The 70,587-nt window shown below is 44.4% G+C and overlaps 6 protein-coding genes across 10 annotated transcripts; 5 read left to right on the top strand and 1 right to left on the bottom strand.

Moving 5' to 3' along the window:
* The first annotated feature begins 11,176 nt into the window (after nt 1-11,176).
* On the top strand, nt 11,177-22,504 carry LOC131213942 (rho GTPase-activating protein 190). Its single transcript, XM_058208181.1, has 11 exons — nt 11,177-11,326; nt 11,415-12,559; nt 13,281-13,292; nt 13,524-13,976; nt 14,052-15,676; nt 16,084-16,128; nt 16,623-17,213; nt 17,314-17,699; nt 17,807-18,143; nt 18,373-18,652; nt 18,778-22,504. The coding sequence occupies exons 1-11, from the start codon at nt 11,177-11,179 to the stop codon at nt 18,974-18,976; spliced, it is 5,223 nt and encodes a 1,740-aa protein (XP_058064164.1). The 3' UTR covers nt 18,977-22,504.
* Nucleotides 22,505-23,685: 1,181 nt separating this feature from the next.
* LOC131213742 (uncharacterized) lies at nt 23,686-29,057 on the top strand. The gene is given in 3 exon segments (XM_058207858.1): nt 23,686-24,343; nt 26,113-26,119; nt 28,496-29,057. Coding segments are annotated over 3 exon segments (1,227 nt in total).
* Nucleotides 29,058-34,670: 5,613 nt separating this feature from the next.
* On the bottom strand, nt 34,671-39,852 carry LOC131214009 (glutathione synthetase-like). 5 transcript variants are annotated; one of them, XM_058208307.1, is made up of 7 exons: nt 39,541-39,852; nt 39,240-39,452; nt 38,539-38,699; nt 37,176-37,295; nt 35,893-35,935; nt 35,041-35,819; nt 34,671-34,974 (listed from the first exon to the last, which is right to left on the bottom strand). In XM_058208307.1, the coding sequence occupies exons 1-7, from the start codon at nt 39,694-39,696 to the stop codon at nt 34,848-34,850; spliced, it is 1,599 nt and encodes a 532-aa protein (XP_058064290.1). In that variant the 5' UTR covers nt 39,697-39,852; the 3' UTR covers nt 34,671-34,847. The 5 variants fall into 5 exon arrangements, with proteins under 5 accessions (XP_058064290.1, XP_058064291.1, XP_058064292.1 ...); XM_058208308.1 differs by lacking the exon at nt 37,176-37,295 and having other exon boundaries at nt 38,527-38,699; XM_058208309.1 differs by lacking the exon at nt 38,539-38,699 and having other exon boundaries at nt 37,176-37,303.
* Nucleotides 39,853-47,994: 8,142 nt separating this feature from the next.
* Nucleotides 47,995-48,529, top strand: LOC131213758 (large ribosomal subunit protein bL34m). The gene is made up of 2 exons (XM_058207873.1): nt 47,995-48,203; nt 48,280-48,529. The coding sequence occupies exons 1-2, from the start codon at nt 48,181-48,183 to the stop codon at nt 48,527-48,529; spliced, it is 273 nt and encodes a 90-aa protein (XP_058063856.1). The 5' UTR covers nt 47,995-48,180.
* Nucleotides 48,530-48,760: 231 nt separating this feature from the next.
* LOC131213741 (zinc finger protein 629-like) lies at nt 48,761-50,129 on the top strand. Its single transcript, XM_058207857.1, has 2 exons — nt 48,761-48,937; nt 49,007-50,129. The coding sequence occupies exons 1-2, from the start codon at nt 48,761-48,763 to the stop codon at nt 49,904-49,906; spliced, it is 1,077 nt and encodes a 358-aa protein (XP_058063840.1). The 3' UTR covers nt 49,907-50,129.
* A 1,902-nt stretch (nt 50,130-52,031) lies between these two features.
* Nucleotides 52,032-69,108, top strand: LOC131213937 (uncharacterized). The gene is made up of 9 exons (XM_058208171.1): nt 52,032-52,130; nt 53,401-53,574; nt 55,890-56,286; nt 56,391-57,728; nt 57,771-58,197; nt 58,278-58,704; nt 58,780-58,949; nt 59,150-59,332; nt 63,668-69,108. Exons 3-9 carry the CDS (start codon nt 55,906-55,908, stop codon nt 66,559-66,561), a joined length of 5,820 nt encoding a protein of 1,939 aa, XP_058064154.1. The 5' UTR covers nt 52,032-52,130; nt 53,401-53,574; nt 55,890-55,905; the 3' UTR covers nt 66,562-69,108.
* The last annotated feature ends 1,479 nt before the right edge of the window (nt 69,109-70,587 follow it).

Raw genomic sequence — 70,587 nt, 5'->3', positions numbered from 1 at the left:
GTGTTTGCAGAATACGTATTTCGTTTCACATTAGCTGGAAGCGGTAAAGAATAAGAGCACAACTGAAAAAGATACCAACCGTGTACTTATGCTTGGGAACAGATCCAGTTTTCATAATTAACTTTCGGTTGAAGCTACCGAAATAGTGAGCGAGGTACGAAATAATCGACCTTTCAAACAGTATGTTTGATAAAAAACTGGATTTTTTTAATATGTACAGGGAGACCCAATAAGGGACATTTGGTTTCTAGAGGATGGCGCAACCCGCCATACAGCGATAGTCACGATCGATTGTTTACGCCGCATCTTCGAACAGATAACAGAAAACTAGATATAAACTAGCTGATCCCGGCGAGCTTCGCCACGCCTCATTTCACTCTCATTTCTCGGCTATCCGGCGTTTCAGAGGATCGGACTTCCAGATGACGTCCGATCGGCTTCCCTTTCCGCTTCCCGTTGGATACATGTCAAAACTCGAACCAAATGAATTTGGCTCAAATTGCTTGAAAACTATCCGAGTTTAACTGAAATGAGCTTAGATTTTGTATAGAAGGTCTCCTTTGTAAAGAGGGGAGGGGCACCAACATTCATTTCCAGAACATTTCCCCATCCCCTTTGGTTCGATTTGCTCAAAAACTCTTGTATGGGACGTTACTTTACGTTACGTTACGTTTGTATACGAGCCCCTCTTTCTCGGAGGTGTGGGAGGGTCAAACTTTCACTATTCACAATCCGGGGTCACAAAACTACACTGTGCAAAATTTCACGCGGATTGGTTCAGTAGTTTTGGAGAAAAGGCGGTACGCACGGACAGACAAACAACCATGTTTATATATAATTGATTGTTTGTTTATATAATTGATAAAAATGATAGATATGGCTGCATTTACATTTTTTAAACATAAACCCTCGTTACATATCGAACATACTGTATATGTTGTACAATGATACATACACATGCACGAAGACAACTAAGGAAGCGTTGTTTACTGAGGCAAGTCGGGTTCCTTTGAAGGTGATCAACGCTGGATGCGGTACACATTATTGTAGAGTGTCAAGCTCTCTATAAATCAAGGAAAAAAACGTTATTGTAGAGTGTGGGTGAATGGTTATGGCGTTCATTCGGACCAAACCACTTGACAAGCGCTGCTGCATGGTTGTTACGGACGTAGACCAACTGCACGAAGGAGCGTAGCTCCAAGCGTTCTTGAGTTCACTTCGATTCCTGCGTAGAATTACAAACTGGTGTACAAAACGGATCATGGCCTGGTGTTCCGCGTACTGTAAGTTGACGTTCCCCGAGGACCAGTTTTGGGGCCTACTCTCTGGAACATCACATACGGCGATGTCCCCTCAGTGTAATTTCCAGAGACATCGCCCTGGTCATCGGATTACTTAGACTAATGCCCTGGTCTGAAAGCTGAGGCCTGGTCTTCAGCAGGATTCCAACTGGTTAATTTTGAAATACATCGGGCGCTGGTAGAACAAGTTGGACGTTGCAGTAGCTCAACTGATTCGTTGGTACGATTCAACTGATTCTATCCCATTACGTTGAAGTCAGCAGAGCACACAGTCCTTGAGTGCTCGCGACACCTCGACGTAAGAGAAAGAAGAAGAGAAAGGTTCTTGGCGTATGGTAGCTACAGTGGACTCCCTTTATTGGGACCTGTTGTATAGCACGCAGAGGGGACACGACATTGACGAGGCCTGCCGGGACATATTCAGCAACCTTTAGATCGCATGACAAACAGAGTAGGAGGCTGTCGCTGCAACGTGCGATCAGCAACATCACCAGTAGACCCAAAGAATGGTTCGCGCACGTCGTAACCGAGGAGGTTATAATCCCCAACGCGTTGCCTAAGACGAGGACAGCAACGCTGCACAATCAACAGCGGCAACGGCACTAGTGGTGCCGCTGGCTCGAAAAAGTCCGAAAGGAGTATATGCGCGAGTGTTTTCAGAGGATAAGGTCCATGCGGCTGTAGGAGGATTCACGTCACTGTTCACTCACTGTTAAATAAGTGAAGGTGAAAGCGTTTGCCGTGTTTGTCAGCGAAAGCGTTTGACAAAACGTAAGAAACGCAACAGCGTGTTAGATTTGTCCAAAACGTTAAGAGAGAGAGAAAGAGAAAGACAGAGAGAAAGAGAAAGAGAAAGAGAGAAAAAAAGCAGAGAGAGAGCTGGAGAGGGTGAAAGAGAAAGCAAAGGGCATAAAGAAAGAGAGAGAGGGGGAGCATCCGAAATTTCGGATTGGGAAAATATCCTTTTGCATGTTTCGTGAGCTACAAATATTGTCTGAAGTACGGAATTTAGTTTCCTTCCTAGCCTTAGCAAAACAATGCGGACTGCATGACTTCTCGCGAATGCACTACGCCTACGCACCGGTCCCCTGGCAACAAATATAAGGAAAACATAATATACCGCGGTAAGACTTCTTCTTCTTCTGATTCCGCAACCCGCCAACACTTGACACCTGACTCTGCCTCACCAATTCCCTTAGCTTCAGCACCACCATCTTAACCACAACGAACGATTCTGTGAAAATTAGTTACATCTGTCAGACTCTAAAAACACACAGACAAATGTTTTTTTTTACGATAGGAATCGATGCCACATTTGTTGAAGGCAGGCGTAGTGCGTAGTGTGAGTGAGCCTTTTTACGCGCAAGCGCACGACTCCCGGTTGTTCTCGTTGAGAACGATTACAACCAAAAAAGGATGAAAGTTAGCAAGAAAGCACTTGATGAAAGTTCAAGCACTAGCCTTTGATAACGCTCGCCCTGCAATGTGACAACAGTGGTTACATGGGGTCACATAGAAACACGCCATTGACGGCAGTTATGAAAGCTGCCGTGCAGCCCAAAGCTCTCTGTTGCCTGTCCGACTCCCAACAGCAGTGACGTTCTTTGTGCGGGGTAGCACGTGCAAATCGAATGCATTTTCGAGAAACAGTTCTATTACTACACACACGCACGCAACCATCAAGGACTCTTCAAGGACACGGAATAATAGATCAATCCCGTGTTCAGTAAGCCTCGGGTGTCCACATCTTTGACGGGAGGTATGCATTTATACGCTCCAAGAAAAGCGCCGTTCTATTCGAAGCATTCCGTTTTTCCCAGCAGTTTTTATGACCCCTCTTTCAATGCCTTCGATCATCATGCTACATTGAAACTGGATCAGTTTTCCTTGCTATCATTGAAATATCCCGCTGTCCTTTGCTATTAGCGTAAAAATCTAGCTCAGCTCTACCCGATTTTTCCCAACAAAAAACTAGGCAAAGGACTTTAGACGAGGCTCCGAAGGCTACCAGAGAGTGTTTTCCTGCAATTCGTGATGATTTTGCATCGACCACAAGCAGTTTTCTGATAGCAAGTGTCGCGAGGCCGGTCGGTCGGTCGGTCGTGCTCGGAAGTTGTTCCAATAACTTACTAACGCAGTATCCCAATTGTCAATGTGAAGCTTATACTAAAGGTTGGTGTCTTGAAGGAAGTCATCAACGCCGTTGTAACGGCGGAGTAATACTGATGCATCCCTTTACAATCATATATGGTCTACTATCCACATCTACCCAACCTTTCAACCAATTTTTGTTTACTTTTGTTGTACGAAAATAAGCGCTTTCTATGCATTCTTTATGCAATGTTTGAAAATCAAAGTGTAATTCGTAAAGAAAATCTGTGATTTCATCAGTGCATTTCGCTGTGTGACGAATTGGTTGAAGAAGAATTTTTGCCTGTCTCAGATGACCGGTTTGGGAATTTCGCGAATAAAGTTACCGATTGTCAGAAATGAACGCCAATAAAAAATAATTTGCCGTTGCGTAAATTAGTTAGTCTCTAGCTGTTTTAAGCGGCTTAGCTCGTTTTGTAAAACAGTGAGTTTCTCTGTAAATATTTCGTTTCGCGTTTGAACAACACGTTATACTGCGGGGACACACGATGCGTAACGCAATGTTTTTGGCATTACAGATTAATGCCAAACTGCTGCGCTTCTGTCAAAACGTTTACGGGTCGGCCGACCGCGAATCCGACCGTAAACACTGTTAGCAAACGCTTTGTTTACAAACAGAGGATAATATAAGTTCTTATTTGCTGGTATTGTCGTATGAATCCCATTCCTCATCCCCATCCGTTTGAGAAATGGATCGATTTCATTCCGTTTGGCCAAAACTGCACATATGGTAATTGGAGCCATTCTGTTTTTTGGTGTAAATAGTTGCTCTGAATGTTATCTGAAAGTGGCTCACGGTTCAGCGCAGTAAAAATGGATACAACTGATCCATGCTGCCAATCACTACAGCGGTATGGTTGCAATAATTGTATCCTTGTTTGTAGTTGGAAGCAGCGTTCATCAGATTGTTCGATCTTGATCAAACTTTCATAAGCAACATACTCGAAGACATCACGCTGCTTGGCTGTTAAGGTGCACCCAATGCATTTGAAGAGTACATGTTCCATTAGTTTTAATTGTAAATCGAGCAACGTGAGACAATATTTTGGGTCATGAATGAATCTTCAATATAGAGAGAAATCGATGTAGTATCGAAGTTTTAGTAGGGCATCCCTTTTGCCTGGAGCCCTGTGATGCTCTATCAAAAACATTTTTAGTTTTTGGCCTCTCGCTTTTCTCTGTGCTATTCGTTTCAAAGAACCGTAATTCAAGTGAAGCACTATTTCATTCATTCGAGCTTGCAGTGTTTGCATTTCTTCTTTTCTTTTTTTATTTTCCTATTTTTCTTCCCTTTTTTCTGCCTATCCAGTGTTTTATAACGAAATCGAGCTCTTCTTGACTTTTTGATTTCAACGTGTCTACTCAACATTTCTCTATTACTACTCGACAATCTCTTGCCTAGTTTCTTTTTCCTTATAATTACTTCCATGCTGTTGTAGCGACTTCTTTATTGCACTTCCATACATACGTCCCCAAATATCAATAGGAGCATCTTCGTTTCGGACGCAGCTAAGAGAGTGTCGTTAGTTTTGAATATAGTCCGTGTCTCAAATGTATATGTGAGTACTGCGATTATGAATGTTGTGTATTACTCCAGCTTCGACCGTCTCACTACTAGATGTGAGCGAAATAGTTACCTTGGACTGTAGAATCACGTGTTGACTACTAGCATCCTACAGCGAATCTTCTTAGTTAGTGCTAGCCTTTGACCCTATAAAGCTCGATACGACTTGGAACTTCCAAGCTCACTTACGTCACCCCGTCGTATACTTTCCGATGTTGCTGGTAGGGCTGCTGACGGTGGTGCCATCATGATTTTGGTCTTGTTTTCGTTTATCTCCAGACCGAGACTATCCGCCGCGTGCTCAATCGCTAAGTAATTTTGAGCTAGATCGGACATCCTTCGACATACATATATTATCTATGTCATAAGTATAGGCCACAATCCTGCTGGACTCGAAGTCGATGGTCCCTGATGTCTCCACTTCACCGGGTGGCTCGCTCCAGCGTGATGTTGAAGAGGAGTCAAGCTAGGCCATCCTCTTGGCGCAATTCCTTGGTGGTAGCAAAGGGATTAGAGAACTTTCCACCCACCTTTACCTGACTTGTGAAGTCGGGTATGGTCATTCTAACGAACTATTCTCATTATCCGTCCACCAATCTGCTATCTCTTTATCCATTTCAACCTTCGTCATGAACGACCTCATATATTTGCACGTGACCTGGTATTAACAAGCGAGCCTTTAAAACTGACTAACATTCGTAGCCTATTCTGATTTGTTTCGGGCACTTTACGTTTTTAGATTAAGCGCCGAGTTTTTTAGTAGGCTTCGAGAGAGTATTTATCTTTCAATCTATAATTCTATCATTCGTAGTAATTTGGATGCATGTTGCTTGACAGTTTCCCGCTCTTAAGCTTCTTATCTTTCATCGATCTCAGATCATCCGTATATTCGGATGCTTCGCTGAAAACTGTACGCGCTCTACGCGCCGTCTTTGGGTCTGGCAGTGTTTTTTTCTGATCGCGTCGTCAGCTCGATTGTCAGTGCTGTGGTGCTGTATACGTATTCCTTCAATAGATGCTGCAATGGGTGCGTCTACTGCTAACGATGCAGCCGCAGCCTGCTGCTCTGCTCGTCATGCAACCGAATATCTGAATATCTGAAGGTAGTTCGGTATCTTCCGAAACGCCTTGACAATGTCTTGCCGCCTCAGTTTGCTATGCAACAGGTTAGCCTCGGGGCTCGCAGCTGCAACGTCCCACTTGCTTTGACAGTGCCTCATGACTTGACGTTCCTCCTCCTGAATATCGGGCGCCGCTGAATCTGGTGTTCGGGTTACGTCAGCAAAGGCTAAATAGTTGTGTATACAACAAGCCGTGTTGACTGCCTGTGCCAAGAATCGTTTGTGCACGCGAGCATCCAGCAGCAAGCGTTATTCCCATCTTATTAAGAGACCTATTCTTCCTCTCCGTTCCGTTTTTTTGTGGAGAGTAGGGGTTATCCATTTCATAGGTTCAAACTAAAAAAGACACAAGAAAAAAAAATCATTATGTAGACCTCCTGTACGCAGCCTAAGCCCGAAGCGTGTATGCAACCTAAACTCGAGGCGTGTACGAAGCCTAGGCTCGTCAAGTGTGACTTCTGTCAAGCGGAACGTGAATAAATGTCACTCCATCGTTAAATGTGGTTCGTTTCAGACGTATTCTGAACTTCTGTCTTCTGTCTTCTGTTTAATTCTTCTGTCTTCTGTTTAATTCTTCTGTCTTCCGCCTTCCGTACCGTGTTTTCCACGTGTTTTCCACTTTTCTATATCATAATGTTTGGACTTAATGCGCGAAACAAATATTGTTCAAATTGCCTCCTTCAGATCTACGGCAACAGCTGATTCTGATAAGATTATTATCAATGACTGTTTTGTACATTTCCGGTGCTAAAAAATGCTCAAATGCTCTAAAGCTGCAGGTTTGTCAGCAAAGATGCGATCTCTTGCGTAGTTAGTTAGTTTGTTAAACCGGCTACAACCGCCGAGCGGTCTTTACCTGCTCCAAGGAACCTTTCCACCGCTGGCGGTCGAGAGCCTTTGTCCACCACATTTGAATACCAGCCAATGTTGCGTCCCAGTCGACGTAATCCCTGCATCTCACGCGGGGCCTACCACGCCCCCTCTGTCCCTTTGGACGGCCTAAAAGGACTTCGTCTGCTGCTGGTTCATCGTCCAACATTCTCATGACATGACCAGCCCAGCGGAGCCTGGCGACAGTGAGGTCGTCGTACATTGCGTACAGCTCGCTGTTGTAGCGGCTCCTCCATTGTCCCTCCTCACATACGGGGCCAAATATCAATCTGAGCATCTTCCTCTCGGACGCGGCTAAGAGGGTTTCGTCAGATCTCTTGCGTAATCCCAAGAAAACGTCCCAAGGTATCCCATCGCACGACCTTGTGACCGATAGACATCACCAAAAAACGACATTATACGCCCATCAAAGTTCTCGCGCAGTAGATCGAAAACTGCTCGTTCTGTGTGGCTTGTTGCCCCGTCTTGCTGAAACCACATAAGCCTTCTAACACATCGCTCAATAAGTCCGTAGGATAGCTTATAAAACAACAATATTTTGATATAATTTGTATTTATTCATCAACATAGTCTCCTTTTAAGGCGATACAGTCGGTCCAACGCTTCTCTAACTTTTCGATACCATGTTTGTAGAACGATTTATCTTTCCCTTCAAAATATGCCTCAGTTTCGGTGATCAGCTCCTCCTTCGATCCAAATCTCTTTCCCTGGAGCATCCTTTTGAGATCCGAGAACAGCCAATAATCGCTGGGGGCCAAATCTGGCGAGTATGGTGGATGGGGCAACAATTCGAAGTGCAATTCATTCATTTTCACCATCGTTTTCATTGACTTGTGACACGGTGCATTGTCTTGATGAAAGAGAATTTTTTTCTTCTTCATGTGCGGTCGTTTTGCGTCGATTTCAGCCTTCAATCGTTCCAACAATGCCATGTAATATTCGCTGTTGATTGTTTTACCTTTCTCAAGATAGTCTATGAACAATATACCATGACTATCCCAGAATACGGAGGCCATAACCTTGCCAGCAGAAGTTTGAGTCTTTGGGCGCTTTGGGCGGCTTTCACCGGCTGGTGTCCACTCAGCCAACTGCCGATTTGACCCAGGAGTGAAGCGGTAGATCCATGTAGATCCAACACACTGCCTTCTGATATCTTTACGGCCTCAGCAATCTCCTTCAATTTCAATTTGCGGTCGGATAAGACGATTTTGTGGACTTTTTGTATGTTTTCTTCAGTAACTGCCGAATTTGGGCGACCGGAACGTTCAGCATCATCGGTGTTCGTACGACCACGTTTAAAGTCACCAAACCACTTCTCAACCATTTGCCTCGATGGAGCAGAGTCCGAATAACATTTGTCAAGCCACTGTTTAGTTTGCACGGTATTTTTTCCCATCACAAAGCAATGCTTAATGAGCACACGAAATTCTGATTTTTCCATTTTTTTCAATTTACAAAAGTTGATTGAATTGTTCACACTGTAACTTGGTAAATAATAGTACGAATGTCATGAAACTTTGACAGATATCGTTTGAAGGTTGGTACTGTCTAAAAATCATAAGTATTCTGTATTTGTTTCGCCATCTATATGTCATCCTGCGAACTTATTGAGCGATGTGTTAAGCCCATACCTCGAGTTAAGGCTATAGAAAAATTGTTAACATCCGGCGGTATCGCTTGGAATTGACGGTAGTGACGGTTTGCCGAGTTGCCGGTTCGATTGACGGTTTGCCGAGCGCCCCAGATGCGGCCATTTTGCTTGTTTACGTAGCCGCCAAGCGAAAAATGTGCCTCGTCACTGAAGAAAATTTTGCCGGAAAAATTAATGTTTTCGGCCTGTTGCTCAAGAGCCCGATTGAGGTATTGTTCTGTTGTTAAACGATACAGTTTTTTCAAATGGCTCAACGTTGCACTAAACGTTCGACACTTTGATTGACAGATATATTCGAAAACTGTAAAGTGCCAGTTCTGTGATTTTGAAACTACAAAATGGATAACTCTGTATCGCCACCTTGATCGGACCGTATTATTCACGGGTTTCAACCGAACTGCCTTTTCACTATCCCCACATATTCCCAAATCTTTTCCTTAACTATCGATTTTTCTATTAGGACCTATTTGTAGCGGCTGTGGTCGTCGATCATTGACATGTAATAATGATATGCTCCTGGAGTTACCACATCCATCAAGCCGCATACGTCTGGGTGGGCAATGATAACTTCATTTTTGTAAATCTTCTTCCAATTTTTCTTGATTTTCGAGAACGATGTCTTCTGAATAGATCAGGCAGCAACGTTTACACACGTGGCTAGTTGATTTCGCCTGAATTTGTTTAACTATATATCGTTAGTTTATCGCCAACCGTGATTACTTATTTCTTGGTGTACCAGCTTACAGACATGTTCCTAGAGCTTGACGTCGACTTCCTTTAATGTTTGTTTGCTGATCGATATGCGTAGCTCGTCTTTCAAGCTGTCCCTCTTTTCAAGGCATAGACCAATCTCTTGGCTGGCTCAACCCGTCGGTAACGGCCTGCCTGTCAACTTCACTCCTCTCCAATCTCGCCCACAGCACCGACTTTGGATTGCTGCTCCAGGCTGTCGCTAGATCGTCCGGCGCGTGGCGCAGCGCCCGTTTTTGGCGTCTAAGAGTCGGCGTCGGAGAGCCGCTCAGCGGCCGACGGATGCCGCTCTGTGGACGCGCTTGATCCTTTGACGGTTGCTGCGGAGATTTCTGGGTTTGGTTTGGCCGTCAGGATCTGTAACGCCCGCTTTTCGTCCCTTGAATTGGTACGGAAGTGTGAAATGCCGTTCCATTGCATCACACATCGTCACATCATTCTCAGCGTCGCATGCGCATGTGTATGTGAGGTGATAATGTTCCCTAGTGAATGTCATCCAACCAATTTTGTTTCATGTTTATTTTTTTAACACACGTCATAAATCGACGTACACATAAACGCACATAACTTTTTTATCTGTTAAACGATTAAGATGAAAAGGGATGCGTATGAAAGAGAGGTACCTTTCGAGCTATGTTACTAACTAATAGATGGTGCTGCATTTTATGTATTCAAAATTATAAATCTCGTTATGTAAAAGATATACTGTGTACACACGCACAGAAGGATGCGGTGAACGAAGACATATCTATTTTTGGCATATTATAGCACTGTAGTTTCCAATATGTCTGGTGCTTGTTTGAGAAGAGGGGAGTTACAACAATGCTAAAGTCTAACATTCCCATTCGCTGGGAATGGTGCTGTAGTACCATTCTATCTTGAAACATTCATGAAATTCAACAGTACTATCCGCCGGAAATACCTTAGTGTTGCTGGGTTCGATCACTGACAGCGGGCTTAGGCATTTCTCTAAAGGCATTTCACACAATCGTGAACAGACAATACGCGTAAGCATCCAGGTATGCGATACACATTCTAACATGTGACGATTTATCTTTCTATGTGTAGTATATTTTCTCGGGAAAGAACCGTTCTGGGTGTTTTATTTGTTCACTCCACGCACAATCTACGGGATGGGTAATCCTAATCACTTGACAACCGGTGTAACCCGGTAATTAGATCTTATTCAGTGAAAAACATCGAGAAGCGAACCGAACAAACGAACAACCGAACGAGCGAACAACCGAACCGATGCTCACCTGAAGATACCGCGCACTGCCCGATTTTTGCTTTGCCATTCAACAACTCTTTTATTTATCTCTTTCTTTTCCTTTCTCTTTCTCTCTCTCATTCTTTCTCTTTCTGTATATCTTTCTCTTTTTGACTCTCACTCTGTCGCCCTGCGATTCGCAGACAGGGATTGTGTCCGTTGGGAATACGGATCGTGCTTCCGGTGTTGATGTGCGCTTGTGGTGCCTTTTCCTGTGTCACTTTCCCTCTCCCGGAAGTTCTGGTTGTCCTGGCAGAAGGCGCCCGAGAACGCACCACTAGTACTGAAACCAAAGAGGTACTATCGAGGAAAACACCTAGATCAGGAGCGCTTCCGGTTTCGCAACGGGAAAAGAAAGCCACCGCATTGCGGACGCCGCATCGCTCGATCGAGTGGTTTTGAGAAAGGAAAGCGTACATTTCCCAGAGGGATAGCAACAGAGCTTCAATATCTCACGATTAGTGTAGGTCGTAGAGGATGAAACAGATCAATGTGTCCGTCGTGGGTCTTTCCGGAGTCGAGAAGGACAAAGGTCAGCTGGGTGTAGGCAAGTCCTGTCTCTGCAATCGATTCGTTCGCCCGAAAACGGACGATTATGCCATCGATCACATCTCGGTGTTGAGCCAGGTAAGCGTGTGCGCACAGGAGCGCACCAAAGTGTGTAGTTTTTTAGCTACCTAATAATATCACGTTCCTTCTCTCTACCTTGCCGCAGTCGGACTTTAGCGGGCGTGTTGTGAACAACGATCACTTCCTCTACTGGGGAGAGGTGCGCAAAACATCCGACGAGGGCATCGAGTACAACTTCAGTGTGGTCGAACAGACCGAGTTCGTTGACGATGCCACTTTCCAGCCGTTCAAAGTTGGTAAAATGGAGCCATACATCAAACGGTGCGCCGCGATTCGACTCGCTTCACAGGAGAAGCTTAAGTACATCTGTAAAAACCAGCTCGGCATCGAACACGAATACGAGGAGGTGGTGCTACCGGAAGGGCGCTTCCTCGTCGACGGGTTCGTCTGCGTGTTTGACGTGAGTGTCGTACCGAACCGGACGATCGAGAAGCAGATCGAGTTTGTGACGCAAATAATCGGCAATGTGCTAAAGAACAAGAAGCCAATCGTGTTGGTGACAACCAAGAACGACGATGCCAGCGAGCTGTACGTGCGCGAGGCGGAGAAAATATGCTCCCGCAAGGAATATAAGGGCCAGATACTGCTAGTCGAAACGTCCGCGCACGAGAGCATCAATATCGACTTGGCATTCGTCGTCCTAGCGCAGATGATCGACAAGGCGAAGCAACGCTCAAAGATCCCGTCATACGTAGAGGCCGCGCGCCAGCGGACCGATCTACTGAACGCCAGCACCGAATACGTGACACGGCTGATACGGAACCAGATCACCGACCATCGGTCGATCTGGAGTAGCTCATCGAAGAAGCTTTCCAACCATCGTGAATGGAGCGACTTTCTCGAGTTGTTCGGCCAGGAGGCGGGTCAGCGTATCTTTCGTCGGCATTTGAAAAAACTGCGCGAGGACTACCAAGCGAAAAAACTTCAAAGTTACGTGGATTCGTTCACTTGCGTGCTGCAGGAGCTGCTGCCCGACATCAACAGCATTAACTTGGAACTTGATAGCTTCGGCGACTGGTCATCGATCCGCGGTTACTTTCGCAACCATATTGACTACGAGCAGTATTTTTTCGACGTGGTCGAGCGAGGTGGCAGTTGGGCGGAGCTGAGCGACATGAGCGACGTGGAAGATGAAAACCGGATACCATTCGACATTCTCGACACACCCGATGCCGAAACTGTCTTCAAAAACCACATGAACGCATTACAGCAAGAGCAGAAACGATTAGAGTGAGTAGCCAAGGATCCGTTCAATCGACGGGCATTAGTCGAGAGTAGCGCTCGCGTGTTGCCTTTGGTTCTTCTACTATTGTTTTGCAGTTTGAAAAGAGAGTTCCTTCGTAAGTCTTAAGTTTGGACTTATTGTTAAGTTTTCGGCTGCTGTGGGTTGCTGTTCATAATGATGTTCACTTTTGAGTTAATATAATTGGTTTAATATTTAATCAACAAAAGTTTCCTATCGTATTGACAGTAATTTTTGAGCTTAATTCAAAAAGCGCACTGGTTTTAATGCATTGATAGTTTAATAATTACATCCAGCTAAATTATTCATATTAAGTATTTATATGATGCACAAAAAATGCAGGATTTCTTTCTTTCTTTTCTGTACACTTCTCGAGCTTTTCCGCTAGCTCCATTAAAGATTTGTTCCAGTTTTGTGTATATTTTGTGCTAGACGATTACTCTCGCTCCCGGGGGGCTCCAATAGTAAAGTGCGTGTGATATGCGCATCAGTGTAATGGATTTCATGATTCTCTAACCTAACATTCTCGTGTTTATACTTTTTTTTCTATTCCTGTTTTTTGCTATCTTTGCTTGCGTATTGTGGTTTTAAACGTAAAACGTAAACTCACTGCTTGCACACACACTCCGTTAACCATTGTGGCCGCGCGCACATTTGTGTGTGTTTGGGGTGTGATTTCGTGTGCGTTTGTGTATATGCCTACAACAGGATGCCAAAGAGGTGAATTGAAAGTTCCAACAATACCATCCCTTCATTCGACGTGTCCCGTACCCGTTTCCCATTGCATAATTTACAGCAAAGGCAAAGATCCTGCCTGGATCCAGATTGTCCTGGCTGGTCATATTTTATTTCATCCATCCAATCTCATTTTTGGTGCTCTCGAAATTAATTACCCGTGTGTGTTTCCCCTTGCTTTCTTTCACTCTGGCCCGGCCAATGAACCCTCGTCAGATGGAAGAAACAGTTCAAGAAGCTGTTGGAGGAAACTGGCTATGTGACGCCCGGCAAACAGCTTTCAGAGGTACGCGTTCTATTCATGGGGCGCGAGTGCTTCGAAGCACTGTCTGAGCACGACTGCCAGCAAATCTACGACAACCACCAGCGTGAGCTGATTGAGACTGCAAAACACAACTTCCAGGAGCTTCTGATGGAGCATGCCGACCTTTTCTACCACTTTAAAAACATCGAACCGTCTGGCACGATCACTCAGAACGACATCAAGGAGATCACGGATGTTCTGCAGGAGGATCTACGGTATAAAATGCTTGATCGACTTGACCAAGACCGAAAGTTAATGTTGTTTCAGCATCTCGGATTCGTACACTGTCCAATCCGCGAGCATTGTCCCGCTTTTCCGAATTGCGTCGATGCACTCATAGAGCGGATATTGATCGCCAATCAAAAGTAAGCAATACACGTCACCTACACTTTTTCCTTACCCTGTTACTTACTATGGTCTTTTTTCTACCATCTTTCCAGTGCACCGAATCCGCGATTTGCCCAAAAGGATGGGCAGTTGCAGTTAAATCTGATCGTGATCGGGCTCGATTACATAGCGGCCGACTTCATCGACAAAATACACCAGAACTGCAATGACAACGGCGAATACATCGTCGATGGGCAGGTGTACGGCCTGAACATCGAAACGATCAACCGTGACAACGATTCCTTCTCGTTCGAACTGCAATCTAAGGGATTGTTTTGTTGCTACTCGAACCGCACCACGTTACAGTACGTGTACGAAGTGCTTGACCGACTATTGGCTGACAATCTCGATTTCAAGGACAGCGTCAGCAATCTGCACATCGTGTTCATGAGCGATGATAAAAACGAGCAAAGCACGCTGCACCAGTTGCAGACAGACGGTCAGTCATTGGCCGAGAAGTTGCACTGTGTGTTCATCGACGAGAACGAATTCTTTGTGTCACAGCAGCAGAGCAAGTTTATCGACACCACACTCAACAGTGTGATCGACTCGATACCGTTCGAGGATCTCCGGTACGGGCTTACGCTGCACGATCTTCCCGACTTGCGGTTGATTTTATGTTTGTTCTGTGGTGATCCCTTCTCATTCGAGAACCTACTCAGTTCACTGATGCTTGAGCAGTCCTGCATTAGCGCGGGCGAGCGTAACATCATCTTCGAGATGTTTCTCGGCGATTCAAAGCGACGCGTAGAGCTAATCCTGTCCTCCTACCACGGCGCCAACGCGTTTCGCGACGATCTCATCCACGGCTTCATTCTGCTGTACTCGAGCAAGCGCAAAGCGTCCCTGTCGACGCTAAGCGCGTTTTCGCTCAACATCCCCAATCTTCCGATGCAGATTGTGGCGGTTGCTGAGCAAGGAGGCGTGAATGCATTTTTTAACAACGACCTGTCGCAGCTGCTGATTACAGAAGGTAACGCAATCGCCGACAAGTTGCGGGCTCACTTTGCAACCGGGTCGGACGACGAGGGTCTGTTTCGATTCGCCGCATTTGCACCGTTCCTTAAGGAGGCATGGGACAAGAAGCCGGAAATTGAGCATGCGTTTAATATGGAGGAACCGCTAACTATCGATTCGGGTGAGGGCACAATGGAGCACTCCATGCACCACCACCATCATCCACACCAACAGCAGCAAGCGCAGCAGACGGCGCAACAGTCTCAGGTTCCGCAACCACCGCCACGCTACGAGAGCTACCTCATCAATGGTTCAGCGACGACCTATCGCAGCGGGCATCAGCATGGCCACTCGCTTCACGGCCAGCAGTCCGGTCACCATGGCCAGCAGCAGAAAATGTCACAGCAACTTTTTGACAATCGCTCGATCAACTCTTTCGACGATCTCGACAGTCTTAAGCAGCAAGAGCAGCACCAGCAGCTGCACGTGCAACAGCAGTTGCACGGTCAGCAACAGCAGCAGTACAACAACATGTACTATTACGAGGACAGCAGTGAATTCGACAAGGGTGGCAGCAATCAAGGCTTCCAGATTTATCCACCGCCGACGACGCCTCCGGAGCCGGCTCCTCCCGATCATCTACTTACACCGTCATCCATACTGCGCCAACTAAAGGCAAATACCGTGTCGCAGTCTCAGTCGAGTTTGGAGGAGATCAACTGTAAGTACGGACTCTTCTATAGTCATGTCACGTTGGTCTTCAGGCCCGCATCGAGTTTACAGGAAGAGGCAGCAACGAAAAGCTTTACGTTCATACTTCATCGTCTTTCTATCCTTCAGAAATCCTTTCTGCAAACATTTTCTTTGGCTTTCTTCAACCTGCTATGTTGAAAATGACTGTTTTTTCAGTATTGTTTCTAATTATGTCATTGTTTTTTTTTTCCTTGCCATACTTCAGGCAAATATAACCTTCTTTCCCTCGCGGTAGTTTTAACCAACATGTTTCTAATCTTTTCTTAACCTGTGACAACTTTTCTGCTGTTCGTTTCCATCCTCATCATCTCCGTCGTCTCTGGTTCGTCCGTCGCCGTCTACACCGTCGCGTCATCTTTCGCGGGGACAAAACAGCCGACGTCAGCGGATCCAAGGACTCGATCAACACCTACGATTCAGGTTTATACACCTATTCACGAATTTCCAAGCGTGCTACTTCTGTAGCTTTCTTCCAGTGCCAAAAAAGTCGATGTTAACTGTTTTATGCATTCAACAGTATTTCCTTCATTTAACGTTTAACATATTCCTTGCACGGTTGGCCTTTCACTTTGTTGCTATTCCTTTTTATCCTTCCTGCTGCGGCACCATTGTACAGCAATCGTCTGTAAAGCGTTTCACTTTAAAAAAACTTAAAAAGTTAACTGAAGTAAAAAATAAAAGTGTTCACTTATGCTTACAGTTTGGCGCATGTCGAATAGTTGTCTGGTTTGTTCTAGCATCTTTTCCTTTCTTAATAACTAAACTAAGTTTGGTAAAAGTCTATTGAATTCGTAATATTTTTTTGTGCTTTTCTATGTATTCTCGTTGCATGCATATTTCGTGTTTCGCAATATTGTTTGTTTGATTTCAAGCCAAATATATCTATATATAGATCAAACTCAACTCTCTCACAGGCTGGTTAGATGACGGATTTCTTATACCGAAGCAAGACAACAAGCAAAGTGAGGACTTGTGGAAAAACGTAAATGCTCACCACGCATTCACGACTGGGCGCCGCCCTAACCAATCGTCATTTGCAAGAAAAGTACGACCCAAAGGACCGAGCCAAACCCTAAAGCAGCCAGGAAAACTAAACCTGAAAAGTTTCGCTATCGTCAATGAGGCGATCGCTCGTATGAATGTTGGCAGCGCTGGTGGTGGTGGATGTGATAGTGGTGGAGGATCAGGAGAAGGTCCTGGAGCCGGCACAATGACAGAAAAAGAAAAAAAGAAAAAAGCAAAAAAATTGCTGCAACAGCAACAACAGCAACTCGAGCATGCTCCGTTAGCGGCGCCGGAGGACGACAGTGAGGAGTACGAGGACGAGGCCGGTTATGAACAGATCAATGACGCGTTCAGTGACGCGGTAAACAATGTGGCGAGTCAATTATTTACGACGTTCTCGGGTGGTGGTGCCAGTCGCGCCTCGGACGGAACCGTCCCGGGTGGTCATGAGTTAACTACCAATAAAAACAAGCTGCGCCAGCGGCGAGAGAAGGAGCAGAGTAAGTTCCGATGATTTTATTTAGTTTTGACATTGAAACATTGGAATAAACAAAATGCAAATAAATAAATAACGGTCGATTTTCGATTGTTTTCCCACAGTATTCAACATTCCTGAGTATTCGGACTCGGAGAGCGATTCCAGCTCGCTGGAGCACAAACGTTCCACGGACGGTTACTCAAAGATAAATCGGAAAGCACAATCACATAAACGGCACCGCAAAAAACGCACCGCTATACCGGTGCAACCACCGAAAATACCGATCGGCCCGTTCGGATCATCGACAAGCACGGTCGGCGAAGGTACGGTTTGTGGTGGTGGACTGACGCTTGGCACAGCTAGCGGTGGCGGTGCTACCCTCGGGACATCCCTCGTTGGCATGCCTATGATGTACCAGAAGCTAAAGAATGAGAAAAACATCGAAAAGCAAGACCAAGATGAATCCAGCGTCGACGTTTCTTCCCCACGTGACAACAACTCTCCAATCGTAAGCAAACGATCCAACGAATTAAAACTACAGAATAAGTAAATTTGTTTGCATCTTATCAATTCGATCGTAATTTCTTCTTTCTCACAATCACATGTGCGCAACAGTTCGGAGTGTTACCAAAGTCTGGCGAGCGCGAGAAGTTAATCCCAAAGCACAAGAACTGGTTTGGTAAAGAGATCGACTCGAGCAGTAAGACCAGCAGTAAGGAGTCGCGAGATGCACGTAGCACTACGAAAGCAAATGCTAAAGGCTCGAAAAATGCGACAGTTGCGGTCCAACCTTCACTATCTAGCTTCAAGCAGTCGGACAAAAACTTAGTGCCATTGTTCGTAGAAAAATGCGTCAAATTTATTGAGCAGGAAGGTCTCGATTCCGAGGGGATTTATCGCGTGCCCGGCAACCGAACGCATGTTGATTTGCTTTACCAGAAATTTGAAGAAGGTAAGGCATTGGACATTACAAAAGAGCCTAGCAGGGATGATGATGACTGAGGACTGTTCTTTTAAGCAGCTCCTATGGGCAAGCAAATAAAATAAAGGTTCATTAAACAATGACTGTGACGATGTTAGTTCTAGTGGCGTTAGGCACTAGAATACACAAAATATGTTGAAATGACCGCAAAATCAAACATGTATATGTTGTTATTGCTATTTTTGCCTATATCTTCCAGAAGTGAATGTTGACATCGAGATTTTGGACATTCCGGTAAACGCCGTTGCTACAGCACTGAAGGATTTCTTTGCCAAGCGCCTGCCGGCCCTCTTTAGTGCGGAAATAATGAGTGAGTTGGAAGAAATTGCTGGTTCACGGCCTTTGCAGTCAATCACTAGCCTGAACATGGAGGTGAAAACCGATCGAAGCTGCCGATTGATTGCGTTGCGTGGCCTCCTCAATAAGCTGCCGCCGAGCAACTTCGCGATACTCAGTTTTATTTTTCAGCATTTTGTGAGGTTTGTCTGCTTTTTCACCAACCTGTTACCATCTATTATATTTCATATTTTGTCATATTCTGATTATATCTCTTTCTTCTCCCGTTCCCCTCCTTTCTCTATCTTTCTCTCGTAAATACGTGTAGGGTATCTGAGAACTCGAAATTAAACAGTATGGACAGTAAGAACCTGGCGATATGCTGGTGGCCGACGCTACTGCCGATTGAATTCACCGACATGATGCGTTTTGAAACGATGCGCCCTTATCTGGAGGACATTGTTCAAACGATGATTGATCAGTTTCCCTTTCTGTTTTGCGGCGAAGAAGCGTTCGTGATGGTTTGATGCGCATAAAGGATGGCACGGTGGTGGATGAAAATGGAGTAGCGAGGTAAATTTGAGGGGATTACTTAACACGCAAACATAAACACACAAACACAAACAAAAATATAGTTATCTTAGCTTTTTGCCCGCGCCCATGCTCCTTCCTAATTACACGCTATCGCTCATTTAATGCGGGTATGTGCGTGTTTACAATGCAGCTTTAACAACCGCAGGTTAGTAATGAATTAGAAAATAATGATTATAGTTTTTCCCGGTGTCATTCAAACCCAACGAAAACAGAAATTAAACAAATGTCGTCCATTTCTCCCGCCTCCACCACCAAATTTTATGTTTGGAGGCTAAGCTGTAAATGTTTGCAGGCGTTTCACCAAACAAAGAAAACAAAGTACGTTGTGGAAATGTAAAGGATTTCCACAAAAACAGAACAATTAATTGTAATATTCTTACAAATATACGGCAACAACGTCTCTTGAAGACAACGCATGTCAACACAGAACGTCCTCCAATACTTCGTTTAGCTTTCGCTTTTATTTAACTTGTTAGACTTCCAAAACCATTCGATGACAGCAAGTCCCCAAAAGACAAAGAAGACAAGAAAAGAAAAAAGAACCACACACCAACTCAAAGCATGTAGAATTAGATAGGAATAGATAATGCACCAATTTCCCATTGCAGATTTACCGTACGCATAGTGAAGGTGTTTACTGCACGCATATTTGGATTGTTGGAAAACGACGGCACACCGCCCTCCCATCCCACGACTTTGCCTCTTTCTTGTCACCAACATATTATACATAGTAACCACCACATACAGACGAAATGAAGAAATAGATAAGCAGACAGGAGTTTCTTTTTCCATTTTCAATGTGACAGGTACATATTCTGCTTGCCTAGAATCTGTAACAAGTTTGTGTAAAATGATTTCATGTATGCACAGCATTGACTATTCAAATATTACCCATAAAATCTTTGTATCGTCATACACTCGAGGATAGATGATGCAAGGCAAATTTTCGCAAAGAGCTGACGAGATGGAGTGACACCATCAATTCATTACACAGGCTGTCTCCTCGTTTCAATTATATCACGGCACTTGTTGTGTGTAACTTTTCCAGAGGTGAGATGATATCTGCCAATATTGAAGAACGAGTGAAACAGTGAATATGTTTTGCCCTTTCTTCGCCATGGGTAAACCCACCCAATAGTAACTTTTCATTGATAATACGTACAAAGCAGTATAATGCTGTACACGACGACTTGGCTTAAGGAAAAATCGCACATGAGGAGTGTGATAAAATCCTTATGAAATGCTTCAGTTGTTAAGTACCGATTGTTTTTGGCTTTCTGAAATGAACGGGCTATTATTTTCCTTAGCGCGCATGGAATGAAATTGAAAAACAAAAAGCACGCACACTTACACACACTACAATTCCGCAAAATCATGCTACTATAAAGAAATAACAACAATACATGATGGAGTATTATTTTTTCTACCCAAGTCATTATTTGTCCTTTGTCTTTTGCTCACAGATAAGAAAAGCATAAAAGGAGAGTCAATGGTAAAAATATAAAGAAAGAAAGAAGAAAAAATATTTGAAAGCGGAACTTTTGAAAAAGTAACAGAGGGCTCGGAAAAGATAGGAAAAAGCTGCAAATCTTATTGCTATTCGAATAATGCGCTGCCCCATAAAATAAAAAAAAACACAACAAAACAATGACAACAGCAAGAAAAAAGTTCGTGTTGATAGTTCCTTCAAGAAAAAGGAAAGCGAGCAGTCGGTAGGTGCTATGGAAAACTAAAATAGGTAAAGGTAAAGTAGATGAGGAAACATGTGTATTGCGTGTCCGGTGCAGTAGTAGGAATCGCACACAAGTCCCTTTCGTATTATATGTCTATTGATACCGCAGCAGTTATTATGTTTTTTTTGCATCGGCTTCTTGGTGACTACGTGCATTTCCAATCTTAAAAAAATGAAACTATTAGAAGCAGTTCCAATGGAATCGTGCAATGCAAAGCAGACCGTGTCCTGTTCTAATGTCCTACCCTAATGAAGAAACATAGTCGATTGAGCTATATAAAGTCAACGCAATACAATTTTCCGTGCAGCATAGCCAATTATGGGTTGCCAAAATATGCTTCCCCTATGTAAACAAATGATTCAACCATCATCACAATAGTATCAACTCCATATAAGAAAAATGAAAAAATGCGCAGCGCAGCACATCTTCATACATCATGCAGTTTGGATGCATGATCTATAATTGGCCAAGCTGCACGAAAAATGATATTACTTTGACTTTGGAACAAACTACCGATAATGCTACCGATACAAAAAAACGACCTGTAAACAAATATGTGGTGATATAAACGAAACTATTAATTAATGTATTGTAATATAATTTTATTCTAGCATTATGCTTACGCTTCTGTTAACTCTTAAAACGGATGTCCAGTGAAAGCTGTAGAAGCAAGACATCCATTCATTATTCCAAACTGAAAAAAAATCGTGGATCCTTTCGGGTTTGTGTGTAGAAAAACCAGAAAAAATACATAAAAACATGTTGAAAATGTTTTTTTTGTACTTTGCATTATTTCATTTGCGTAATTTGCGGAAACTTACTGGTGTGGTAAGACAATGTGTTTCGTACATTTTTATAAAGCGTAAGACGCACGTTTTTCATTCGCATGATGTTTTATAATGGCATGTTATGTTTGCCTTTGCCGTGCGGAGAAAATGCAGTTCTTGTGACTTTTAAAATACACACAAACGCGCGTGGCGAATAAAGTCGGGGAAAGCAGACCGATCTTACGCTGTTGCGGCGCGAGACGTCCAGAATTCAATGTGTAAATTAACTATATAATGGCAACAAACAGCTCACAGCGTCAAACGAGAAGTTAAAAAAGAAGGAAAAACCAATCGCCCTTTGGAGCTAGATTTCTAAACCTAGAGCAACACTAAAAATTGGTGTATAAGTATAATACAACAGTTAAACATTGAAGCAAGCAAACACAAGAAAGCACAAACATAAATCATGTATTGGCTTTTTTAACTATTTCGCACTGGTATTCTCTTTCTATTCATCGTGCTGTTGACTGTACCTTGTGCGTGTGTATGCCTCATTCAAGCGCAAGCAAAGCAGAGAAACGATTTGATAAACGAAGTGACTGCACTGCGTACATGCTAGGTGAAAAAGAATTCGAAAGAAGGAGCGGTGACTTTGAATCATGCTAGATACCACTATGCACTACCATTTTACTCTCTTCCTCGCTTTTTCCATCCTATGGACCGTGCGCTGTGTGATTGGCCATCAGACGTCTTAGGCAGCCGCGATCGCGTTGGAAACAACGTTGGAACGTTGAGTCGAAAGAGCTACTGACCGTTTGGAAAGCGATCGAATAAATTAGATAAGAAACCGATGTGATCCGACGGAAGATGAGAACTATTTTAAAGCTTAAACAATACTCAATTATATTTTAAAACACAATGAAATGTCCACAATTGTATGTGCAGTCTCTGTGTCCAAAATGTGTCGACATGAAGATGTAATAAAAATCAACGAAAAGAAATGCAAAACGACTTTTCACTAGATGACCAAACTTAAACTTACCTACTTACTTACTTATCCGGCAACAACCGCCGAGCGGTCTTGGCCCGCATCAAACACCTCTTTCAACGCTCGCCGTCAAGCGCTTTCGTTCGCCACTATCGACCAACTCCCACCATCTTCTCTCGGCAGCAGGTGGCCTTAGGTACGAAGTTGTTTCGATAACTTGCTACAGCATGCTACCTGACTTGCTTTGGTATTTCCAATCACCAGGTTCCTTGCGGATGCAAAATTGATCAATCTTCAACCATTGTCGTAGCTTGTATCGTGTAGATTGGGAAGACTTGTCGGTATACCGGCTCCCTGCCGACTTTAGCATTGAAGCCCTCAGAATGATTTTAAGTCATATCTGGGACATTTGTCAAGCTCTTTTAAAATGTTGTCATAAAAGTTGTTTTTTTCTTCGGTTCTGTCCTCGGTAGGGGTGTGAACGTTCAGTAGGCTCCTCTGATATAATTTACGTACCAGATAACAGATAACCTAACAGGCGTGTGCCGCTGATAGAGCAGTCGGTAACGCTCTTCATTGTCAACGCAGCTGGCCAGGGTTCGAATACCGGGACCTGTTGTCACTCAACCAACCGGCCATGGTTTCGATTCCCGATACACCGGTAAAAAGGGGGGTTGGCGTGGGGCTAAACCTTACTTACTTACTTACTTAATCCGGTTACAACCGCCGAGCGGTCTTTACCTGCTTCAAGGAAGCTTTCCACCGCTGGCGGTCGAGAGCCTTCGTCCACCACATTGGAATACCAGCCACTGTTGCGTCCCGGTCGACACAATCGCTCCATCTCACATGGTGCCTACCACGCCCCCTCTGTCCCTCTGGACGTCCTAAGAGGACTTTACGGGCTGGTTCGTTGTCCGCCATTCTCATGACTGTAGTGTAGTAAATAAGTATGTGTATGAACCTAATAAGTAAGCGTGTATAGTAAGTAAGTGAGTAAGTGTGAGGGGTAGAATAAGGAAAGGCAAATAAAGGACGGTCGCATTTGGACGGTCAACAAGAGAAGTCGTGGGTTGCGTTATAATACTTGGCGACGAGGAAAAAAAAAAAGAAAAGAAGTAGAAATGTCGTTAATAGGAAAAATTGAGCCCTACGTCATGGGTGAAAGTATAAAAGAATATTTAGAGAGGATTGATATCTTCTTTATGGTGAACAAAGTAGAAGATAGAATGAAAGGAGTAATGTTGCTGACGCTGGGAGGAGCGGCGTTGTATAGTTTAGTCGCGAAATTAGTGTTCCCGGAGGAACCAAAAGAAGTGACATACGGAAAATTGTGTATAAAGTTGAGGGAGCATTTGGAACAGAAAGTGAACGTGGTAGCGGAGCGATTTAATTTCAGAAGGTGTGATCAAAAGGATCAGTCAGTAGCGGAATATATAGTGGAACTGAAAGCGCTCGCGCAATCATGTAACTTTAAGTGTTGCCTTACAGAATCTCTGCGCGATCAGTTAGTCGCGGGTGTAAAAGATGAAGGGTTGAGGAAACGGCTTCTACGGGAGGCAGATCTGACCTTCGCGAGCGCAGAGAACATAGCAAGGTGTTGGGAAGCAGCCGATGAGCAAAATGAGGCATTCACGGCGAAGGAGAAGCCCGGAGAAATGGCGGCAATTAAGTACGCGCCAAAAACTAGCGTCGGTCCAAAAACGTACAACTACCGCGAGAGCCCAAATAAAAATTACGTGGCTAAGTGCTACAAATGTGGACGGCCGCACAACGCACAGACATGCCCGGCACGCTTGTGGCAGTGTTTTAACTGTAAAAAGACGGGACATGTGTCGTCGTGCTGCAGGAACAGAAAAATGAATAGTCTGCGTGGAGATGGTGCGTCGGGTAGTGCGGAGGTATGCGTAGTAGAGATCAACGGCGTTGAAGCCATCTTTGAAATTGATAGCGGGGCTTGCAACACAGTGATTCCGGAGGATGTATATAGGGAAAAATTTAATAACGTCAAACTAGAACGAACACCACTTAGATTTATCACGGCGTCCGGTGAAGGTTTAACACCGGTAGGAAAAATAAGAGTAAAAGTGACAGCGAAAAACCGAAATGCTAACTTAGAAATTATGGTGATCCCCACCGTAAACAAGGGGAATTCTCTACTAGGTCGTGATGCTTTGGACTTGTTATTCCCAGAGTGGAGGGAAAGTTTTAAAATACAGAACATTAAGGCAGAAAAATGGTTGTGGAAGAGTTTCCCGAAATTAACGGATGGAGACCGCACAGAGTTTATAAAAGGGTTTGAGGCGAGTTTGGTGTTGAAGCCAAATTTTACGCCAATTTTCCACAAAGCGTATGCAGAGCCGTTCGCGTTGGTAGAGAAAGTGGAGGCCAGTTTAGACAAGTTGGTAGCAGATGGCATACTGGTGCCAACACGCACATTAGCGTGGGCCAGTCCTATAGTGGTAGTAGGTAAAAGTGATGGGTCAGTAAGAATTTGTTTGGATGGGAAGGCATCCATTAATAGATATCTCACAGTGGAACATTATCCGTTACCCAAAATTGATGACATTCTCGCAAAAATTGCAAATTGGAAAATATTCTGCAAAATAGATTTGACCGGAGCATACCTGCAGGTGAAATTATCAGAAAATTCGCAGGATATATGTACGATTAATACTCATAAGGGACTTTTTAAATACACTCGAATGCCATTTGGGCTGCAAACCGCACCAGCAATATTCCAAACGATAATAGATCAAATTTTGTTAGGAACACACGGCATAGCGTATATGGATGACATACGAGGGTCACTATTTATATTTCGGGAATAGGAACAAAAACAAATAGTGAAGCTGCGAATATATTTTTATTGTTTTTCAAAGTACTCGCCACGATGATCGATACACTTTTGCATGCGCTTAAACCAATTTTCAAAGCATTTATTCCATTCCGAATGAGGTATCTCCAAAACATGATTTTTGAACGCTTCAAGAGCTTCTTCGGGCGATGAAAATCGTTGACCCACGTTTATTCTTCACGGATGGGAACAAAAAGAAATCATTGGGTGCCAAATCAGGGCTGTACGGCGGATGACCCATCAATTCGATGTTTTGAGTGCTCAAATAGTCTCTTGTTTGAGCCGATGTGTGAGAGCTGGCATTGTCATGATGAAGAACAATCCGACGTCTCTTGTTTGTTTTCCTTATTTCACCGAAGATTTCTGGCAAACAGATGGTTGTGTACCACTCAGAATTTACTGTTCTACGATCCTCTAGAGACACTGTTGCAATATGACCAGTTTTTCCGAAGAAACAGGCCACCATTTTCTTTGAAGTGCTTCGTGTGCGAACAACTTTTGTTGGATTTGGTTCATCTTGGAACACCCATACAGTCGACTGCTGCTTACTTTCGGGCTCATACGAATATATCCATGATTCGTCACCTATCACGATTTTATAAACGTCTTTTTAAGCACCGCGATTGTATTTCTGAAGCATTTCTTTGCACCAATCGACACGAGCCTTTTTTGAGCGATTGTCAAATTATGTGGGATCCAACGTGAACATAATTTTCGCACAGCTAAGTGTTCATGTAAAATCGCATATATGCTGGTGGAACTAATGCTTAGGGATGCCTCAATCTCACAATAGGTTACATGACGATCTTGCTTAATCATTTCGTGCACAGCATCGATGTTTTCTGGCACTACAGTCGATTTTGGACGACCTTCACGAAACTCGTCGGACAGCGAACTACGACCACGATTGAATTCACTATACCAGCGATACACAGTGGTTTTTGATGGAGCTTCATCGCCAAAAGTCAAATTAAGTTGATTGACGCACTCTTGTTGTAATAATCCACGTCGAAAGTCGTAAAAAATCATCGCTCGAAAATGTTCACGATTCAGTTCCTGTTGCGAATATTCTTTCGCAACGGCCGACGCCGGGCGATGGATGTGACAGCTCGCTGTGGCAGGCGAAGAGAGCCGGCGGCTCGCACTCGCCCGTGCCAGGGCGAACCGACGTGAGTGCCGTCGGATCGCGACAGCGGGCTGGGACGCGCGCGATCGAGTGACCAGAGGACGATTAACAGCAATAGGATACGGTTCTTCTTTTTAATCGGTCCAATCCGAAGTGGAATAAAGTTAAATAAGTACTTGAAGTACTCAAATCCCCGCGTTAATTACGTGCCGATCCGATTGGTAAAAGTTAATTCGTAACAGTTCCATTTTTTTGCCGCGACGAAACTTTCAACTAAATATAAAATAAACAAATAGCGTCCGTATGACAAAATGTTCTGAGTACGTATGTCGTCAAAAATGTCAAACTTTACGATGGAACCATCAGATGGACTCACATGACATCAGTGTTGCCAATTCCCGAAATATAAATAGTGACCTTCGTACTAGTAGGGGGTGAAAACGAGAAACAGTGCAAAGAGAGTTTATGTGAGGTGTTGAGTAGGCTGGAAAAGCACAATGTAAGGATAAATGAGAAAAAATCAGTGTTTTTCGGATCAGAAATCGAGTACCTAGGGTACAAGATATCAAAGAACGGTATTACCCCGAACGAGTCCAAGGTAGAAGCATTAGTGAAAGCGCCAGTTCCAACAGATGTAATGCAGTTGCAAGCGTATTTAGGAATGGTTAATTATCAGGTTCTTACCAAACTTGGCTACAATTTTAAGTCCGATGTACGAGCTTCTACGTAAAGATAAAAAGTATGTATGGTCAAAAGAATGTCAAGAATCGTTTGAGAAAACGAAAACCATGTTAATTGCAAAAAATATGTTAGAGCCCTTTGACCCTAAAAAACCGGTTGTGTTAGCAGTAGACGCGAGTCCCTACGTGTTAGGGGCTATACTATCACATGAAATAGGGGGAGTAGAAAAACCAGTATATTTTGCGTCGGTAACGCTTTCACAGGCACAGAAAAATTATGCACAAGTGCACAAGGAGGCATTAGCGGTGGTTTTCGGCGTACAAAAATTCCATAAATATATCTACGGAGTAAAATTCAAATTGGTAACCGATAACTCGGGTGTTAAAGAAATATTTAAACCATCGAGAACAACTTCGTCTATAACAGTAGCTAGACTGAGTCGTTGGGCCTTAATATTAGCAAATTATGAGTACACAATAGAACATAGGCCAGGGAAGTGCATGAGTCACGTGGATGCTTTAAGCAGATTGCCTTTGACAGAAGAGTTAGAGGTTGAAGAACAATTTACGCACTTAAACGCAATTTCGTCGTCGTCGATAATCGATGTTGGAATGATAAAGAAATTTCAAGAGTTAGATCCTATATTGCAGCAAGTGTACAGTAGTGTCAAACGTGGATGGTCTAAAAATGTAAAAGAGGAGTTGAGGAATTATGTTAAAGTGAGTAACAGCTTGGGGATAGAAAATGGAGTGTTGTATTTCAATGATCGGGTCGTAGTCCCAGACAAGCTAAAAGAGAGAATAATCAAATTATTTCATGACGACCACAATGGATTAGTAAGAATGAAAATGTCAGCTAGGAAACTTGTATGGTGGAAAAATATGGATAAAGATTTTGAGCAGTCGATACAAGAATGTCAAGTCTGTCAGTCGAGGCGAGTCGTGCCAAAAGAGGTAGTCACAACGAGATGGATACAATGTTCACGTCCGTTTCAAAGAGTGCACATAGATTTTTGTCATTTCGAAAATAGGACATTGTTAGTAATGGTCGATAATTTTTCCAAATTTATTGAAGTAAAGATCATGAGGAGTACCAAAGCCGAAGATGTCATAGAAGTTTTAGAAATTTTCTTTTCGTGTTTTGGTTTACCGGAGGCAATTGTGTCAGATAATGGTCCACCTTTCAACTCGGATAAATTTGTGTCGTTTTTGAAGGCATATGGGATTGAAGTCATAAAAACCCCACCATACCACCCACAGTCGAACGGGTTGGCCGAGAGAGCGGTTAGAACAGTGAAGGACAGTCTAAAAAAGTATTTGTTAGATGAAAGGTTTAAATCCATCAGCATACAGAGGAAAATTAACAGGTTCCTTTTAAACTATAGAAATAGTCCGTGCACGGTAACAAAGGTCACGCCAGCGGAGAGAGTGTTCTGCTATACACCACATACGCTATTGGCAAAGGTGAATCCTACAAAGGCTCACCAAGAAGGCACCCCAAAGAGGGAAGGAGCAGGAGTCCAGAGCACAGTCCCAATAAGGTCAAGGGAAGAATCGTATGAGGAAGAATAAGAAGTGTATTATCGAAATCACTTCAGGGAAACGGTCAGGTGGATACCAGCGGTCATTAAAAAGAAGATTAGTCGACTGAGGTACCTAATTAGTGTGAACGGAATAGTGCGGATGGTGCATCAGAATCAGGTACGCAAGAAGCAGAATGCGCGGGAGATGAACAAATGGGTTTACCCAATGCAACCAAGTCAAGCTAGGAGTGCAAGGAAAAGGAAGAGAAGTGAGTCGAGTCCACCACCCTTACGCCGATCGAAGCGGCTAGAAGGGCAACCAAGGTTTAAGTATCCGCGATAGGATAGGTAAACTCCGTTTAAGGGGGAGAGTGTAGTGTAGTAAATAAGTATGTGTATGAACCTAATAAGTAAGTGTGTATAGTAAGTAAGTGAGTAAGTGTGAGGGGTAGAATAAGGAAAGGCAAATAAAGGACGGTCGCATTTGGACGGTCAACAAGAGAAGTCGTGGGTTGCGTTATAATAATGACATGACCAGCCCACCAGAGCCTGGCGAGGCACACGCACACGCTGCGCGATAGGTCAGGTCGTCGTACATTGCTTACAGCTCGCTGTTGTAGCGGCTGCTCTATTGTCCCTCTTCACATACGGGGCAAATATCTATCTGAGCATCTTCCTCTCGGACGCGGCTAAGAGGGCTTCGTCAGTTTTTGATAGTGTCCATGTCTCAGATGCGTATGTGAGTACTGGGATTACGAAGGTTCTATATAACCCCAGTTTCGACCGTCGCGACACGTGATGTGTGCGAAATAACTTTCTCAGACTGTAGAAAGACCGGTAGGCTGCTAGCACCCTGGCGCGAATCTCCTCGGTTATGTCGTTGTTGGTGCTAACCTTTGACCCTAGATAGGTGAAGTTCGGGACGACTTCAAACTTTCGATCACCTATTAGTACGTCACCCCCACGTATGCTCGCCGATGTTGTTGGTGGGGCTGCTGACGGTGGCGCCATCAGGAACTTGGTCTTATTTTCGTTTATCTGCAGGCCAAGGTTCTCCGCGGCTTGCTCAATCCCTGTGTAGGCTTGGGCTACATCGGAGATCCGCCGACCTATAATGTCTATGTCATCAGCATAGGCCTTGTTCTGGATGGACTTGAAGTAGATTTTCCCTGAGGTCTTCACTCCCGAGTCCCGGATGGCTCGCTCCAGCACGATCTTAAGCCCTCTTCACAGCAAAATGAACTGAACGTAACGTAGCAAACGACGCGTTGTCTCATATGGCATTCTATGGGACCCTTCACACCGGCGTCGACGAAAACTTCGTACGGCGCGACGAATCTGTACGAAAAGACAACGCTCCGTTTGTGTCGCTAAAAAACTTTGGCCAAGGTTCGTATACTTGGTTTTTGGGTGAGAGGGGCGAAATGGTTTGACAGTTGTTTGTTTTGTTTCACGAAATTAAAATTGATGTTAGTTTGAAATAAAATAAAGTATTTCTGTTGTAGTCGTGTATAAAATGATATTAAATATGAAACACTTAAAAAAGATTATTTGAATTATAATTTTAATTATAAGGCATCCCGGGATGATAATATAGGGATCGATCGCTTAGCTTGAGTAACCGCGTGAACATCTCCACTTATTTTCAGAAACAGTATTACGTACCAATGAATGATTGAAGTAACAGTTGGTTCTACGAGCTTGGATCGTTTTAACAGTACGATGACTAGTACAAACCAACGCGAGTTATTATTCTCTGGTGTAACTTGGTAGAGCAAACATTTCGGTAAGACGCGAGTTAGCAACGCTCGCTGTCTCAACGGTCAGCCAACGGGTACACCAGATATTCCCAGATAAGATTAAACAAAGCTTCGAAACTGTTTCTCGACATTCTAAAGTACACGAAGAAACGTTCTTCGTCAGTTTCGAGCTCCCTGCATAGACGATGATATTCGCCGAGATTTTTCCTTTTTTTGTTGGTTTCATGTACCCAACAACGTCTCGTTGATAACAAAACGGCACTAATAAGCACTACTGCCCCATCATCCATTTCATTTACCATATTGACACGTAAAACAACGATGTAAGCGACTCAACGATTCAACTGATTTTAGAGATTTGCCAAACAGTCATAACACAACAACAAAGCATTCTTTAAATTTCGCCGCAAAATATTTTTTCTCTTGACAGATTAGTTGTGTTTATATTTGGAAGATCAAGACACATTGAATTTTTGGTGCGAGAATTAAAATAGTTTCATGATGAATTTGTGTTTGTATTACAAGTAATAATTAAGTGAAAATTATTTTGCATGCTTGTGATACGAAAAAAACGTCAATTGAGTAATCTTCGATTATTTTTGAACTACCCAAGATGTCTAATTGTTTTCGCCCGAACGAGAGGGCGAAAGACTTTTCCGTTGCCTGTCGCCGCCGTCGTAACCGGTGTGAAAGGTCCGAAAAAACGTCGCGTCGAAACTTAATTAACGTTCCCTGTGTGAAGAGGGCTTTAAAGAGGAGGCAAGCTAGACCGACCGTGTAGATCTGATCAGTGGTAGACTTTCCTCTTCTGAATCCTCCCTGATAGTTGCCAACTATCTCGTCAGCGTATGGGACTAACCGTTCCTGCAGAACGAGGGAGAAGATCTTATAGGCGGTATTGAGCACCGTAATACCCCTATAGTTGCTGCATAATAGTCTGTCTCCTTTTTTGTGTATGGGGTAGATGATGCCAAGATTCCATTCACAAGGCATCGATTCGCTATCCCACACCCCAGCTATAATTTGATGAATCTCGTGCTCTACTCTCTCCCCTCCATTCTTTATGAGCTCGGCTACAATCCCGTCGGTCCCTGGTGCTTTGTGGCTCTTCAGTCAACAAATGGCCCTTCGGGTCTCCTCTATGCTCGGTGGCAGGAGCAGATTTGTATCCACCAGTGGAGCCTCTGGCTGCTCAGTAAATTGGTCGTTGAGTAATTCATCAAAATGCTGGGCCCATCGCGAGAGGACCTCTGGCTGGTTACTGATCAGATTTCCAACCTTGTCGCGGCAGCAGGTGGCCTTAGGTATGAAGTTGTTTCGGTGACCTGCTACCGCTTTGTAAACCTGCTTTGGTGACCTGCTACCGCTCCGTAGCGCAAGTTTCTTCTTCTTCAAGTTTCTTCAAGTTCACGTATTTTTTTATCTTCCCACAATCACTTCTTTTTCTTATGAACTTGCTTCTCTATTCTCCTGAGATTCTTGTACTCGTACTTACCTCGTACTTGTACTTACCTAATGCCTTATGTAAGTAAAAAAGGATATGAAATAACCGCGGAGCATTTGTGGGAATTTAGAAACAAGTAATAATTACCATCCAAAGTATCCCATGAATTATTAATTAAACCTTTGATAGAATACTTATTAGTCTACTTCTTCATCTAAACTTATCGATATTATCTAATTGTGTAAAGGTCATCATGTTCTTTTGCTTCTGTTCTTTATACTGCCTTTCGTGCTCTTGGGTAACCCTCCATTTCTTAAAGGTTACTCTATACGAAATATTTAACAAACACTGCAGAAACCACTCAACCAACAATGAAGACAAACAAAGTCGCAGAATGTTGGAATAATTATAACTCAAGAAAGGCTGAACCGATTTGGCTGAATTGTTGAATTGGTAGGGCGGTAGCTTAGAACCCAAGGAAGGCTTTAGAGTACTTTTTATATTCCGACCGCGTCACAATGAAACAACAATTTCATTTTGTCATACTGAGACGAGACAGACAGAGCGCACAACAGCAAACAACTGTTGGCCTCTCTTTCTCGCTAATGCAGCGTTCCCTCCGCCCAAGCAAATAGGCTCTCTTTTTCTTCGTGCTGAGGCAGGATCTCCCACGCGTAAATCTCTTATGGACACCAGACAGAGAGCGAAACAACAGGCAATATTTGGCTTCTCTTTCGCACTGCAGCTCTCGCGGTCATTCGACCATTTGACAGATTGATTGCTAACGTTTAATGTCATATTTCAACATTTGCGTTATTGTCTGCGGAAATAATATTGAATACTTAAAATTTTAAACCCTTGCCTATTCCTATTCACTAATTTTGGTAATCGGGAAGTATTCATCGGTAAGTATTGACTTACGAAAACATGAAACAGCATGAAAATATTACAAAACCAACATGTCTTCTTCTTCTTATTTGGCGTTGAGCGCTCTTAGCTTGCACTAGAGAGAATGTTAATATCTCTTATCTTATTGGTGGCGTTGCTAGCCCCGCGCCAACCCCACCCCAGGCCAAGACCGCACAGCGGTTGTAGCGCCAAAAAAGAAGAAGAAGAACAGGCGTGTGGGCTTCCACATCTCCCAGGGGTGGCCTCTCGGGACATGAATTCTGCCGAGAGTACCTAAAGGATGTTTACACGATCGGTTTATACACGATTCCGTGACAGCACCTGGTGCCTGGTACCAACGAAATCAGCGGAACATGTTATGTGCTACTGGCCGATTTCAACGAGAGAGGAAGGAACTGCTGTCCGTTACCAGAAGGTTCTCCCCATATCGAGAGTAAAAAACTTAAAATATGCAAGAGAGACTATGTATCCTTCGAGAAGAGTCGGAATACTTCTTCCTATCAGCAATTACAACGACCACGCGGTCCTGCAACAGAGACAATGTTAATCTCTGTTGCTTTCTGTAACGTTGTGTTTTATGGATGGGGCTTATTGGACCCGCGCGTGCCAACCCCCCTGTCATGCTGGTCACGGGAATCGAACCCAGGCCAAGTGTGGTATACGCACAAAAGATGCACTCATCACGCCACCAGCGCGAGTTAAGTTTTCGGATAGTGGTAGAATGTTAGTGCAAAACATTGGGAGCGAAGAGAATTCATGGCGCTCGCGTTCGGTGATCGGTAAACGTGAAGTGATTCTTTATTTTCGATATGAGTTTGGCTTTCAGACGACTGTGCTAGTTGAGACGAGTTTATGGTGAGCTGGTAATGTTTTGTTTAATCCACGATGGGATGTTGGACCGAACGGCGCATCGTTGCATTCAGAGAGTGCTTATTATTTTTAGCAACGTTGCGGTTTTGTGCCCATTGAAAATGTATTAACTTGTATTTAACTGGCATCAATGTTAACTCGCGCAAACAAAACATCCGGACTGTGTTGGCAATACGGCCCGCAGTTCGTCAAACGCCTGAGTTGCGCAAGCGCGAACTTGGTTTCGCGCTTTTCGCCCAGTTTCCCACTGCCCAGTTTCGTACAACTAGCGTTGGTGTCTTCGTTGAGACTCGAAAATACCGTTGCCACATTGACGACGTTGGTTCCGATTTTTCTCCATTGAAAGAATCCGTTCCACGTTTAATTGCCGATCTGGTGTCTACAAAAAGGAAGTATCACAATGTTGGAATGATAAGACATCCTTGCGATTACTAACCATACCCGTGAAAGATTTTGCGTAGCGGTCTTTGTTTCTTGGATCACCAACCGTTCCCTGACAGTTGCTGCACTCATCGTCCTTATTCAATTCTCAGTCATCCAGCACTTTGTCAATGTCTACCAGGTTCGTTGTTTTGAATACCGACACAACCCGTGCCGTGTGGTGATCACTGGCAGATTTGTTCCAATTTACGAGAAGGGTCTTGTTTCCTGTGCGAACTATCCTAAGATAAAACGTGTTCAGTCCGGTTATTCGTCGATATTGCAGGGAATCATACCGGGCACGGTATAAACCGACACAGCCTGTAGTCTGTACTGTATTGTACTTTTACAAATGACACTGAACATCCTCCAGGTTGAACAGTATGCGACCAACGAAGTAAACTGGGCCGCCGTCACCGACTACTGCGTATATGTTTGCCAGCAAATACGAATATACGTATCAGAACCTTTTGAGCACACCACTTATTCTATCAACGGGATAATCGTCGAAATACTACCCAAGATTAAAAACACAGTTTTGTAAATAGATGTACTTTTTTATTCATTTCCTTGTTTATGTTCATGTAATGCAAAACCTCGAAGAGGTTCAGTATTTTCCTACCACGTAGCAGAAAGGTTATAAACGCAATTCTTGTTGATTCAGAATGTTTCGATTGATTTAAGGCACATCGCTCATTCGTTGTGTGTCATCGTGCTCGTTGCCACCACATTAGTCAATCAAATATGGACTATCGAGAGCTCCGAGACCGGCAGCCACACCGCCTTCGTTGACTGTTGAAAGCTTCGTACGGAGCATGTGGCCTACCTGTTTGTTGTACAGTATTTTATCCTTGGTTCTGTAAACAGCAATAATGATGTGTGAGTATCTAAAATGTATCGTGATCCGGTAGCGTATAACTGACCCGATAATGGCGCCGAAAATACCGAGCTCGGAAACTAGTTGCACCAACGGCGGAGGGTTGGGTCCGTTCGGCCGGATCATATAGCCTGTCGAAATCGGCGGAAAAATACGTTCCATCAATATCCAAGCGGAGCGTTCTTCGCCCTCCATCGCCGCGAGCGTAGCCGGAATGTCTGCCCCGTAGACGTTGTTACCACCACCTTCTCTCTGTGGTTTCAACACGTATCGCTCGGGATTGTCCAGAGCGAGACGCACCGCTGCATCACCCTCGTCGTCGAAATCAAGCGAATATAGCCCAGTGAAGATGTCGCGGATAGCTTCAATTTTCTCTTTCTCTTTAACAAACCGACGTAACACGTCTGCCTTGGCCAGCGCCTGTTGAATCTTCTTTGTACCTGCAAGGTGATACTGAATCGACGGACACTTGATTGCGCGCGACCGCTCGATCAGTAGCCGAGCACTCCACTCGTTACCACTCGGATAGTGTCCCGGTTCGTAGCCCGCTCGAAAATACACGACGCTCGCTTCTCGCAGACCGTCAGTTAACAGTTGACCGCACGGACCCAACGTGGCCTCTTGGTGTATTTGAGTTAGCGTACGTCGGACAACGCCTACATGGGGGTACTTTTCTCGAATGTAAAATTCGTGAAGGCGCTGATCGCAGATGTTGTACGTGACGTTTTCGACAACGAATAGAATGTGTGATGTCGGGCAGTTCTGCAGTTTCCAGGCTTCCACCATTGCATCGCATAATCCCGACAGGGCCATGTTTTCGGGTAACTGCAAAAACCCGACACATATTAACAAAGGCGAGGGAACAGCAGTAAGCAACTTTAAACGACCTTCAACTTACATTCGCTACTTTATCCTGGTAGCCAAGCTCGCTGAGAACGTAGCTGTTCAGGAAAGCTCGAATCGAACCGTAGCAATGATGATTGACGATGCCCCAGGACGTTTTTGTGGTATTATGTTTTTGCAAAACATAGTAAGTTTGCAATATTGATGTAGTAAGTATGTTTTGCAATATTGATGAAGTAGAATAAACAAGCAGTCACTAGATTAGAATGTGTTGCATGGATGTAAAAATTGGATAGTAATAGAACGGCCAAACAAAGGTGTTATATTAGAAAAGGATAGTCTACCGGAAACAGGAAATAACACTTTGAGAAAAAAATTGTGAATGAAGAAGAAAAGTTGCTACATAGAGACGATAAAAGCCGCTAAAATTTTACGCACGGATACGTGCGTGCAAAACGCTAGATCCCCAAAAAGTTTAAAATTTCGCAGATTTAGAAAGAATGTTGGGAATTATTGCTCTGTAAGGAATCGTTGTGATATCGAATGCATAAGCACACACACACACAAGCAAGTTTGTAGCTGCTTAAAATCTACTGAAACAGTACCTTTCAAAAGAAGAAACTACCTCTTTCAAACTAACCTCTACCTCTTCAGACTACCTCGAAACTACCTCCTCAGAGCTTACCGGAGCAGATAGTGCCCATGATATTGATCTAAGCCATATCTATTAGATCTCATTTTTCGTTCCATGTCAATATTTTTAAAACTTTCACGATTCTTCCTCTACAGCGGTTGCTTGTAAGTATGTTTGTGCGATTTCAGTATCTAGTATACTTTTGAAAGCTCAGGTATTCTGCGCAATGAATATGTATTTTTATTGTCGGATTTCAATATAAAGCATATGCACCAACACCTATTTCTGAAGACTACAAAGATGGCAATGTATGCAAAGGAAATAAACAAAATTTCGAAGTGTTATTTTTCAACTGCCTAAACTATTTCTGTATTGTCACGAAAAACTGTCAAAATGATAATAAGACGAAAAAACCAACAACAAAAAACAGTAACTTTCACTAACTTCAGGGACATGAAACAAATTAACACGTGCGAAATTGATTCGATTATCAAATCAAAACTTCAAATATTATTAAAAATATTTAAAAGAAAATTAAAAATTAAAACAAAACAGTTTGGGTTGAAATAGGAAATAAACAAACAGTAAGGGGTTGAAATTGGTAGAAAATAAAAGCGAAAACAAAGTGAATGAACGAAAGGTAGGAAAAGACAGATAGACAAATGAAAGGAAATTAGAGAAAGTGGAGAAGCTATATAATGTACCTATGCATCGGTTTTATGTTGGTGGAAATGCCACCAAAGCTGGAGGCGATCGTATTTATCTCCACCTGCTTGATAGCTTCAGATAAGTTGGGCAAATAGTCGGACCGGAGCAGTGCGAGCGTTACAGTCTGGAAAACGGCCAAATAAATATAAATACGTAGTTGTACGATCCATGTTCATTGAGATGCTTCACGGCCACTGTAGTGCGGTCATGCAAACAGGTATTTGTTTGCGATATTATCATCCGTCGTTCTGTTAACGAGTTTGCCCTGTACTACGAACACAGCCGTGCTGCCGACGAGTTTGCCCTGCACTATGAATTCCGGTTACTCCGCATAAACTTGAATAAATCACATCAAAATGAAAAACAAACTTGGAGCAAAGCCCGTTCCTGTTCTTAATTATTTATGAACAAGAGCCAAATTTCGTTTGCAAACAGTGGGGTTTAAGCCCGGTCGTATATACAAACTATCAAACGTGATGTCCATAACGTGTCCAGCAAAACGGAGCTCTATTTAACATGCAGTCCACACGGTCTATAAATGGACAAACGCGTGTCTTAAATAGCGCGTATCGACAAATATGAATAAACAACTTATGGTGAAGCATTTCTATATGGTGAACATCGTAAAAATCCTAACATTGCTTATAAAACTCGAATCAATTTGTTTCCAGGAGCCAAGAAAGCAAGACATATATTTTAATAAAGGATTCAAGAATCGTAGTAAGCAACAAACAGCAAATAATATCACGACAAAGCTAGTCTCGGCAAGCATGTCTCGGCAAGTCAATTTGGCGTTTAAATGAGCCACTGCATTCAGCAAAGTGGTAACATAGTGCCATTAGCCCTTATTTCTGCGTACATTAATGGTTACTTCGTAGTTTTAAATGACGAAAGCGCTACGAACATTTGTTAGCATTGTCTAGTGAACTGTAGCAGTCGACATTTTGTCATGCCTAGATAACGGACTCTGGCATGCGAGCGACATTACGAACTAGGCGCTTATTATAATGCAATAATGCACACAAAACGATGATATGAAAACCAAACCCAAAGAAGGTCAAACATTAGACACTAAGTACAAACATTAGACAATAATAAAGCTGGAGTTTGGGGCGGCAAAATCAAAGACGTTTGCGTTTTTGCTATCATTTCCTTCTTTAACAAAATTGTTCTAAAACAGGTCAGGCCATAGCAGCTTCAAATACTTGTTATTAGTTATAAGGTTTACCAAAGAAAGCAAAAAACAAAGAAGGACGAATGCGAAAAGGAATGTGAAAGAGAAGTGAAAAACTACATCGCGAACTATAGTCAATGCGTTAACAAATGATAAATTGTAGCAGTAAAAACCTGTGCAGATATTTGCTTGAGGGTCCTAGATGGCCGAAACCGGACGCGATCGTGTTAATCTCCACCTGCTTCCAGCAGCAGTAAGCGTTAAACGGTCGCAGTCGTTCCCGGCATTCGTTGTCGCACCGTGTCTCCAGCATCAAGTCCGATCGAAGCAACCCAAGGCTAAGCGGCTGCCGGATTCAACCCCAGGATTTCATTTATTCGCGGAAATTCGAGTGAGGAAAAGTTTTTTTGTGGTTGTTGAGTGTGTCAACGGTTTCAATTATTAAAATCGTTCGTTATCGTATCGTAATTGTTAAAATAATCGTTGAACACCGCGAAACAGTGTGATAAGGAGTTCATTTGAAAAGGGAAATCAGCGTGTATACTACTACCAATGGTGTTATTACGTTGGCTCTACACCCTTAGTCTACAAACTTCCAATATGCTGAACAATCGAATAAGCACCTCATTACCAGTTGCTAAGCGTGACCCTACTACTCCTTGTTGAAATTTTTAATTATTCCGTAAATACCATCAAATTACACATACTTTCCTTCAACAACAATGGAGTAATACAAAAGCTTCCGTGTGTTAGGTTTAACCTTATCGGATTGACTAAATTTAACAAAACGACTAAATTTGGATGGAGATACTCGCAGCTACATATACCGGTTTGCAAATGCGGTGTTGCATATCTAGCGAAAAATATCCTTCACACTTCCCCTTACCTGCGTAATCCCTTCCGCCAGCACCTTCCGATAAATACTGATCAACTCACGAGTGAACTCGTCCACTTGTTCCGTCGATTTAAGAGTGTCGAGTAAAAATTTGCTATCGTGCGCGACGGCATGGATCAGTTCGTTCAACAGCGGCTGCAGACGGACTGCTTTCAGGAATTCCACACGCGGAAACGAGGACGGTGTTAGAATGAACGGAGCGAACTGTAGAGTCCGTATAACGGAAAAAGGAGAAACATCAGCTCCCAGTTGTTACATAATGCGCACTGAATCGTACTTCCGTCTTTCCTACCTGTACTCCATCCGGATTAAAGTTTTGCTTCGAACGCATCGCAGCCCCGTGCATTATGGCCCAATCTTTCGCCTTCTCGATCACATCGGTGAGCAGTACGTCATCCAACGGCAGCGGAACGCACGATTCGAGCGTCGGTGTACTTAAGTGGCTCATTATGGTGAGGCTGATATTTGTTAAATTTGGTCTTCCAAGTTTTCACTTCAGTCATACACAGTCTCTTGCAGCACAAAGGCAGAAGGGCATGGACAACCGTTTCTTTGCTGATAAGATAACAGCACAGCTTTCCAGTTACGCTGCACACGCGACACAACAAACTATTATCACGCTGAGCGCGATTTATTGTCACGAGGTGACAGTGAACGTCAAAGAGTTAGCGACCCTCCAAGAGCGATGTGCGAAGAAAATGTTGTTTACAAAAGACATGTTGTTTTTAAAGAATGTGAATCAAGGAACGGCAAAAATGAATCGTTTATTATCGCGCGTGTGTGTCTCTCTTAAGATCGCTATGATTTGTCGCTACGATTTTTCTGTACAATCGCATCGCACAGACAAATCGTAGCGTGTGGCCAGCGAAATTGCAACGATTTTGGTCGTTGTCGACCTTCGACGTAGATCTAGAAAATGTGAGCAAACGAGCATCAATATCTGTCCAATTTCCATGCAAGTGTGCGTGTGCTGATGGTGGATAGACATGTGTGCGTGTGTTCACTGTTCATTTTATTAGTTTATTTGTTTTTTTTTTAAGTTTATATAAAAAAACAATTTTATTTAACATTTCATACAGTTTTTTCTTGGCACGTTCTATTTTTCGCATGTGGATACCCAAAACGCACAATGCCAAGGAAGACCAACACAGTGTTTCTTCCATGGCTGTTTGCACAACGTGTCAGATCTGCGATTGCAAATCGTTATGAAATCGTAGCTTGTGGACGCTCCACAGATTGCAGCGATTCGATAACTACTTTAATCTGCGCAGATCAAAGTAGCAGTCAAATCGTAGCGTGTGGACCGGGCTTTAAGACATCCATGCCGAAAATTGTATTATATTTTACCTTCATTTTCGGTAGCGAACGTATCTAGAATAAACCAACGATAACCAAGGGTAAACTCTTAGAGCGATTGATTCTCAACAGGTTATCTGCGTTCAATGAGGAAGCACATGTCCTCACCGGTAGGCAGTTCGCCTTCCGGAAGGGAAATTCTTCCGTTGATGTGGTGCAGATGGTGCATTTGCTCGACACCACTAGCATGGCCGCTGGAGAAATCAATTCTGTGCGATTGTCGTGATCGACGTCAGGTATTCTTGCATCAACGCTAACTGGATGTTTATCGCACAATCGCTACACAGTATGAGGCTTCCCGATTGCATGTGTCGTATACTTGGGAACTACTTCGATGACCGAGTCTTGTTTTACGACACCGACTCAGCCCACAGGAAATGCCGCCTACGACTGGCGTTCTCCAGCGATCGTGAAGCGCCGGGTATTCGCACCGAGATAAGACGATTGCCGATTAAGGGCTTGTAACGGGAATGGGAAAACGGCGTGCACGAACGTTGGACATGCCGCCCAAACCCTGACCTCGAATGCTGGCAACTCCGAAAGCATGGAGCTATCCATCGCTTACCTAACCCAGTTTCTGACTGGGTACCGGTACTTCCGGGAGTATCACCTTCGGAAAGGAAGAGCTCCGTCGTCGCAATGTCCAATCTGTGAGGGTAATGTGGAGTCGCCGGAGCACGTCCTGTTTGCGTGCCCCTGGTTCGACGACGTTCGAAACCACATGCAACTGAGGGTTGAAGATGGACTTCTGTGTGGAGAACATCGTCGAATACTTACTTACTTACTTATCTGGCTACAACCGCAGAGCGGTCTTGGCCAGCTTCAGGGAGCCATTCCACCGCTCGCGCCGATCTCACGTCCCGGTCGACGCAATCTCACACGGTGCCTACCACGCCCCTCTGTCCCTCTGGACGGCCTAAGAGGACTTTACGGGCTGGTTCGTTGTCCGCCATTCTCATGACATCACCAGCCCACCGGAGCCTGGCGAGAGGCACACGCTGCGCGACAGTGAAGTCGTCGTACATTGCGTATAGTGTTGAATATACAGCCCTGGCAGCACTGTGAATGTTGGCAGCACTGTGAATGTTGACAGCACTGTAGCTGTCAAAACGACTTTCTTTTCTTCTGTGCGTAATCTTGCAGCGTAAAGACGTTCTCCAACAGGTTATGGGCCCAGGCATCTAATACATAAAAGATGTACGAAGAACAGACAGAACGAGTACTTTTGCCTCTCTTCGACGGCACAAATTTCGGTGCATGGAAGTTCCGCATGCTTGTGTTGCTAGAAGAACGCGAGCTGATCGCGTGTGTTAAAAGCAACATGGCGGACTTGCCCGAGCTGGAAGAGCAGGCTGACGACAGTGCTGCAGAAAAGAAAAAGAAGGAAACGGCACGCGAAGCTCGATTGAAAAATGATCGTCGATGCAAATCATTGCTGATATCGAGAATACACGACTCGCAGCTAGAGTACGTGCAAGGCAAACAGTCGCCAAAGGACATATGGGATGCTTTGCACCGTGTATTTGAGCGAAGAAGTATTGCGCACAGAATGCATCTCAAGCGCCAAATGCTCTCAATGAGATTGGAAGGCGGCACCTTACAACAGCATTTCCTACAATTTGACAAGCTAGTTCGGGAATATCGCGCAACAGGTGCTGAGTTAGATGAACTAGACCAGGTATGTCATATATTGCTGACGTTGGGAGACACCTACGCTGGTGTGGTAACTGCCCTAGAGACGATGCCGGAAGAAATGTTATTGGTTCAATTCGTCAAGTGTCGGCTCTTGGATGAAGAGACCAAGAAAAAAGGGGCAAAGCCGTCATCTCCAAAGAGGAACGTGCAAGCGGCGTTCGTGGGCACCAAGCAAATAGAAAAACAGTTCAAATGTTTTGGGTGCAAGAGACAAGGACACAAATTGAGTGAATGCCCTGAAAGGAAAAAGCAGGAATCGAGCAAATCAAAGGCTTATGTAGCCAAATCTAAGGAAATGTGTTTTGCCGGATTCAGCAGGGGCATGGCTCGTGGTAATGAGTTAAACAGAGTACATTGGTACATTGACTCGGGATGTTCGGACCACATGATTAACGACAAACCAGTATTCGATGAACTAGTAGAGCTCACTCAACCAATAGAAATTGCGATTGCAAAAGATGGAGAATCCATCATAGCAAAACAATCTGGAACCGTAAAAATCGTCTCGATAGTGAACGGAAAAGAAATTAAGTGCTCAGATAAAAATGTACTATACGTACCAGAGCTTCGATGCAACTTATTTTCTGTCACTCGATGTGACGAAGCTGGCATGAAAATAATCTTTGAGAACGATTTGGTCAGCATATACAATGATTCGGAAAAGATTGTCACAGGTTCACGTAATGGAAAGTTGTATCGTTTAGATTTCTTTGTGAACAGCCAGAAAAAGAAAGCTATGACAGGTGATTCGTTGGTATCAGTCGGGCAAGGGCACGTGAATTTAGAACTATGGCATCGACGTTTTGGTCATCTGAATATTCGAAGCTTAAAGGAGCTGATAAGTAAAGACATGTGCATCGGTTTAAAAGTGAATGATCGCGAGAAGAATGCAGAACACATTGTCTGCGAACCGTGCATGATGGCCAAGCAAACGCGAAAACCTTTCAAATCGCGTACGGAACAGAGATCATCGCGTGTTCTAGAACTTATACACTCGGATGTTTGCGGACCAGTGAATCCGATTGGTGAAGGCGGCATGAAGTATTTTGTTACCTTCATAGATGACTGGAGTCATTTTGTAATGGCATTCCCGATGAAATCGAAGGACGAAGTCTTCGATTGTTTCCAAGAATATGCAGCTCTAGTATCAGCAAAATTTGGTCGGAAAATATCACGATTCCGGTGTGACAACGGTGGTGAATACAAGAATCGTCCATTTTTGGATTACTGCAAAAGCAATGGAATTCAGATAGAATGGACAGTGGCTCATACTCCAGAACAGAACGGAGTATCCGAACGAATGAATCGTTCCCTCGTTGAGCGTGCACGAGCAATGATCGAAGATTCTTGTGTGGACAAACGTTTCTGGGTCAATGCAGTGCAGACAGCTGCGTATTTATTGAACCGCAGTCCCTCCAAAACAATCGATTCTGAGATGACTCCATTTCAGCTTTGGGAAGGATCGAAGCCAGACGTTTACAAACTGCGAGTTTTTGGGTGCACTGTATTCGTCCATATTCGAAAAGAGGAACGAGACAAATTGGACGCTAAATCGTGGAAAGGAATATTCTTGGGTTATGCACACAATGGATATAGAGTATGGAATCCAATGAAGCGCCAAATAGTGCATGTTCGTGATGTAGATTTTGTGGAATCTATACGAAATGAAGATGATCAATCGGCTATAAAGGAGTTGCAGGTGATTGAACAGACCAATAGTTCTGAAGCAAAGTCGACATCGAAGGACGATAGTTGTGATGCAGAAGAATCTGTCGAAAATCATGATAGTGATAATGATTTGATAGAGTCTGGGTCAAAGCGCAATCGAAAACCCCCTGCATGGCAAGCTGACTTTCATATGGATTTTATGGCATGTGCAATGAATGCTATGGAATATGTTGAGGATCTGCCTAGAACATTGGCTGAAGCCAAAACTCGGAACGATTGGCCGAAATGGAAAGTAGCCATTGAAGAGGAGATAGCTGCTCTCGAAAAGAACAAGGATTTGGGATTCGTCATCAAAGAACCAGTGTGTGTATACGAAGACAATCAATCAACCATGAGGATCGCCGAAGAGTCAAAGGATTTTGGACGCATCAAACACGTTGATGTAAAGTTCCATTTCATTCGGGATTTGATACGCGATGGACGTATCTTTCTCAAGTATCTCCCGTCTGCTGATCAGCCCGCGGATCTGATGACAAAAGGTCTACCCGTTGCAGTATTTCGTCGTCATCGTCTTGGCGTTGGACTAGAGGACTGCAGGGCTGAGCAGGGGTGTTGAATATACAGCCCTGGCAGCACTGTGAATGTTGGCAGCACTGTGAATGTTGACAGCACTGTAGCTGTCAAAACGACTTTCTTTTCTTCTGTGCGTAATCTTGCAGCGTAAAGACGTTCTCCAACATATAGCTCGCTGTTGTAGCGGCTGCTCTATTGTCCCTCCTCACATACGGGGCAAATATCAATCTGAGCATCTTCCTCTCGCACGCGGCTAAGAGTGTTTCATCAGTTTAGATAGTGTCCATGTCTCAGGAGCGTAGTACTGGGATTATGAATGCTCTGTTTAACCCCAGCTTCGACCGTCTTGGTTCCTTCCCCAGCTTCGAAATGACGAGGTTCGTTGCGGATGCAAAATTGATCATCCTGCAACCATTATCGTGTAGACTCTGTGTAGACTGTGAAGGCTGATGTTTGGCGTTGAAGTCACCCAGAATGATTTCTCATATCTGTGGCATCTGTCCCGTTCCTTTTGGAGGATGCCATAGAAGTAGTCTTTGTCCTCCTCAGTTTTGTCTTCGGTAGGGGCATGAGCGTTTCGCAGGCTGATCTGGCAGAATCTATCTCTCAGACGTAAGGTCCATAGCCTCTCATTTAAGGGTCGGAAATCGATGATCGCCGCCTTTAGCCGTGGACCAACGGTGAAGCCGGTTCCAAGCATGTGGTTGCGGTCGTAGCATCTGTAGTAAATATCGTAGCTGCTGCCACGTCTATTTTGCGAACCACTTTCTAGCCAGCGCATTTCTTGTAGTGCAACGATATCCAGTTGCAGCGCCGGTTGGGCCTCATCGATTTGCCTCAGGATCTCAGCTCCGAGCAGAGCGCGTACGTTCCATGCCCCTAGTTTCATGACCGTTTTCATAGTCCTTTTAGTACGTAGCATATAATCGTCATCAAAATTCCGGTGTCTAGATTCACGGTGTCATAGATTAATGCTTTTTGAAACACTTGGTTTTGAGGGCGGGGTTGTTGGCCCCGCGCCAACCCCCTGTCACGCTGGAGGGCCACGTGACGTATTATTTAAAGTTCCTAAACGTCGTGGGACCCTTAGGGGGCCTCGTTGCCGAGGCCTTCCGACCCGTCTAAACTCAACCATACTCACCATCCGCCCAAGAGATGGGAAAGTCCGTAGTATACCCAATCTTGGATATTCGAAAAATATGTTACCGTTCTGTACGACACGGACGTGTTTGGGAGGATTGAGGGAGGAGGGCCTATGTATCCTTCAAGAGACGTCGGAATCCGTCCCCATTCAAGAACGACGTCCAACGCATGTGCTAAAACGAGGAAGGATTTGGCGGAGTGCGCATATGTGGCCTCGCTTATCTCAGCGAGGCTACTCACGAATTGATAGAGGGCGCAACAGCAGCAAGTCGTTTAGAGATCGGGGATGGTCGCTGTACCTAGAAGAGTCCGAGCCCGGAAAATTTCCATGAGAGATCCACATCTACCGAATTGGTTTGCTGCAAGGATGCGACAAGATGCGAGTGTGTGAAAAACAATCGACATCAACGTTTTCAACAGTTGGGCATTTCACACAGTTCTGTGATGCGACTTTTACTCAATAAAACCGTAAACATGTATAAGAAGGATTTCACACCACGTACAATACTGTGTAAGGACGCAGTTGGAAATATCATAGGAGACATGGCAAACATAAAAGAAAGATGGGTTGATTATTTCTCAGTATTATTAAACCCCAACCCCAACGCCATAACCCATCGGGAAACTACCGTTAATAGGGACGAAAACTATGAAATGCCAACAGAAATAGAGGTAGGAACGGCCATAGCCCAACTCAAAAATAATAAAGCTGCTGGTATGGATGAGATATCCGGGGATTTACTCAAACACGGCGGTAACAATCTAGTCATCGCGATGCACAAACTAATACTGAAAATTTGGACCACGGAGTGCATACCCGAAGAATGGCGAAAGAGTATCATAATACCAGTATACAAGAAAGGAGACCGCCTGGACTGTACTAACTACAGAGGGTATTATGTGCGGCATACAAGGTGTGAGCCAAGGTGCTGGAAAACCGATTAAGACCAATAGCGGAGACCATTATAGGGGAATACCAAGGTGGTTTCAGACCGGGAAGATCAACAGCTGATCAAATATTTTGTGTCAAAAATATTCTCCAGAAATGCTGGGAATACAACGTCGACGTCCATCAAATTTTCATTGACTTCAAACAAGCCTACGACAGTATAGATAGAAGCAGCCTATATACTGCTCTAGTAGAGGTTGGTATTCCCAGCAAACTGATCAGAATGATCCAGCTCTGTCTGTACGATACCTCGGCTTGCATCCGAATTAACGGAGAATTATCGACGAGCTTTCCGACAAATAGCGGGCTGAAATAGGGAGATGGGCTCTCTCCTATATTGTTCAATCTTGCCTTGGAACGAGTGATCCGCATGATTCCAGTGGACACAAAGGGGACACTCTGCACTAAATTGACACAGATAGTTGCATATGCGGACGACATTAATATCATGTCTCGATCACAACGGTTGGCCACAGAGACCTTTCTGCAACTGGACAGAGCTGCAGAACAGGTAGGGCTCCAAATAAACATGGATAAAACAAAGGTCATGACACAGTTCCGCAGACAGCGCCCCAGAGACAAAACAATATATCTACCTATCACAATCTTGAGAATGTCGGAAATTTCGTGTACCTTGGGACCAACTTGGCAGAGGATGGTAGTGAGGAGGGCAAGATAAGTCGGAGGATCCAAACAGCCAACCGGACATATTTCTCAGTGTTGCCCATAATAAAATCCAAGATAATACACAGGCAAGCCAAGCTGAGACTGTACAGGACAATAATCCGCCCTGTCCTGTGTTACGGATCAGAAAACTGGGTCCTAACTCAGACCCAAGAAAACAGGATAAATGCATTCGAACGAAAGATCCTCAGAAGAATCCTAGGCCCAATAAAGGATGGAGAATATTGGAGGACCAGATATAATAGTGAAATTTACGAAACATATGAGGATCCGGAAGTCGCGGCGATTATAAAAAAGCAAAAACTGCAATGGGCGGGGCACATCGTGAGAATTAACGAGACAAGGATCCCAAAAAAGACGCTATTGGGAACGGTGCACGGCAGGAGGCCAGTCGGTAGGCCGAGAGCTCGATGGGAGGATAGCGTCCGTAAGGCCAGCGAGGACCTGCTCGGTGTAGGAGACTGGAGAGGCAGAACAGCTTGCCGAGATAGCTGGAGAGACAGTATACAAGCGACCATAGCCCGAATCGGGCGTTCGCGCCATCCATAGATAGATAGATAGACTTTTACTCAAAGAGCTTGCCATGCAGCCGTATGAAGTTCAATTGGCGTAATAGCTAGAGACAATTGATCATCCGAGCCGTTTACGGTGCGCAAATTGGGGGAAAGAACGCAAGCAAGCAACAAACAAGCAATCAGGCAAAAACCAATGAGCAATTCTTCTTCTTCTTTGGCACTACAACCGCTGTGCGGTCTTGGCCTGCACCAGAAACAATGTTAATGTCAATTATCCCTGGTGCTATCCCTGGTGCAAAAATTCGTGCTTTCCGTAGTTTTTAAGCTTTTTCGCGAGCAACTTTACAATATGTCACTAGTGCGGTCATTTCAGTGAGTATCACAACTGGTCGGAACTAATTGCTCGTGCCTTGCTTTTCACTACTGGTGCCTTTTATGTAACCTTCAGGATTCTTCTACCGAAGCTTCCATCCGTGCCATTTATCGGCGTCAATGTGGCCAACACAGTTACAGATACTACATCAGGCGGTGCGTGGGGGCTGCTTTTGACGCGTACCGTAATGCGGAATCACTTTCCTCGAGCACGCGAAACCAAACGAGTGCGAGTTCATGGCTGGCTCAAGAGAATGTCCACTCCTGCAGGGCGGCGTATATTGATGCGGCAAATACTCAAAGGGAAGCACGTACTATCGCACTGATGTGTTGGGATGGAAAATGCTTCTGGAAATATAGAATTCCGATGAAATCCGCACTACTCTTCCGATTTGATTGTTACCGAAAAATGGATTCTGCAAACAGGGCTGCCAACGCGAATCGAACCGGTTGAATAACCGATTCTTGACAGTACTGTTGCGATTCGGATGTTTGTTTACGAATCGTTGATGCTTCCTACCTTTAAAGTTCGTAAGCATTGCTAGCCGATTTTAGAAATGGACGATGACGAAGAAGTAGCTATCGAAATTACAGTCTCCAACTTGAACACCTGTTGTATTACTTGTTTGATTTCCCACGATGACAACGTTTGTGTGGACCTTGCGGACTCTTACCTGACGTCGGATAAAAGCGTTCCAATTGTAGATGCACTTAAAAAAGTGACCAACATCGATGTAAGTTTATCACGAAGTGCTAGTGAGCCATCTGAACGACCAATTCCTTTCAATCATTCTATCCGTCAGGTTTCTTCGAACGAAAGCTTACCCACTAGAATATGTGGCTCCTGCTTGGAAAGGTTGGACGGTGCCTATTGCTTCATCCGAGACGCTTGCGCCAGCCGCGTAATACTGCAAGACTATCTACGCACCAAAGACGACGGTTACCGGTTAGAGCAGGACCAGCAGCCGGAAGATACAAACACTGTTAATGCCCAAGACGAAGCAGAGGTCCCTGACGATGGAACACAAACAGAAGACCCAAACGATATAAGTGCACCAACCGATAACGGTAGTAGTGATGCAGGGTCCGATGACGAGAGTACAGTGGATGAGATAAATGCTGTGAACATCATCCGACGGAGATTAAAAACAGAAACGGGCCGGCCACGATCTTCGACTACTCCGGAAAAGGGGAATCGCAAGCGAAACGCAAGACCCAGAACAAGGCACAAGTGTGACGAGTGTAATTATACTTTCGCACGGAGCTCCAACTTGGTGGATCATAAACGGCTTCATATGAATGTGAAACTGTTTTCTTGCGACTACTGCGATAAATCCTTCGTTCAGGTCGGTAATTTGAAGACTCACATGCGAACGCATACATGCGAAAAGCCTTACGTCTGCCCGCTGTGTGAAAAAGCGTACACGCAATCGAGCACACTCAAAACGCACATGAATTCACACATTAACAACAAACCCCACGCATGCGACACGTGCGAGAAAGCCTTCACAAACAGCTCCGATCTCACCAAGCACAAAGCGACCCACCGTGAGGAAAAACCGTACATGTGTATGATCTGTGAGAATCGTTTTTTCACTCAAAAAGTACACTTGCGGTCGCACCTACTAAGGATGCATCCGACGGTTGACCTAGCCAAATATATGTCTCTGGGGAACACAGTGCCGCTAAGGAACACAGTGTAAATTGATAAACTAAGATCAATGTTTTTTCTCTCTCCATGATTAATCCTTAGAAATCGGAGGAATTCAGGAAGTTTCTATAAAACAATCAATTAAAGTGAAGTAAACTTGTTTTTAACGCAATTTAAAGCGCATGGTGCGTTTCTTTTCGTTTCATCCGTTGTGTTGCAATATCCTGAGACGGTATCAATGCATTTGAAAATGTATGACTGATTTGTTGCACAACGAACCGTGCTTTTTTAAGGCAAATTGACCAAATAAAATCCTAAAGTATTCAAAGGATTGTTGAATAATAAAAAAAGATAGACCTTTTGAGTTGGTGGTGCCGTTTTATCGTAATATGATATGTCTGACCAACGCATTGCATTATATGTTCAAAAGAAGTAGGGTTGCTGCTGCCGGATCTTGAAGAATTGCTCTTTTCATTGCTCAGTTCTCGTTTTTACGGGCGGGGAGTTGTTGGTCCCGCGCCACCCCCCTCTGTCAGCGCCGATATCGGGAATCGAAACCATGGCCGGTTCCCCAACCGGGGAACCAACCGGTCCCGGGATTCGAACCCTAATCAGCTGCGCTGACAGCAAAGAGCGTTACCGACTACTCTATCAGCGGGGCAACATTTGGAAACAGCCGTTTTATCGTTTTTTGGCTCCAAGTCAAAATAATTTTTATTTCGGAAAACCAAACAATGGATATTATTAATTTTGCAAAACTCATTGATTCCTCATATACGAAACAAAATGGTTCAGCGCTTTATCATAGCTTCACTCTGAAAAAACGGTTGAGGCTATCATTATGAAAAGCAGTGTACTATTGGTATTAATAAAGGAAGCTGAACAGTCCTCTGGCCATTCCTTGGAAACCTCCTGCCGAAAGGGGGGCTAATCCACAATTATTTTCAACAATATACAAAAAATCATTGTGTACGACATCCCATCATGTGCTAATACAACGCGTTAAATCCGATGCTGGAACACAGAGGATTCTACTCTGTATCCGTGGCAAAAAGGTAATCGTTTCAGCAAGGTTACAGATACGTGGCCGAATTCGGGCCACACAACTGCACTGCATCTAGAGTTCGCCGTATTGAACATCTCTAGTGCAGTTGTTGGCAGTTGAAAACGGTCCCTACTTGTTCACGAATACTTTCAGCTGTTGTACTGTTTGGTAGCAGGAAAAAGTGGAGAAATGATGGCAGGAGGGTTAACGTTTTGTTTTGGTAAACAAATCGAGCCCTACCGATCGAGCCATTTGACGAAAACAGGCACGCACACCCATGAAAGGATAGCTGTAGTACCTTCGTGTGTGCGATTTCTGTCTCAGGCTTTTTCGTCTAAAGATCCACACTACTATAAGGGTAGAAAATCTGCTTCCCATTTACTTTGTACGCTCCATCGTACGCCCATTGCAGTCCATGCAAATTCAACCTTTTAAGAAGGCAAATGCCATACAAATTGAAATCTCGGCAAATCGCGATGTATCCCCAAACCAAAACGACTAAAGGAGGGAGATCTGTAACTGCGTGTTAGAAAGAAAAATCGATAGCCATAAATACGACCAAGTCCTCTAAAATTAAAAAAAGTTGATAGCCGAATAGTGGACTGACGTAAAAAAAAAAAAAAAAACAATTAGCGATAACGATAGCCACCGTCAGCTTGACAATGTGTGTTGTACAAGCAGGACGTTTTCGTTTTGCGAAGTATCGTTTTCTATATACAGTTTGTATTGATAGCCATCACCAGTTGTGTTCATAATGGCGAACACTGTTGCTGATGTCCTTAATAGTTTTTTTTAACGAAGCTGGTGTTCTCAGGTGGGTTATCAACTTGTCTTTCTGTAGACCAGTTACAGATCCTCCGTCTTTGGGTAGGACGGTAAAGAGAACAACCGCAAACGTCATCATGCTGATGATAACCACTAGTAGCTCACACACATTCTCTCCCTGGTTTCTCTCCCTTTCGTTCTGCTTGGTGTGTCTGTCTCCTTCTTTGCATTTTCACATCGTACGAGACATACACATCGATGCCGTTGCTGTTTCATCGGTGTATTGTTTCGCGCTAGCTCTGTGTTTGGCAAAATCCCCATGAAACAGAGCGGGTGTAGCAAGCACAGAGAGTCAGTGCAGCGAAGAGTACTGAACAGATGGCTGATTGACCACTGTGCATCCGATTAAGCCGACTGTTATCATTTTGGTCAGTAACGGGTAGCTTTAATCGCGCGGTGGCCTAAGGTAGAGTTGGAATTGAGAAGGAAAAACATAATAGTGAACTGCCAACATTACCAAGTGATACAAATATAACTAAAATAAAAAGGACTTACGGGTGGATGTGTGTGTTTGAAAGAGAAAGAGAGAGAGAGAGCATAAGCCAATGTGAAGTGGTCAGCGGAGCAGATATATATTGACATAAAGTAAGGACAACTGGCATAAATTAAGGAGTATGGCAGTAATAAGGACAATGAAACAAAGTGAATCAATTCGAGAAGACTCATCCTTTCCATTGTTTCTGCGAATGTCAACTTTTGTTTGACGTATGGATTTTGTTTGAAAAACAAAGTTGCTTGGGGTCAGAAAGGTACGAGCATACCATTACGTTCTGTGTATTTTCATAAGTGGAATAGTGAGTAGCAATGTTGCTGCATCACACTAATACAATCGTAAGGTGTTAAAGCTTGTGGATGCATTGTTGCCGAAGGCACGGGTTGTGTGGCGGGGATGGAGCTGTGAAGAGATGTAGGTCAACTAGCCATAGTCAGAGAAGCTGAAGTCAGTTGCCTACTAGATCACTGCACCTTGGCAACATAAAATCCGGGCGATACCTAGTCGTTGCCCCTTAGTCCGGGAGCTAAGTTACATTAAAAACGTAAACAGAACGATGACCTTACTACACCGCTGTCATTTGGCGGAGCTTCAGTTTTTCAAATATAGAGTTCATACTGACAGCCATAGCCATGCAGTTATTTTATAATGGCGAAATTACTCTGACTTTATGTAGCCAAGGCTCTCGATGGTGCTAGCAGGCAATTGAGTTTAAGAGAAACCACTGATTAGTGTGGAAGGCCTTTGTTAGACGGTATGAGGGCGCGTGCATACGCAGTACCAAAGTATTCCTATCGCGTAGTATGCATCAAGTAGTATCCCATCACGACAAGCTCAAAGTGAAGGGAATAAAGCGTAGAAAATCAATTTAACATATTTTTTACCACAGTGCCCGCGCCCGCGTGTGTGTGTTTAGATTTAAACAGCATTGTAAGCTGCATGAAAAAGAGCGAGGGAGAAATCGTTCTGTCAAGCGTCATCAACAGATGCTACTGCTGCTCTGCCATCAACTGGGAACAAACGCACGCACACCCAGCTGCGACCACACTTACACCCGTCCACAGTTAATGACGCAGTTTTTTTTTAATCATCCCTGCTTCGCATTTTGTCCCGTGCACCGTGTATACTGGATTCACTCTTTGACCTGCTCCATTTCGTGGCTCTGAAATATCGGGCATTACAGCTTTGTGTCAAACGACCTGTGGATACGTGCACCTTTGGACACATACGTGACATAGGTTCATCAATCAACACGTGCGCGCCTGTTATAGGCGAAGTATGAACGGTGCTGTTGCCGTAGCACGGTAGTGTTTGTGATGTGCTGGTGCTGGCGGTAGTATAAGCAACACTCGAAAAAGTGAGTAAGAAAACATAGAGTAACAAGACTCTACTGCACAAGACGGAACAATCGAAACCTTTTTTTGTGTCGTTGTCGCGAGGTGGGAGAAGTTGAGCAACTTTGTTACTTTGTTCTGACGCGCTGTCTGGCCGAAGGTGCCACAACATACGATATTCATACATTGGGTGAAGGTACTTTGATGTATACACTCGTCCATGCAAACACACGCACACACGAGCGTAATGTTCCTTTGTTTTTCAGCTGATGGCACATGGACTACGCATTTGCTCGTACGGCAGGCTGTGTTTGTGGGAATGATCTTATTTATCAGTAGGAAGGTTTTTTTTGTTTACGATCTGATTGTTAAATGTGTTTTCCTCGTTTTTACGCTCACAATTTAACTCTTCTTCTCCGTTGTGTATCCTCATTGACCTTATATTTAGCTTTTCCTTTGCGGATTGCGTTTGTTTTGCAACGATGGTGATGGAGCTGTGTAGTTTATTTTTTGTCTAAGCCAGCCTCTACCTAAGTACCTATCGGTCGGCCCGCCCCATCACTTGCGCTCGTTGCGATGCGCTCACCCGGTAGATCAGGCGCCTGCTTGACCGTTGGCCAGGATCTGGCGTCACAGGACGACTTATTCCGATCCACCGCCTCGTTGATTTGCTTGGGCCAATCGCAGCAACCATCAGCGCCAACTCTGTCCGTTGTGTCGCGTATCTTCCACCGCTTTCGATGCCCCGGATCTGCGACTGCAGGTTGCTCGCTCGTCGCTGGTGGTGGCAGTGAACACCTGCATCCGTGGGCGATACCTTCAGCGTCCATTGTGTTGTTGCCTGCGTCGTATATCAGCTGTTCGGCTGCTGCTTCTCCGTCCAAGGTTCCGCCACTGCTCTTCTCTCCGCGTCTGTTGAAGCTGTAGCTTTATAAGCAGCATGTAGCACCATGTTAAACGGTGTAAGAGCGGAGCATCGCGTTCCTCCAGTAGTCCTTCGTTCACGCTGGAACCACCGGCTGTAGAACATTATCTGTGCTGCTAGCTCCGCGTAAGGTATCATATGCAGTCAAGGGATCGTGTAAACTCTTTATCGTATAGGTACTCTTGAACTTGGTACTCTCGCGAGAGTACCTGGTTCAAATGGAAGTCCCTGTGGCCATGTCCGCTGCTAGCATGGGCTGACGGCTGGGCGCCTGTACTCCTCCTGCCAGAGGTTGGTGGTGGGCTGATTGAAATGGTTCGCCATAACTACTAATGATCTGTCGCCGTTAAGAGGCAAATACTACTATTACTATTACTATTACTGCCAAACGTCTCTATAATCAAAAGAAAAAAAATCTGTCTCCGTTGGTTGGCACAGTTTTCGGTGACAATGTCTGTCAGCATTTCTTTTCACGAGCTTTTTCAAATTATGATACAAGCTCAAGAAAACTGCTTACTTAGGTAACTCTACTCTCTCCGCCACTTAGCTGCTATTTCTGAACTTTTGGTCTTTTTAAATCATTTTGCCATATTTTTGTTCATGTGCTTACGTTCTCGAGAAGCTACACTTTGCCCCGACGTGGCCATCAAACGAGTCATGCGGGTCCGAGCCATCAACAAAAACACGCGAGTGCTTGCGCGAAAGCCTTATGCAGTTCATCGAAACGTGTTGTGCTGTTTGTGTGCCAGCTGCTCCGGTGCTCTATCTCTTTTATTCGTGTTTTCTCGTTCGTTCTATTTCTTGCTTTAAACTCTATAACTTGGTTGTAATAAATTTCAACATTTTGTGTGATGCAACGCTCGCGCTGCGCACAGGGCTTTTCGCACCGCGCACCTTGCACTGTTCTGTGCTGTGCGTGCAGCCGATAGGCAATTCTTCTATGCAGTAGCCATATATGATCGACCTTTGGCAAGTACATTGTGCTTGTCTACACATGACCAAGGAAGGTTCGTACGCATTTTGAATACATGAGTCAGGGTTTTCACAAATTGTATATCTGTATTTTACAGAAAGGTCACTGTAGTAGTTCAGCTTGGCGAAAGCTAGTCCTACCAAATTCTTGAGCGCGGCGTTGCTGAACATTAATTGCCATTGTGCTGGATCTGGGTGTGTTTACATTTCTGTTAATAGTAGCCGTTAGATTGCATCCTGCTCAATTTGACGCAGTGCTGCTACAATGCCATAAATCACGGCCCAACTTTTAGGAACGCTCGCAGAACACCATTACATTTTCAATACGAACAAATGCAACAGCATTCAAATGAAACAAACATTCGAATCACGCTATATACCAAAATCGTGTTTGAAATATGTGTTCTCACTAACAATTCTTCTCACTCTGCTGTTGAACAGAATATCGCCAGAGAAAATGTCAGCCGACTCGCACCATCGCGGTAGCCGACCGGCAACCTCCGGAGCCGCATCAGGGACGATTATGCTCGGTGGCGGCAGTGTCGATAGCGGTGGTAGTAGTGGCAGTAGCGCTAGCGGTGTGGTTCGATGCATTCCGACTATCGTTCCGCCCCAGGCCGTGAGCGATCGGTCCATCATCGACAGTGTGGCTGGATTCATAAGCGATGTGACGTTGCAGGCCCAAACCCCACCGGGTGACATCAAAGATCACATCATTTGGGTCCGGTTCGAGAGTACAGCGGACATCAGCGATCCGTCTGTTGGCGACGACTGGGAGTTGGAAGGTGGTATCGCCCCGCCACTGCTCCTTATACTGGGTTACGTGACCGGTGTACAGGTAACGTGAACGACAGGGGAAATGCCCTTTTTGTGTTATTTCGGCATTTTATGCATCTCAGTCGTATTAATTTTCTTTCGTTTCGGTCATTCGTGCTTTTACAGGTTTGGGTCGTAGCGGCGAACGGTGAAGCGATCGAGGTTCTTTCCTGGCGTCATGGTTCAGTGAAGTGTCTGCGTGTACTGCCAACGCCTGCGGTGGAGCTGGCGGATGGTGGCGGGCTGGTTGCGACTCAAGTGCTAGATCCTCACGCCCACAAGCGACCGCTGATGGCGCTGTGCGAAAGTGGTGGCGCCGGTGCTGCCATTCCACCTTATTCGTCGCTCAATTTCGTCTCGCTCAAAGACGGCGAAACGGTACGGAGTATCAAGTTCAAGAGCCCCATCGTGGATGTGCTGGCGAACCGGGCTTCCATTGTGGTGACGTTTGCCGAGCGGATCGCCGTGTTTGACGCGCGCACGCTCGAAGACCGGCTTACGGTGACCACTTGCCACCCGAGCCCAGGCCTTAATCCGAACCCGGTAGCCCTGGGGCCACGGTGGATTGCCTATGCCGAGCGGCGCCTCATTCCTTCGAAGCGTTCGAGCGGGGGGTGTGAGGGTGACGGAGTCACGAGCTACACAGCGACGGTGCTGAATGCGGCTAAAAGCCTTGGCAAGGGTCTGCGCGAATTAGGGGAGCAGGTGGCCGCCGGTCTAACGGGTAGCCATCTTGGGTCCAGCCTTGGAACTGGTAGTGCAGCAGGAACAGGCGGTATTGGTGGTGGTGGAGGTGTTGCAGTTGGTGGATCGGGGGGAGGGTTATCTGCAGGTCTCGGTAGTAGCGGCAGTGGCGGGGTAATGGGCAGTGGCAGCGGAGGACATGGGTTTATTGCCGACGGAGGCGTGACCGGTGGCAGCGTAGGGAGCGGTAGTATCAGTATTGACGCGAGCCAGCAGGCTGGGGTTGTGACCGTGCTGGACATCAAGCACCCGATCCGAGATGTGAGCCCGACTACGGGAACACCGATCGCGTGCAACGGTAATGACCCAATCGTGGCCCATTTTGTTGCCCACTCGGAAGCACTCGTCGCACTGACTTTCGATGCGCCCGGTATGCTGCTGTTGACGGCCGACCGCCGAGGGCACGACTTTCACGTGTTCCGTTTACAACCGCACCCCAGCGGTTCATCGCTCGCCGCCGTCCACCATCTGTACATTTTGCATCGAGGCGACACAACGGCCAAGGTACAGGACGTGTCGTTCTCGCTTGACTCACGATGGGTAGCTGTATCAACGCTGCGTGGCACAACCCACGTGTTCCCCGTCACACCGTACGGAGGCCCAGCCGGTGTGCGGACGCATGGTTCACCGCATGTTGTTAATCGACTGTCACGCTTTCATCGTTCGGCCGGTCTATCGATCGATGCGCGGTCGAGTAGCCCCATTTCGCACGCTGGTGGTGTTGGTGGAGGCAGTGTTGGCATTGGAGGCGGATGTGGTGAGGGTGGGCTTGGGACGCATCATCTAATGACTGCGACCGCTTATGCTAATCCACGGACTCCGCCGTTTCCCAATCCAACCATCGTTCAGCCGTTGGCGCAGCTTCGCCAGCCCGCCAGTCTCACCACCCACCCCCACCACGGAGGACACTTGGCTGTCGGTGGCACGGGCAAGGGCGGTGGAAACGGGCACGGGCACACCGGACGGCAGCGAAACTCGTCTTCATCGTCGGCCGACGATCCGGCTGTGAAACCGTTGCGCGTTTGTGCGACGTTCGCCAAAGGGCGTTCATGGCTGCTCGACGCTCCTGGGGCGACCATGCGCGACACACCCGCCCACCGAATTCAACGCAAATCTCTCGATTCCCTTTTCATTTTGGCAGCGCACGGAGCGCTCATTCAGTATGATCTGGATCCAAAGCACGTTTCAGGTGAGTAACGATCGGTAGTTGAAGACAATCGATGGTTTTGAGTTGTTTCTTTAATATTCTTTTTTCTTCACGGTTGGTAGGAACGCCGAGGGAGAAGATTTGCGATGATACTCCGATCGAACTGGAGGTTGAAGCGAAGGCACAGTGGTGCCTGCAGCGTCAGGGGACGGCATATTCTAACGAAATTCAACCACCACTACCAGTTGACAACTGGCTTATCAAGGATAGGCTTCTCGATGGCGGCACCACCAGTGGTGCAAGTGGTGGGGAAAATTGCGGTAGCTCATCCCTCGAATACCCAGCCTACGATCGAATATACCATTCGAGCGGGTCATTGGGCAATGAAACAAAACAGCAGCAGCACGAAAGCGCCGGCAGCATACAGATGACGGATCATGTCGACGATCGTTGGCTCTCGCAGGTGGAAATCATCACGCACGCCGGACCTCACCGCCGACTTTGGATGGGGCCACAGTTTATGTTCAAAACGTACAATACGCCGAGCGGGTAATTTTGGATGCGTAACTGTGAAAGAGCAAATTGTTTCTTCATAAGCCACCACGTCTATTCTTGCCTTCGCAGCTCACCATTATCGTCGATTGATACAGATGCGGTGGAAGTTTCCTTGGCCGTGGGTAGCACCGGTGCCGGACCAGGCGTTGCCGCATGCGGTACTATCTACAGTCGCCCCGCTCGCTCCAATCCAATGAACATGCCTTTGGCCGGAGGTATGAGACAGCAATTCTTTGATGCATTTTTGATGCGGATCGTGCAGAATGCTTATTATATTTTCAATTCAAACTTTTTTTCTTACTTCCGTCATTTCCTTTCCATTTCCCATTTTTTCATTCATATTTGCATGCTCATTTAACATCTTCCATTCGGTATTTCCTTACCGCTATAATCTCTTACGTTATCGGTTTGTTTTCTCCGTCACTTTTATTTCTCGACCTAATATGCGAAACAGGTACGAACTATGAGCAGAGCCCACGCATAATGAACATGAATGAGTTTCGACACCACGAAAACCTGGACACGGAGTTTTCTTCGCTCGGCCCTATAGAATCGCAGTTACGCGAGGATCTGGCAGATGCGATGCGCGAATCACCCCTCACTACTAGCCGTGACGCCACAGGTACGCAGTGTAGTTTTTATAGGGCCTCCTATCTCAAATACACAATCAAACAAAAACATACGCGACTATTCGACTATCCAACCGATTCGCTACATCCCCCAGCCTCCTATCGTTCCGCACGTTGTGTTTCGTTATGTTTGTTTCATGATTTCCTTTTTGAGCTGCTTTTAGCTTTTGTTTCTTTTTTTTTATTGTCTGTTGAAGCATTAATTATCAAGGGCGATCATTCTCAATCCGACACCATCAATAATTAAAGCGTTCGTAAAGTACATCCCTTCCTTGGGGTGAAAGTTTTGTATGTACAGTTTATGCCGAATTTTGTATATGTTAAATATGTTTAATTTTGTTCGCAGGGTGTGTTTGAATTTTATGTTGTTTTTTACAAGCGAACTATCTATTTCACATGCATCTTTAGTTGTGATTGCTCTATTTTAAGGTTATTTTCATATTTTACCTGAATCACGCTCTAATTCTATACTGTACTTACTATACTATAGTATCCTACTGTACTAACTATACTAGACCATACTATAACTATCACCGACATCTATCATGGCTATCACCATTATCATACATTCGCTATCAAATGCACCTTCCGGTAGCGGTAGTGTCATTGCAGCTACGGATGTACTTGTTTAGATTACAGAGGTCTTTTTCGCAAGTTTTATTGTTTTTCAAAATATTTAAGATTCCATTTTCAATCTTAGAAGAACGGATTGGGTCGTATGTAAACTTAAGACTCTTGTCAAAATGTTTTAGCATGGTCATCGGCATCGAGGAAGTGTTTTCTACGCGGTAACGTCTAAGCAATAAGATGCAGCAACGTCTAGCCACCATAAACGAAATTCATGAATGCGACACTTTATACTGCATAGAATGTTTTATTCGTATGCCAATTAGTACTATTTTGACAATCGTTAGAAACATTTCGACAAATGTCTGAATCCAAATGTTTATATCAATAGATCGAACTAAAGGAAAAATTGTATACTTTAAGCCCGTTCCACACTCTCCATCTCCGTTTCTTTTTCTTGATTTTTGTTTTTTAATATGCTGTTCCCACGGAACCACGGTGGGTGGGTAGGGGGGAACCTTCTATTGATCTCCACCAGCAATCCACCCGCCTTTCGGTACATCATGGTAGGCTGCAGAGGTGGGAAAGCAATTGTTCTTCACCCTTTACTTCTTCCAATGATTGAAAAATATAATTGCGCTGTTGGGCTTGAAATGTTTATTATGTCAATGCTTATGGTTATTACTACTTAATTACTACTTAATAGAATGCTTTCTTGTTAGTTGCTACTGCTTGCTAGTTTGCTGCTAGCTAGCAGAGCTGAAGAGCAAAACTGCGGCTCGCCTCTTTCTAGATATCTCGATCTTGAGTCAGCCCGCCACATCGCTTGACGGCCATTGCGGCGTACTTTTGGACATCCGCTTAGGCGTCGGTAAGCGCTTAGTGCCATCGTGCGATCTTTCGGCGCCTTGGGTTGCCTAGGCCATGGTGTGATAATAACGTTGCATCGGGTTTTGCTGTGATCAAGAACGATCTAGGAGTAATTGACGTATTGTCACAAGACAATGAAGAAGAAGAGACCAAAACAAAACCAGGAAAACGAGAGAAGTGATAAGGTTTCGACACAAGCGGCCAGCGCGTATAACATCTTTTTCCTGTATTATAACAGGAAAGAAAAGAGGTAATAATTGATTGATTCTTCTTCTTCTTTTACGGGAACAACAACCGCTGAGCGGTCTTATCCTGCACCAGAGACAATGTTAGTGCTCTGATGCTTTTCTATAACGGTTTTGTTTTTACGGGCGGGGATGTTAGCCCCGCGTAAACCCTCCCTCTGTCACACCGGTATCGGGAATCGAAACCATGGCCGGTTGAGTGACAACCGGTTCCGTAATTCGAACCCTGGCCAGCTGCGCTGACAGCGAAGAGCGTTACCGATTGCTCTATCAGTGGGGGTAAAATTGATTGATCAATTGATTTAATAATTGATTGATTAATTGATTGTTTTTTTGTTTTGCGTTGTTTATATATTGTTGTGTTTATATATTACACCTGCGTTGTTTGCTAATTGTATTCCGCATACATCGAAGAAATTTCTTCTTGTTCCTATAACTTGTGCATGTATGCGTTATGGAAGATAGCTACTCTACGTTCAAACCTTTTTTCCTCTCTGCCCCACTGTCAAGTTGCTGGATCGAATGAGAAGGAATGGGAAAGAATGGGAAGATTAAGGAACTAAAAACATAAAAGTGTTGCTAAAAGACATCGACTAAGTGCGAGAATCATAATGCAATAGAAAAGTAAAACGTAGAGACTATCATAAGAAATATTACATTTTACATAAAACGATGATAATATTACTTGATTGATTGAATCGAATTGATTGAATTGGTTGAATTTATTTGATTGAATCCAGATTTTGCTCCGTTTTATGCAAACGGAAAGAGGCGCTACGCATGTGGTTCAGCTTTGCCGCATGGATTTCTAACCTCTCTATTACGTACGTTGCCGAACCATATGCTTGACAAGCTAACTAGTCATCGCTACATGAACGCCCCACCCCAACATACGATATTCCCATCCCATTCTTTTATGTTTGCAAGCCAGTGTTGGCACCAGATTAAAGTTTTTCGTAAATTTTCATTTGCTATTCGGTGTCTTACCTTAACTATCTTGTATTAGTTTATTCCTTTTACAGACCAAACGGTCAGGCCTGAACAATTGAAAATGAAAACTATACATTATAACAATATATAATAGCACTACTTTCATCAGTAGTGGCTCGCTCGTTTCATCAGTACGAATCCGACTGTTAACTTTTTTCACCAGTGTGTGTGCGTGCAGTCCTATATTTTTATGAAATGTTGTTTCGCAATAGTTTGAATTATTATATGCCGTAGTTGTGCAATATGCAAATCATATGGATTCCGATCCGTGACCCATAGTTTTGATTTTCTATTTTAGTCATCTGTTAATCTCACAGAATATAGCTGGTGATGATAATGGCATTTGAAAATAACGAACTCTAGATCAGTTTAGTATTTTGAAGGTCTGGTTAAGTAGTAAATCCACACCTCTACAAACACACAAAAACGCTCTGTCACAGAAATTCTATAGACATACATAAGCGAGATTTTTTACACCTTTGCGATAATTAACGCAGCTGCAAACTTGCTTTTGAGATACGCAAAATTTGATTAAAAAATTGCACGCGTTTGCATGTCTCACTCATGGCGTTAATATCATTAGTGAGATAAAGTAAACTTAATGCGAAAAGACTTGTGGCTGTATACTAAATTCTGTCAACATGCTCTATCTACAGTATGTTGCTAATTATTGCAAAAGGTCTTTTATTCATTGCAATCTTTTCTTGTAGTTTGTTTTATGGTTTTCTTAGTCGATTCTTTCCGCTGTAACATATTCTACTGTATCCTCCTGTGCCGTGTTTATTTTCGTATGTTTACTGCTTCGTATGTCTTTATTGTAGACAAGTTTTTTGCAACCTTCACATTTTTCCTGCGAATTATGCTCTGTGGTCTAGTATTGTTAATTCGGTTGGAAAATATGAGAACCTTCGTTAGGATGTTTTCAATCGTTCCATCTCTTCCCACCTTTCATGAACCACGCTCTATTTAACTTTTATCAGTTATTCCTCAATGCGGTTCATTTGTTATATAGTGTGATTTGCAATTTCATTCATTATCTATTATTTCGAAATTCGCTTCCTATTAATTTGCATATTCTCGCAAATTGAAACATTATACAGGAAAAGGGACACTTGGTGCGCGCCCAGCGTCAATGCCATAATGATTTGTCAGTAAAACACCGCATATAGAATACGAAGCATACGAAAATAGAACGAAACACAAACAGGAAAAAAGCTACAAAACAAAACTGCAAACCCATAAAAAGAAATATATAATGTGAGCAACGGATCTAAAACAACCTTGCCACTGGCTTCTTTCTTTTCTCTTCTCTTCTCTTTTTCTTTCTGCCTTTCTTTGTTTCTTTCTCTCTCTCTCTTTCTCTCTCTTTCTCTCTTTCCAACTCTGCCTCTCTCTTTCCCTCTTCCACTTTTAACCTTCGTGTATCGTAAAACATCAAAAAACCAATCGTGGAACGACACACAATCTCGTTAACGTATGCGTTTACTCTACTACTACTACTACTACTACTACTACTACAACGACTATAACTGCCACTACTATTACGTTCACTTTCCCCTCGTCGGAATAATCGCGTATCCATCTTTCAATATCCAACGTCTCCCCAACCCCACCTACCGTTTTCTCTCTGCACTTTGGATCGGTCGCAACTCGTAGGCTATTCATCGGCACCAGCAGCAACGTGTGTCCATCAACAGCAATATCACCATCCACATCTGCAGCAGCAACACCAGCAGCAGATGAGTTCATCTAGTAATCACTCATTGGCGTCCACACACACCACCACAACAGGCCTCTCGTCGGTATCGTCGTGTTCGTCCACCTCCATCTACTCGTCAACACACTCGCTCAGCTCGATCTGTGACCAGCAGATTCAAATACACCATCAATACCAACTGCAACAGCAACAGCAGCAGCAGCACTGCTCCACTAACAAACTTTGTGGTGGAGCGAGCGTTGGTGGCCCATGTAGAGCTGTTCCAACAGTAGTTACGGATACTGCAACGGGTTACTTCGAAGACAAACTGCGGCAACAACAGGGAGGTAATGGAAATCAACAGAAAGGTGCAGTGGCACTTCATCATCACTGTCGGCAGCAGCAGCAGGAGTCGGCACGAACCGTGTCCTCTGGTACTAGCTGTCGCAACATGATCATCGCCAAGGTGGTTAACCCACTCGGAACGGTAACGACGGTTAGCACGATGACAGCGGCGGCGTCTACGGTTGGTGCGACTGGTCCGGAGAGCATCGAGTCGGACGAGCTCATGCAAGAATGCGATGAGGCGTACCTGTACGAGAACTGCGACGAAGCACTCTTCCGCCCCGTGGTGACGGTGCACGCAACAGGTGCAGCGGTGCATGTGGTCGAATCACGAACGTCTGATAGCCGCCTGCGGGGATCTTCGCTAGACCGCATTGCCAGAGTGGATGATTATGTGGGATTTGACGGTGACTACGACAAACGCTCTATTAGCCAATCAACCTCGCTAATTGGTCGGGATCTGATCGTGCCGGTGATTGAGGAGGAGCATCTTTCGCACACTTCACATGTCATCAGCAACACTACTGCCATAGGAGACAAGCAGCCAATGGCACGAGTAAAGCGGACAGTGACGACAGCTCCTAAACCGGAATCCCATATTGATGCTTGCGACGAAATCGACACCGCGAAGTTAACAATCGACGGCAAGCGCGGCACAGCTGTTGCATGTGTGCTTGAAGAGTTTGTCAATGTCGAGTTTCCGGCAGAGCCAAGGGAACCATTGTCCAAGACTGACAAGAGCGATATAAAGGAGCCGCCGCCGAAAGGGACGGACGCCAAGGTCAAGTCTGCCAAACGGACCTCTGTGCCGTCGTTCGGCGAGGAAGAAAAATTGCTTACGACCACTACCGGTGGAGCCTTATTTGAACGAAAGGGCAAAAGAGAAGGTATAAGCGGCGGCGGTCTCACTAAGCATGGAGAAGAGAAGCATCGATCGGTAACCGTCTGCACCGGTAGTAGGAAAGCGGCTCATCCTGCGGTGGTGGTTCCTAAAGAAAAGAGGTGCCGTGACCAGCGGATATTCGGGTTGCTTCCGGTTGAGCAGGATGAGGCAGTGGCTGGAATCACCTGTGCTATTGCCCTGCCGCCACTGGAAGCACTAAAAATCGACGATAATGAATTGTTCGGAGAAGATAACGACAGTGAGCTGTCCGCGTGCCAGCCAAAATGCAGGCGATCGTGGACGGGAGTACGAAATCGACAGCAGCCGAAGCCGCCACCCACGTCGTCATCTTTATCGTTGCGCGAAGCGCCGTCCGCAAACCTGTCGACGGCGGACAATGACGAATTTCACGATTTTTCAACCAAGAACGAGATTGTGGACTTTGCACCGGCACTTCTGCCACTCCGTACCACCGACACTACTGTGGCCTCTCCTCCAGCTGAGCAAGAAGCACATACAAGAGAGAGCACTTTGATCAGCTTCGAAAGTCCGCTACAGGAGCGCGATATCCTCTTGCTGGACGAGCGGGAGCAGCTACAGCTAACGGACGAACGAAATCAGGTCAGCGATCAAATGCAGAATATACTCCACGGTGGTAACATTCTGTTGGCAATGTGCTCCAGCCTGCACAAAGCGTCATCGTCTTCAGAACAACCGTTCAGCCATCGACAAAGCACTGCGATAAAAGAAGTATTAACCGAAGGACAAGACTCGGACTACAAAAGCCTCGAGCTCGAGACAGACGTTATGTTGTCGGAGGTAAATGGAAGAAGCGCCCTATTAGGACTCGAACCTAATGGTGGTAGTGGTTGTATCAATCTGGTTGTTGCCAATCGACCTGCTGCGACCGGCAGTGATGTTGAGGACATAGCGGAGGAAGATGATCAAGAGGAAGCAGAGAAGGAGGACTACGAGGACGATGACGTTACCATCAACTCCAACAATGAGCCGGAAGAGGAAGCTGTGGAAGCTACGACTACGATTACCGCCAGTGATTGTGGTGGAATTACAAACAAGCGGATCCGAAAGCGCGGAGGAGCACGTGCGGCTGTCAGTTCACCACTTATTCACGATCACATTGGCGAGGACGGTGAGAAGGAAGATGAGGATGGAGAAGAGGCCGCTGATGACGACGAGGAAGAGGAAGACGAGGAGCTACAACCATTGATCTCCGGTAACAAAACATTTTCCTCGTCGCTGTCCGCCACGACCTGTGCGAAGGCACTCGTCTCGGACAGCGTTTTCTCTGCTCAATCACTCGCCGGTTCCACAACCCTGCCGGGGAACCAAACGACTTGTGGGGTGCTAAGCAGTTCCAACGCCAGTGTGCAACCGGACGTAGTCAATAATCGGTCGGACGCTGTCGCACTATACGCGCTTCCAACCGTGGAAGGAACAGTTGCATCGAAAATTAAGATAACCACCGCAGTGACAACGGTATCTGGTGGTGGCATCCAACAGCAGCTGGCCTCGCGACAGTCGTCATCAACGTGTGGCGGTGCAACTTGCAGCGGGACCGGAAATGGGAACGGGAAATCAAAAAAATCTAAAAAAAAACGCAAATAATCAACGCTAGCGAAGCGAATGATGCTAGCCGTAGCGTCATTGCTGCTGATACTGTTTTATGTCGTTGATCCATTGCTATGGGCTTTCTCTCTTGCGCGACGCCTTCTCATGTGTTAGGATTACGATGCGTGTGTAACGTTTTTGTATTGTTTGGGGTGGTTTTTCTGAATTTATTCAACATGTCCCGCAACACACACACACACACACACACACATATATATATATATATATATATATATATATATATATATATATAGAGCAACCAACTTGCTGCCCCATGCACTTCTGTCGCCTCATTTATTCTCCTTTCTGTATTCGGGCGCCGGTACATAAATATTTTACAAGGCGAAACCGAACTTTGTTCGTAAGCGAACGTTCACAACAGGGAATGCTTGTACTCGTCCATTGCATCGGTAGAGGGAAATGTGTTTCTCCTTCACCATTTTTTCACTTGACGCTTGCTGCTGCGGTTATCCTTATCGGTAGTTGTCTTACCTGTCATGAAGAGGTTGGTACCGTTTGCTTTGCGCATGCCATTTGAGTGTACGTGTGCAGTGTCACAGTATACGTTTTAAACGCCGCAGGTCCTTTTTGTGTAAGAGTTATAATTTTTTTATTTTTCCATGGATGCATCGACAGTAAAACATCATGGCGCAACTTAATTTGTGTAATGAAAGCGCCAACCAACAGTAGAAAAATCTAAAGTCATGCAGATGGGAAATTAAATTTACTCACGCCGACTACTTAAGCAGGATTGATATCTGTCTTGTCTAGCAACAAATATACCATTATAACCACTCGCTCAGAGTGATTACATTGATTATGTGGTTCTTGATAATTTGTACTAAGAATGTTTGTTTTTTTGTGTTCTTGATTCTCTTAATAGGGTCTTGGATATAAATGTTTAATACATAAAGATACATTTCTTACATTGGATTCATGTGCGAGGGTATCTATTGTCACTAAACCAAGATGCAGTAGAACCTCTCGGTAAAAGTAATGGTGTACTTTGGCATCAGGCAGCATGTGTTGAACAGGGAATCGTGTTGCCCGTAGGTGTTATTATATTACTCCAGCTTTGTGTAAGCTGTCGGATGAAATATTAGAGCACTAGCCCAGGCTGATAAGTAAGTGAACTTATTTTAGTAATAGAACAAGACATTTTATTCTGTTTGATCAAACTATTTACGGAGAGGACGCATTCTTGTTCTTTTAGATTGCAGTTTTTTTACTTCTTTCTTCATTTTCTATTTAATTTTTGCTTTCAATGCATTAGTTGATCGTATAGAAACTCCTAGTAAGCTGTCAAAAATTTATATACAACCAAGAGAATTGAAAAGGGCATCAGGAGTCCGAATAAAAATATGTCACTTAAGATTCTAACCGCCATACGGTTTGCTTAGTTGTATTCCCCATGAAATCAGATACGTTGTCAGATAATTGTTTGTTTTTGGTTTTGGCAACTGCTATTATTTTTAACTGCTATTCAGTTACCTGTTATCGAGAGATCCGTGTGATGGAGATGTGGGAAAAACATGTTGCAAACTTGAAAATACAAAAAAGATAAGACGATAGGTAATACAGTTATTCTTAAACAGGCACCAGAAAGTGTTTAAAAAAGCCACCTAATTCTAATATTTTACAATAAAAAAAGTAGAACAACCGGCAATGTCTGCAGCAACAAAAAATCATTAGATAAGTTGTTTGTGAAGCTGAATAAAGGTAAAGAATCCCAAAAAGTATAATACGAAGGCATAATTTACACATCGCAATGGGATAGAAAAAAGGGTAGACATCGTTCAGAAATAAGCGAATAAACACAGAACAAATAGCACCAAAGGATGCGTGTGTGAGGGAAAGGCGAACCTAACATAGATTGGACAAAAATAACACTAGGCAGATCTGATGTGCGCAACCTAGAGCCCCAATTAAGGACCGAGAGGACAATTAAGAACAAATAGTAACGAAGCAGAAGGAAAGAGAAAATGAGCGAAAGAGTAAACTGGAAATATAATTCAAAAATAAGTTAACAAGATTCAAAATAAGTTCAACACAGAAAACAAAACAAAAAATTATAAAAACCCATAAAATGTGATTATTTATATATTTATCGAAGAAGCAGTTTAGCGTTTAGATTGAGCATCGATAGGTGGTCAAAGCAAGATGCGTAGAATTGTTACGTGTTCGACTGTAAACCTATGAGTTACAATTGTTTTATTTACAGCCAACATAAACTTAGACTCGATAAAGAAAACAGTTAGGGCAGAACACATTGTTTAGACCATGGCATAAACACATGAGAGTGAGAAAAAAAAGATCTAATTTTTGAGTGAAAAATGAGAGAAAGGGAGAAGTGGGAGTAAGATAAACAAGGATTTTGCAGTGCAGTGATCCAGGTTATGCGAAAAACACCGAAGAAAAAAACCTTTTTTCATTGGAAGATCTGTCGTTTATGAAACGTCTTACAAAGTGGTAAAGAAAAGCATAAGAAGTCATGAAAAAAGAAATAGAGATAATAAAAAACGAAAAGTGAGAAAACTTATAAACGGACCCATATATATACTACACACCATCATGCGTTTTTTTAGTTGTTGGCATTTGTGCCGATGTCCAAACTTTAAACCAGTACGACGCGCAATCTTCTCGTTCACATGAACTACCGGAAGTTTATAATCTTATCCTTCTTTCTTGCAATCGCAATCTCCGCCATTATCATCATTATCATCGCCATCAGGTAGAGCGCATATTCGTGTTCATTTCATCCTAAATCGTTTCGCTTCCTTGCACAGATGGTCCGGTACTGATGGACGGTAGTGGCGAGTGTACTGCTGGGTGTGGACTCAGCCTAACCGGAAGCCTCCTCGATGGCTCAACTGGAAACCCCACGCACCACCACCACACCGGTGCGCATCTTGTAGGCATTCTTCAGACGGGGGGTGGTTCCGGCAGTGCAGGATCATATAGCGGTCTGCAGTCGGCACTGTTGCATCTGGATCAGGAGGACATAAGCAGCAGTAGCTTTAGTTCTGCCAGCCGGGCCTCACTTGACATGGCCCAACCCTCATCATCGCCTCCAACTACTTTATTCGACGAAAATTTCCTCCACTTCCACGGCGACTCCAACGGATCCTTATAATACATCTCCTACCAGGTCGGACCCAGAGCCGGCATTCTAAGTACGCCTTCCACAGTCACACCAACGATTGGACCGCAAGAAGCCAAACCGGAACCGCCAACAGTTGCTAGTGGCTCCCAACACTACTACCAACAAATGATTATGCAGCCCATCGTTCGACCAAAACAGCAGGAGTATGAAGAAAAACGCAGGGGTATAGTACCATCGGTGACAGCTTCCAACCACACGCCAGACCATGGTTGTATACCGCCGGCCCTGGTTACTATTACTAACGACGATTGGCTTCAGACGCAATCGGTTACGGTAGTATGTTTACGGTTGTACCAGTGGATTGCGGCCATTATAAAAAGTTGTATGCCCCGATTGGAGTACAGCTAGTTAACGGTAACGAATAATAGCAAGAAAAATAAGGAAAGGTAAAAACAGGTGATAGGGTTCTGTTTGTTTAAATTTCTACTTGGTTTTCTTGTAAACAATACCTGTTTTGTTTCATTCATTTATTCATTACAATATCGCAAAATAATCCATCAAATCATAGGTGAAGTATGGGATGGCGAATCGATGCCTTGTGATTGAAACTTCGACATCATCTATCCTACATACAAAAATGGGATTACGTAGCAACAATAGGGGTATAACAGTGCCGAATACCTCCTACAAGATCTTCTGCCGCGTTCTGCAGGAATGATTAGTCCCATACGTTTATGAGATAGTTGGTAACTATCAGGGAGGATGTCGAAAAAAAAATCTGCCATTGATCAGATTTTCGCGTTGCGGAAGATCCTAGATTTTTTTTAGTTTTGTAAGAGCACTCACCTCTTCATCGATTTCAAAATCATACATGTTAGCATAACCAGAGTAAAATGGTATGAGACCATGACTAGTTTCGG

This window comes from Anopheles bellator, chromosome X, assembly GCF_943735745.2.
Source record: "Anopheles bellator chromosome X, idAnoBellAS_SP24_06.2, whole genome shotgun sequence".
Classification (NCBI taxonomy): Eukaryota; Metazoa; Arthropoda; class Insecta; order Diptera; family Culicidae; genus Anopheles; species Anopheles bellator.
Note: the sequence above shows the minus strand (reverse complement) of the source record. Positions and strands in the feature narration are given on the sequence as shown.

Excerpts from the sequence above, each read along its gene's own strand:
- LOC131213741 (XM_058207857.1), top strand. The coding sequence starts at position 48,761 with ATGGACGATGACGAAGAAGTAGCTATCGAAATTACAGTCTCCAACTTG. Across the intron at positions 48,938-49,006 it reads AAAAAGTGACCAACATCGAT|GTTTCTTCGAACGAAAGCTT; the intron begins GTAAGTTTATCA and ends TCTATCCGTCAG.
- LOC131213937 (XM_058208171.1), top strand. The coding sequence starts at position 55,906 with ATGTCAGCCGACTCGCACCATCGCGGTAGCCGACCGGCAACCTCCGGA. Across the intron at positions 56,287-56,390 it reads GTTACGTGACCGGTGTACAG|GTTTGGGTCGTAGCGGCGAA; the intron begins GTAACGTGAACG and ends GTGCTTTTACAG. Across the intron at positions 58,705-58,779 it reads ACGTACAATACGCCGAGCGG|CTCACCATTATCGTCGATTG; the intron begins GTAATTTTGGAT and ends TTGCCTTCGCAG.
- LOC131213942 (XM_058208181.1), top strand. The coding sequence starts at position 11,177 with ATGAAACAGATCAATGTGTCCGTCGTGGGTCTTTCCGGAGTCGAGAAG. Across the intron at positions 15,677-16,083 it reads GAGTTTGGAGGAGATCAACT|CCGACGTCAGCGGATCCAAG; the intron begins GTAAGTACGGAC and ends GGGACAAAACAG. Across the intron at positions 16,129-16,622 it reads GATCAACACCTACGATTCAG|GCTGGTTAGATGACGGATTT; the intron begins GTTTATACACCT and ends ACTCTCTCACAG.
- LOC131214009 (XM_058208307.1), bottom strand. The coding sequence starts at position 39,696 with ATGAGCCACTTAAGTACACCGACGCTCGAATCGTGCGTTCCGCTGCCG. Across the intron at positions 35,936-37,175 it reads AACATAAAACCGATGCATAG|CTACGTTCTCAGCGAGCTTG; the intron begins GTACATTATATA and ends TTTCCTGAACAG. Across the intron at positions 35,820-35,892 it reads ACCAGGATAAAGTAGCGAAT|TTACCCGAAAACATGGCCCT; the intron begins GTAAGTTGAAGG and ends GGGTTTTTGCAG.
- LOC131213758 (XM_058207873.1), top strand. The coding sequence starts at position 48,181 with ATGTCACTAGTGCGGTCATTTCA. Across the intron at positions 48,204-48,279 it reads TCACTAGTGCGGTCATTTCA|GATTCTTCTACCGAAGCTTC; the intron begins GTGAGTATCACA and ends TGTAACCTTCAG.